Here is a 60,948-nt window from a genome sequence, read left to right on the forward strand (position 1 = left end):
GGGCCTGGTGCCATTCTCCAGCCTTGTGAGTTCTGCCAAAAATGTACACATTACACCTATAGACCCCCTCAGAAAACAGTGAACAATTGCTCCGAGGCACCTGAGCACGAACAAGCAGCCAGAAGTGGTGATGGTTTGTCTTCTGCACGCTGGGTATGAACAGATGAAATCACGCAAGAAAGGCTGCTTCTTCCCTTGGTCAAGTTGGCATCGCTGTAACCGGTGACATAAGCACAGGTACATCTGTCCTCTGCCTCCCGTTGATTTCTGTAAATGGTCCTTGCCTTCAGCCTTGGGCCTGGCAAGCTCAGTAATTCTTTGGAAAAAAGATCTAATTAAAATGAGACAGCGCTGTCGAGGGACTACCTAATTGTCTTTGCAAAATGACCTTGTGGAGATCTTGGCTCGGTTCCCAGTAGAAAGGTGTTGTCAGTGCAAAATCCTGTGCAGCTGGGGGGGGAATCAGTTAAAGACTTTTGGGAAATAATTCCCCAGACTGGGAAATAATGAGCTGGTGGAGACACTGCAGTGCTGTTGTCCCTGCTCAGCTCCAGCTCGAGAGCTGTCCACTCCACCTAGGCCACGTCTTTCACGTCCCCATTTCGGGGACACCCTAGAAATGACTTTAAAAGGGACAAATAGCATGTGCCAGGCTTCAGCGAAGGTAAATACCAACAGGTATTTATTTTGAGGCTTTTTTAAAGCCTCAAAAGCATCTGAGATCCCCGAGTGATGGATGCCGCCATGCAGCCCGCCCCGAGCTCGCCCCATCCTGTACCCGCTCTCCCCACTCACACCGAAGGTCCCCACTGGGCAGCGAGGGCTTGGTTCCACGGGGACACTGTGGTGCTGCGAGGGGAGCATGGCATCAGCTCCCACGGGCCCCTTGTTCCTGCAGAGCCCTTCATTGTCAGGGCGGTTTTTGGGACAAGACCTCTCCTGGTTTCCCAGACAGCGGGAGAGCTGACTTCCACGAGAGGGAGTGTTTGCAGGGATTTTTATCCCAGCTGGACTGATTTTTTTTTTTTTTTTTTTTTCCCCAGTTGTTTTCAAGCAGAGACGCATCCCTCCAGGTTGGGACCAGCCTTGGGCCAACAGACCGGGCAGCCAGAGCCCTTTGTCTGCATGAAATACCCATTTTCCTGAGGTGGGGGGAGAACTGGGCAGAAACCTCAGCTTTCCTGAGAGAATCGTTGTGCTGTCGTACTGCCATGTGCTGCGCTTTGGTGACACGTGGGGAAATCCCGCTCTTTCCACAGGTGGGTGGCAGGGTCCTGTCCCTGTGCCCCACCAGGGAAACAGGAGAATGTTTTCTTCTTTTTGGCCCTTTCATCAAAGAGTGGAAGAAGTCCCTCTTACTGGGGGTGACTGGTCTTGGTCAAGTGTGGGCCAAGGCACAAGGTTGCCTGGCTGCGAGAGAGGGGCTGGGCAAGCAACCGTGGGCAGCAACGATGGGGAGTGCTGGAAGGTGCTTCATTGCTGGGCCAGGTCCTCCAGGCAGGGACGGTCAGAGAGACCCTGGCCCTGGGATACCCCAGTGTGGCTTCTCATGGCAAAAAAGTGGCTTTTGCAGCTCATGTGCTTGCCCTGTGACCTGAGGTGGTTTGTTGGAACCCCATTTCTGCACTGAGGGGATGTCCATCCATCCCTCTCCATCTTACTGCTCCCCTCTGTGAGGTCTGGCTGCTTTAAGACCCCACCAGTGCCTGTGATTCCTCCAGAACAGGAAAGGACTGTCTATGATTTCCCAAGGGATTGTCTCAAATCCAGGGCCAAAACTCCCACTTCTAGGGGCACAGGATCAGGCTGTAGCACGTTGGTGGCCGCATGTGCTGTGGGAGGTTTGCAAGAAAGACGCACAACCAGCCCGAGTCCTTGGAGGGGACCTGGGTCCTGCCTCCCCCGCACGTCCCTGGAGCCTGCGGGCGCTCAGACTACCCCATCTGCAAATTGCAGAGCAGATTATCAGCGAGAGCGTCTGAGATTAGAGACCCCTATTTATGTCTGCTTCCACCAGAGCCAGGGAGGCCAGAGATGAATTTGGTGCAGACTCTTTGGCACCACGGGACTGATGACTGGGGTAACCTTTTCGATTGCTGGGAGCATCGCGAGGAGGACTCAGACGATTTTCAATTAAGGGGAAAAAATAAAAAGAGAAAAAGGAACATACAACAACAACAACAGTTTCCTCTGTCAGGGTGGTGGGAGGAAAGTCGGGCACACCTGCGAGATGCCACTGGTTTGTGCAAACTGTGACCCACGGGGCAGGGAATAAGTTACTGGAGGGGTTTGACCCCATGTGCTTCTTCAGCTGCCCTTTGGTGATGTGAATTCTCAATGGAGAACCCAGTGAGAAGCTTGGAAGTGGTGAGTTTGCAGCTGTGGGATGCAGCAAAGCCCCAACGCTGCTCCTACTTTGCTGCCCCAGCTGTGTGTGCACCCACGGGCGCAGTGCTGGGGCGCAGCACCTGGCACTGTGCAGGGCGGGCATCTGCATCAAACTGGAGTGATATTTTAATTTTTCTGAGGGCGCTTTGAGGGCTCTGGCTAGGAGAAATGGCAAAGATTTTGCTCTGCATGCTGTGTGCTCCTAGACAAAACACATGCCCAGCTTCTTTGAGCAAAGCTCAGGCTTTGGAGCGTGCAGAGCCGAGCAGTGGCTTTGCTGGGCCAGCCCGGTGCTGGTGGGACTGGTTAGCCCTGGCCAGCCAGAATGGCTTAACAGGCTTAGCGCGGCGTTCTTCTTACAAACAATCACGTGAATTAGTACAAATCTCATTAGATCCACGCTTCTCCCAGCCTCCTGTGTTGCTAGTGCCAGGCGCAGCCCCTCACAGGGGTCCTGTGCAGTCTCTGGGGGAAGAAACTCTTTCCAAGGAGCTCTGAGCTGCTGCTGTGGATGCTCAGCCCTCACTGCTACATCCCTGCGGAGCCGTGGCATTTTGGGTTTGGTTTTCTCGGAACCGTTTCCATTAAGCTTAATGGGAGGGAGAGCAGAAATCTAATAGGTAAAAAGCCATTCAAGGTCCCTGGCTATTTTAAACCTGATTTAAAGCTTTGGTCACCCTGTTAGTGCAGTGATTCAGCTGATGTTGCCCAGAGGTGCTCCTGGTGCTCCTCCTGCCTCCCCTCCTTAAGCAGTGCGTGCGCAGCGGTGTGCTGTGCTCCGGCTCAGCACCAGCCCCGGGGGCTGCGGTGCTCATCCCTGGCAGCTCCGCTCTCCGTCGGCTCTTGCTCCCAGCTGGCTGCTGGCCTGCTACCGTGAGGGACGGGGCTGTCTTGGCAGGGTTTTATAGCGTGTTCAGTTAAGAGTTTAGCAGCTGAGGTGGTCAGTGCCCAGAAAACGTGGGAACCGCAGGTTTAGCCTGGAGCACTTTGGGGAAGGGAATGGTTTTTCTGCCGTCCGTGCCACGCCGTGCATGCTGCTGAACGCCGCTAGCTCCCAGGCAGCAACAGGCCTCTGTGTCTCCCATTTCTCCTCCCAAATCACTCTAAGAAGCGATGCAGGAGCATCTCCCTCGTTCCAGAACCACTCCCGGGGCGAAGCACCTTGGTGTGGGCTGCCGGGAGTCGAGGCAGGAAACGCCACGGGAGATTTAATGACAAAAAATGTTTTTTACATCTCTGCTTGAAAGTCTGTTGCTGCTTCACCTCTCGGCAGATGAGGGATGTGAGCAGCAGAGGACTGGGGCAGGCAGCAGAGCTTGAGAAAGCTGCTCCCCGGGGACGCAGGCTCTGGCCAAGCAGCCCAGGATAAGCGAGCATGAGAAAAGCAGGCTTAGCCCTCCAGTCACCCGTTAGATGTGTTTCCGGCTGCTTTTCATCTCACTCTGAGTTTAAAAGCCATCTTATTCCAGCACCGAGGCTGCCGCCAGTCCCGGCACGGCTTCAAAGCAGGGCTGTCTTGGGCGGCCTGGAGGGACAGGCGCAGGAGGAGAGGGAGGGCTGTGGGCCAGCAGCACCTGCCAGCCCCCCGGGAGCCACATCCCCGGCCACTGGGAGGGTCTGGCCTCCATCAACCCCCTCCCCGTGCACCAGGAGTTTGCCTCTGCAACGAGTCTGTGGCTTCCCAGGAAAGCGTGGTGTCACAGGGCTGCCCACGGGGACACGCTTAAGCCATGTCCCTTGTCCCACCGTCCTTAGCCCTGGAGACTGGCTGCAGACATGGCCGCCGATGCTCTTTCTCCAGAGCCTTTTTGTCCCAGCAGCACAAAGCTGAGCCGTGCAGTGGGGGGTGGCATCACCTCTAAGCTAGGGACCAGTGACCTCTCGGAATTTTGCATCCCCTTTCCGTATTCCCACTTACCTAAATTTCTTCTTCTCCCCCGTAGCAGTCTGTGGTGTGGCCGGAGAGAAGCACCAGGAGCGGTCGGTGACGCCTGCTGTCACATACCCAACTCTGGGGGGCTCTGGGGATCCCACAGCACGACAGACCGTGCTTGTGGGGCTGGACATGTTGACCATCTGGAAATGAGAGGAGAGCAGGTAACTCAGTGTCTGGCAAAGCCGTGATGGTGTTGACCATCAGAGTGGTTATTTTGCATGTCACAGCTCAGGCGATGCCGGTAGATCCCCACTATCACAGAGGGACCGTTGCCCAAAGCACTGGGGCTCTTCCGTGGTCTGAGCGAAGGCTGGGGATGGGCTCTGCTCCATCCCAGGTCACGTGCGACTGATTTCCCCCCAACAGTGCTGCTTTGGGCAGGAGCTCAAGGATCTCAACTTCGTGTTTTAGGCTGGAGGCAAGACATGAATTCAGCTGATGGTGATTTCCGTGGATTTACTGGAAAGACTCTTGGAGTCAGCAGTCGTATTTGCTCTTCCTTTTTGGCTCTTCCTCAAGCGAGAAATACCAGATACGCAGAGCACTGGTATGAACAGCGTCTGCTCTCTGGGAATGAGCTCCCCAAAAGCCAAACACCCTCCTAGGCATCATGGGGTGTCTTCACTGCCCCGAAAGGAGCAGCAGGGTCCGAGTCAGAAACCCAGGCTGCCTAGGGATGGATGCACTTTTTCCGCCCCCCCAAGTGAAAAGGTAGAGGAACGCTTAGAGGATGAGCAGCAAACCTCCCCGGATGGAAATGTGCTGCCCAGGCTCTTCTCTTCTTGGCTTTTATTTGCTTGCCGAGTGCCCAGATGCGATTCTTCATTTTTTTTCCAAGAGCTCTTGCTGCAGCAAATCTGTCGGGAGAAGAGCACTTACTGCTCGGTGACAAAATGCGTTCTTGAGATGGAAAAAGCTCTTTTCAAGGAAAACATGACATTTCAATGGAAAAGTAACTTTGCTTGCTGTTTCTAATTTTAAAGCTCTGCCTTGGAATGCTCCCATGGACTTTGAAATCAGAGCTGGCTCTTATGCTTTCCAGGTTTTATCCACCTTTCCCATATACTTTCAAATTGCTCCCTCTGTTAACGAGACAATATTAATTCTGCTTTTGTGGATTTTGCATAGATCACTTCCAAAACAGAGTTTCCCTCATCCCATCCCTTTTTTCTGGTTGGTTTTCTTTTTTTTTTTTATTATTTTATTCCCCCCAGCTCTAGGCTATAAATACCTTTAGGCCAGACTCTGGGAATGGCCCAAAGCCCCATACCTGGCTGACACCTCCTGAACGGATGAATGAATGAATGAACGTGCTTCCCGGTATCGCTCCGTACTAAGATTAACCCTTACAGCCACATGCTTCAAATTAACACATCTGCTCGTTTGTAAAGCATTTCATCTCCCTTAAACGCGCTAGCATTAATTTCCCCCTGTTAATCTGACCTGTGTCAGAAGGGAGAAATGCCAATTTCCCCCCCACCCCCTTGTATTTTGTATAGTTTCACTTTGGCCGCGCTGTGCTTAACTTTTTGAAGCAGGGGAGCAAACCTGGGCGAGAGCCGAGTGCTGCCGCTGGCCAGAGCCAGCAGAGGGGAGGCGAGAGCAGAGATTCGGCTTTTCCCCACTTTGCAATAAATTTCAGGAGAGGGGAAAAAAATGGCTGCTGGCTTGTTTTTATTATTATTTATTTGATTATTATTTATTATTATATATTTATTTATTATTTCCCAAAATAAGAGAGTCAAGCGGTCAAGCGGATAGTAACGGCGATGTCAATAGCAATCAATCAATAGCAATCAATCTAACAGCAAACCACCAGCATCAGATGAAGCAGTGGGCAGGCAGAGGCTGGGGGTCTTGATCTCCCCATCCCTCATCCCCCCAATTCGGAGGTCAGCCAGAGGGCTGCCAAGAACCACATTTCTCCTGCAACACCCCATGCCATCCCAACCGCACCCCTGGCACCCCCACTGCCACCACCTGCTCCTCATCTCGGTGGGGTTGTGGAGCAGATTAAACCATTGCATCGGCGACCAAACCTTCCTGGCTCGTGCGGGGCCCGCGGCCACATCCTTCCCATCCCCAGTGGACCACCGACCCGGGCACCCTGCTTCTTGGCAGAGCTTCTGCCGGCGACGCCCCGCGCTCTGGGAGAGCCAGGGAGTATTTACACTGGGAGATGGTATCGTGGTGCTGCTCGAGCTGTCCTTTGAGGTGAAGCTCAAACAGGTTCATTTAAACAAGGTCACCCCTTTAACAGGTTTAAGTGGGTTTCACTGTAAAATGAATTTATTTCAACAAAACCTTTTTTTGATAAATTAAACCAGCACCGCTCTGTGTATAATTTCTATAAACAATCTTCTCTAATGTTTACCTAACCTGGCCATGCAGAAACTCTCACACGTTAAATATTAGATGAAAAGAGGCTATGAAAGCTTTACATTTTTTTTTTTTTTTTTTAAAGCAAGAAAGCCAGCGTGCTGTGGGAAAAGACTTTGGGGCTCTCCCGGCTCCTGTTGAAGGTAAAGGGTGGGAGACAGCCCCTCATGTTGCCTTGGGGGTTTTTTTATTTCCACAACTGGGGCTTTGGGGAGGGCTGTAGAGCAAGGCTTGGCAGGGTGTGTGGTGCTGGGCACTGGCACCCATCCATGCACACCCATGCAGCTGGAAGTTGGTGGTGCGATGGCTTATCTCCTCTGTGCCACATTTGTGGGGTCCTGGGAAGCCCAAGACTCTCATTAAGTTGTGAATTAATGGTGGAATGTTCATTAATTCATTAAAGGGCTGCAGCCCAGCCCTGCTCCAGGTGCTGGATTAAGAGAGCTGAGAACTGTTTGTGATTTGGAGCATTGCGGTGTTCTGGCCGTGCTGGGTCGTTTGCCCAGTGAGTTGGATGCTTTCCCTTGATCACCCAGACAGCAAGACTCCACTGGAGAAGATGGACACGACTTCAGTGAGGATAAACTGTCCAACTCATAAAAGAATCGCCGTGGTGAGTCAGGTACCTTCTGCCTGTGACGAGACTCAAGTTTGCCTGGTAGGAAACATGTAGGGTTTGGGTGAGTTTGGGTGAATTTGTGCTCTTGGCCTTCTGAAAGAGGGAAGGGGCAAGTGATCAGATCTGTTCCTGCAGAAAGCCCAAGCATGGAGAAACCAGCTGTGTGCCTCGAGGACAGATCACTCTGGTACCTCAACCCCTCCTTAAGCTGGATTCTTGGACTCGTAGGAAAAAGTCTTAATCTTAAGCAAAGGCTCTGCTGCATCTGGCTTCTCCCTAAGACATCACCAAACTAGGTCCCAGGTCCCACTCTTACATGAAAATAAGGGAATGCGCTTTGTAATTAAGCAGGTAGCTTAATTGGATTGGAGGGAGGATGGCAGAAACATTTCTGCTAAATAATTCAGTATTTAGAGATGCCCTCACAGCCCATATCCCACTCAACTGTTTAGATCCTTATCTGGGGCCTGCTAAGCTGATGATTTCATCATGTGTTAAATTATTCAGGAATATATAGAATAAATTTGGCTCCTTTAGGGATGCCAGAGTATTAACCCAGCGAGCTGCACCACGGGGCTCTTTGCGGGTCAATTGGCCACTGCAGCCATGGTGGCTCCTGCGGAGACCCGATGCCATCAGGGGAGCACTCACTCCAAAACCAGCCCCTCTGCTCCCCTGGCACCCGAGAGCCAGTGACATCCCCCCAGCTGGGATGCCCATGGTTCTGTAGTGGTTTTTATCACTTGTTGGTAAACGTTTCCAAAAATGTTTTGCGCTGAGGCTTGGATGGGCTCAAGGTGGCTTTTGTCGCTGTCTTCCACACATAGAAACCCTTTCTCCTGTGGGCAGGGAGAGCCTGCAATGAGCTCATGTGTTTCTTCAGGGCTTTGTGGATGCTGGGATTGCAGGATCTGTCTGAAATGTGTGTTAAAAATCAGCTTATCTTCCAAATAAACTCTCAGAAATTCCAGTATCTCCAGGATGTGCGTGGAAGCGATTTATTCTTTCTGCGTTTGGTGTTTCCCTGACACTTTTCAGCATTATTTTTAATGATGCTGTGTTACCAGAGATCACTTTTGGTGGATAATGCAATATTTATGGAGAAACCAACAGCTAAATCTGGTTATCATTGACGTTGCTTATAAAATATACATAGCAATCAAGATACTGACCATGGCAGTAAATTGAAAATATATTGAAAACATAAAGCATTTTTTCAATTTATTAGTAATACAAAAAATATTTGGGCTATTTTTTTTTTCCCCTCCCTTGTTAAAAAGAAAGATATAGAAGCTGTTGTAAGGAAATCTGTAGTAATGTTGGTCCAAATGCTGGCGTGGTGCGGAGGGTGAGCGATGCGCTGGGTTTTGTGGGCTCACAGATAGCAAACAGCCCGCTCCGGACACGCTACGGCTGCGCCTGGGGCACGTTCCCATCTGCTGGAGGGAGCCCAGTCTGGTGCAGATGCTGACTTGGCATTAAGGCTGATGGCCGTGGCCCTAAGTGGTCCTGGGAGCAGGTTTAGGAGCTACTGGAGGACTGGTGGCTTTGCAGCAGTGATGTTAAAATACATGACTTTCCCCCTCACACTGGCTGCTGATGCTGAGTCAGGTTCCCCATCCTGCCCCCATGGGACAGCACAATTTGGGCACGTTGTTGAAGGGTTAACCCCAGCAACTGCTGGGTAAGTGTAAAAATATTAATAAGGCTGCCGCGGGTCGCCCTAAAATGGGAATTTACGGTGGTAGTCAAAGCTAATGTTTTGGATCAATGCAACATCCCTTCTCAGAATGAAAAAATAAATTAAACAGACTGTCATACGGAGGGTATGTAACCAAATCAATCATATTTATTGCATTTAATCAAAACTTGGTTCAGTTAAATTTATTCCATATGATAGCCGTGCGCTCTGGGTGATGCTCACCTCGCTGAGGTTGGCGGTGCGGCGGAGCGAGCTCTGCTCCGCTCGCCGGAGGGAAGGCTCAACCCCCGTGTCGGTACACATTAATGAGATTAGGGGTATTAATTTGCTTACGATGCTCTGAGCAATGGATGGGGGGTGTGTGTGTGTCTATGTACCCAGGGAAATGATCACAGGGGCTTTGCTGTGGATAAATAATACATATTTAGTAATGGATATAATTCCCGTTTCCCCACCACTGCCCTGTTTGCTTGCTGCTGGCTGTATCTATGGGGCGAGATGTGATGCTGCTGCCCTACAGCGTTCCAGCCTGGCACATGCTGGCATGGCCTTGCGGGTAGGTGTGATGGGGCCAAACCTGCCGAAAACCCCAAGTGGGGCCAGAGCGGGGCAGAGGGATGCGGCACAGACACGCCGGTTCATGCCGTACCGATATCCAGGCAATAAAAATGGCAGCACATGCTGCCACTCTTCCCATGGCGGTGCGTGGCCCACCGGCTCCATGGAGCCCCCTGCCCCACGTTGCCCCTGCCCTGGCATGGCCTGGGCTGCTTCCAGCTCCAGCGCTAATGGAATCCGCCCGTCCTGGGCAGAGATGTCCGTCCTTCGGGAAGGCTCTTGGCACCATCTGGGAGGAGCGGGTACTTGGGAGTGAGGGGTGTTCGCACCTCCCCTGCCTGTGCCCGCCGATGGGTGCTGCGTTCCCGTCCTGCGAGGAGGATTCGGTCGCACAAACCTTCCTTCTCCTCCTGGAAGTTAAATATTAGAATTCTTCCTAGCTGCATATATAATTCACTACATTAATCTTCCCTTAAAACACACTCTTTCCACAAAGCCCCTCTGTATTGATCCAACAAAGACAATTATATTTTATGGGGGGAGGGGGAAACAGCTGAAATATTTGAGATTGGCCCTTCAGCGGGATTTATGACGTGTCTGAACTATAGTGTCTGCCTATTTTTTATTCTAAGCCTCTATGACAGGGGTCATGTCTTCCTCGATATACTGTACAGCGCTGTGCACTCCGATGGGGCTATATTAAATACTCAGGATGATTGATCACACTGTATAAATAACACACTTGTGTTGTGTTTGGAGCGTGCACGCGCGCGTACGTCAGTGGTACCTCCGTACCACGCAGCCGGAGCACCGTCCCCAGCGACAGGTACTGCTGCCCCGTGCACAGGGCAGCCGCAGGGATCTGAGCATCATGGCCTGACCTGGTGTGTGCAGAAGGTTGGTCTGGAGACCCCCAAGGTCCCTTCCAACCCAGATTACTTCTGGTTTTCTGTTTTTTCCCAGCCCAGCCGGTTGCAGTGGCCTTTCCGAGCAGGATGCAGTCCTGGGGCATCTCCCAAAGGCGATGCAGAACGTGAGCCCGGGAGTTTTTGTGGTACCCTGCCTCTGCAAGGGAGCCCATCACCATGCCTCGGGGCGTGGAGCCCTAGATTGTGAGGGTGTGGGGTGGATGTCCTTTAGGAGAGGGATCAGGTACTACCTTCGTCCGCACCCCAAAATAAGGAGGCAAAGCAGACAAGCTGAGAGCCTCTGCGAGCCTGTGTAGGGAATGAGAAAATAATGAATTACCAGGATCGACTGTTTGTAAATGTGCGTGAGATTAATGAGCAAAGGCTTCTCCATAACACAGAAAGCATGAAATCAATCCCACGCTCTGAGAATAATGAGGGAATCAATAGGATTACGAGGTTAAGGCCGGAGTAAACCTGAATGACAGCTGCAAAATAAATTTTATTTGGAGGACGTGGCTGGGGTTAAATGAAATGTAATAAATAATGTAAAGCATTTAAGGGGTGGGGAAATGGTCCAGAGATGTAAGGAAGAACAGAAGGCCCCACAGTCGCTAAATCTGTCCAGTTTATATCCACGGCGTGTTTTTGCAGGCGTGCGATGAGTGTGACATACACCATGACTGCGGCTGGGCTGGTGGCACTGCGAGGTTGTGCCCTCTCCCCTCACTGGCCGGGACAGGGACAGGAGCAGGATGGCAGCAGCAATGCTGCTGGGACCTTGGCCTCCAGCAGCGGCACCAAACTGGGACAGCGATGTGCACGTGTGAGTGGTGTAACTCAGCCTGGGATGTGTTCGGGAGCTACAGGTTTGTGCATCCCTTTCTCCCTGTGCTTCTCTCTCTTCTGGTGTCCAATTAAAGAAAAAATCTGACTTTGATGACGTCCCATTTCCCACTGGGCACAGACCTCCTGGCGACCTGCTGCAGGGCATGGAGACCTCCCTCTGCAGAGCCCACTGCTGTGCTCAGGGCTCATATGTACCCCCACGGATGCGCCCTCGGTGCCTGCGGGGATGCGGACCCTGCCGGCAGCGTGCCCCTGGGACCACCCCACCTTCGCACCCACGGTGGGCACATCCTGCTCTGCTCTGTGCTGCTCCAGGCAATGGGGAGCCCTGGGGCTGCAGCTGGAGGGGTTTGATGTCCCGCTGATCTCAGCTTTGGGGATAAAAGCTGTGCAGGTGGATGTAGGGCTGGGATTTCAGGGCTCAGCACCTTCTCCTGTGCAGCTTTGGGGGTACAGTTGTGGAAGAGCTTGGCATCCAGCCTGCTGCCATCCAAGAGCTGAGCGACCTTCGATGCCTCGGTAAAAATTGAGCTGCTCTGAAAAACTGGCCACCGCGGCGGGTGCCAAACTGGTCTGAACCCTGACCCCTTTCTGGTTGCACTGATTATTCTAACGTGATTAACTCCTGGTCCTCCTCCTCCCTGCCAGGAGCTGTCAGGGAAGGAGATGTGGAGTTCCTGGGATGTGCTTTGGAGGCAGAGCCCAGCCCAGAGAGACGTCAGCCACTTCTGCTCCTGCAGAAACACTCTTCTCGCTCCAGGAGGAGCAGCTCTGAGCGGGGATGGGACAGCAGAGATTTTGCTCTTGAATCTGTGTACAAAACCCTCCCGCTTCCTTCTGGGGCTGGTCCCGAGGGAGCCCACGGGGCACCACTTGCCCTGGATGCTTTTCCATCAGGTTGCCCTGCCCTGCGAGGACTCGTCCTCCCGGAGCAGACCGTGCATGTGCGGCACAGCCCTGCGAAGAACGGCTGCGTGTGTTTTTCCAGTCGTTAAGGGTATGACTAATAGAGCTGTCCTGGCTGCATAATGCACGCTGACAACAAGGAGCCCAGGGGAGGGGAGCAGAAATAGAGGGATATGAAGCAAATGGCTAAAATTTATCCCCCGTCCAGTGGACGTGTTTTCCCTGCAGGTGTTACGCCCGTGCTGTGCTGGGGTGGGATGCGGGGAGCCGGAGAGTCGCCTGCTGCCACCTTTCCCGGTGGAGCTGCCCAGGGCCCTGTGTGTCCGTCTGTCTGTCCCAGGCCATTCAATGCAGCACAGTGTGTGTGATCTGTCCCTGTGGGGGGGATGCCCGTGCATGTCCTGACCCCACCGTTGTGTTCATTTCAACGCTGGTGTCACCAGCACAGGCTGTTAATGATAACGCTGGCTGTCCGTAGTTTATCCCGCTGCTGCCAGGGAAGGGTTTGCAAACCTCGGTGTGCACAGGCAGGTGCCCGCTGCCCATGCATTGCTGCGTGTTCTGCACACATGTGCCCGGTCCAGGGCAGCACCTCCCCGCCGGGGTCCTGCAGACCCACCTGCCTCCCACGTGAGACCTCTCTGCAACAGGATGCCGAAAAATGCCTTTAAGTTTCCTTTTAATAGCTCCTGTAAATCTTATTTTATGCTGAAGCTAAAGACACATTTATTATTGTCATAAAGGAGGAAGAACCGGAGAGTCCCTGGCTGGCCCCAGACCGGGTGACTCGGGAAGAGCAGAGACAGCAGGTCGAGGGCAGTGGTTATCCATCACCATTTGGCACATTTGGGGACACATCAATGACACCAGGTGAAAACCTCTGGCTGCTTATGGGGTGCAGTCCCCCATGGCTGGGATGGGCTCGAGGAGCCCCAAGTACAACACATGGAGCTGTGGGTAAGGGCTTGGGGACAGGGCTGAGGATGCACATGTCTGAATGCCCGGGCGCTGGTTTTGCTCCAGCACCTTCTGTGCCATAGGAAGCCATGCAGGATGTATTTTTTTTTAATGTTTTTATTTAATATTTTTAAACCACTGCACAGGCAATCTCCATCCCAAATCCCAGTCCAAAGGTCAGTGGAGAATTGGCCCTGCACCTGCAACCTGAAACCAGCCCTGCCTGGCTGGCCAGACTCACGCTGCGCCGCTAATTAAGGGTTCAGGGGCTTGTTTTTCTTTTCTATTTTATTTTGAGATGCTGTTTTGAAGAGTGTGGCCAAGAATGGGAATTTCATACAGTAAACAGAAAAGCTGTTCTGAAGTTATTTATTGGTTCTGTTTTCCAGCACGTGGACCAGTATTGATTTATTTTGCAGTGTCTCCAGAGGCTTCTTCAAGGTTAAGATGTAGACATCGCATGTTAGGCTGGGCTAAATACTGGCAGGAAAACGCATTTGGCTCTTTTAATTGGAAAAACATACTCCTTTTATCACCCTGAGGCCAAGACTCTACCACAGCAGCACAGCACAGCGCATGGAGGGCAGGGCAATGTGTACAGGCATGAGATGCTCTGGCCCACGCCTGCTTGGGGGATCCGGTGGGAGCACAGAGGTCCCCACAACTGCAGCTGATTCTGGGATCCTGATGACCCCCAAGAGCAGTTCCCCGGGGGATGGTGGGGGCCAGCGGCCATCCCAGGTGGAGAGGCTGGGTGTGAGCATCCTGCTGAGCAAACCTGCGCTGGGTTTAGGAGCTGCCATGGCCAAACTTGGTGCTGGCTCTGTTTTTGCTGCTGTGAGCTCATCCCTATCGCCTTTGGAGGGGACCAGGCTCCTGCAGCTCGACAGGGACAGCTCGGTGCTGGTCTCCAGCAGCCAATGGCAGGGGCTCATCCCAAGCAGAGATGCTGTGCATCGGGAGCAGGAGAGACCCACATGTGCTCACCTCAGACCCCGCTAAACCCTGTTCTCACTCCATACCATTGCAACCATTATTCAGCTGGAGAAAGTGATGGGAACAGAGTTCTTCATCCCTGAGAAGCATTTGATAGTCCCTTACATCCTCAGAGTGCTTTCCAGCCCCCGTGCTGCTTCTGTGCTGCTTGTGCCCTTTTCTTTGGCAGGTTAAGGGACTTGCCCCGGGCCATCAAAGGAGGCAGTGTCAGAGACAGGATGACTGCTGCTGCTGCCACGGGTCCCCCTTCTCCATCACTCCCGAGCTGGCGGTGAGTGCACGCGGCTGGGCGGAGGTAGGGAGCTCTGCTGGGAAGGTACGGGCTGAGGTTTAGAAATCATGATGTGTGAATTGAAATGGGAAGCAACGGATCTCAGGAATCACCGCAACTGCTACAAGGTGTTCCTGAAGCTGTCAGCAAGCCATCTGCCCACTCGCCCTGGGTAAACACCGCACCGCCGCCAGCCGTCCCTGGAAAGCCATGGAGCAGAGGGGTCCTATGGGGTGATCCTGCCGGGGCGGTGGCATGGTCCCGGGTGGGAATGGGAGGAAAAGGGCTCTGGCACGTGCGTGCATGGAGGGAGCCGTGCCGCCTCGCTTGCCTTGGGGCTCTGGAGCGAAGCCCTGGCTGCGGCACTCGCTCCTCGTAACTCATCCTGGGGACACCCGCGGTGGGGAGGCAGCGGGCGACCGCGCGAGGGCTGCCGGCCCCGGCAAGCAATTTATAGCTCCGGGGGAAAAATAGCAGCCGGTTTGGGAGCAGAGCAGTGTGCAGGAGGAGCACACTCGGTGTCAGGCTCCTGCCCGGTTTCTCTCACTCGGAGCTCGTTACTCAAGCAGTGAGTCTGACCGTCGCCCTGCTGTGCATGCCGCAGCTGCTGCAGCTGCATGGCCAATGCAGCGGGGAAGGCGAGGAGCACGGTGCAGCAGGGCACGGCTCAGGGCACCGAGGTGGAAATCTTGGCACACTTGAGTCCCGCTGCACATCACAGCTCCCAGCACAGCGGGGATGTCACCCCCACTCCATGGGGACATGTGGGTCCCCGGTGCCCTTCGCCATCAGGCACCTACGTGCGCCGGTGCTTGCGGTGAGCAGCTCAGAGGCTGCATGGGGGGTGCAATGGCCACAGGCCAGCCCTGTCTGCAGCCCTGGCATGGTGAGGTGGGCAGGCAGCCCTGAGATACCAGATTAAAAAAAGCTGTGTGACCTGGGGTGACATGGGTGGCTGGTGAGTCAGTAAGGCCCCAGAAATGCACCTGATGGGTCAGGACTGCAGCATCGCTGCCAGCCCCGAGGGTGGGAGCAGGAGGAAGAGGCCATGGCTGAGACAGACCCAACCAGGAGGGCCTGGGGGGGGGCTGCTCCCTCTTCCCTGCACGGTTGCGGTGCAGCCTCAGCCAGTGGTCCCAGTCCACGCCTGCTGTGTGCCCAGGACTGTCAGTCATGCCATGCCTCAGTTTCCCCTCTGAGCAGGGGACAGCGAAGCCCCTGTCTCCGTGCTCTGGGCTTTGATAAATTCTGTAATTGAGTGAACTAGGGAAAAGCAAAATTGGGAAAGAACGAGTCTTTTTGCAAAACTGGGCAAACGGGTGCCAAGGTCGATCTTTGCAGGAAGGAGTGTGGACGGCTGCGATTTCGGGGCTGAACCCCCTCGCCAAGGACGCGGGGGTCTGCGTTAGCCCAAGGCTTCCTGCAGTGCCAGCCAGTGCTCTCAATCCTCCTGTTCGCTCCCAATTCAAAATAAATACAGGGAGTGAACATGACCTTGAGTGTATAGTCTACAGCTTTTAAAACTCTCCTCTAATTCTTTTAACTTCCCCCCCATCTATCCTCTGCACCAGCCTCCTCATTTCTCTTTCTCTCCAGTAAACTTATACCCTTTCTAAAGTGCCCGGAGAAGACGCTGTAGATGAAATGTTGCTTTAGCTTAATTTCCTATTCCTAACATATGCTTTAATTAACGTCATTTGCTTTGATTTGCTGCCAGCATGCCAGTGCAGCACTTCCTTCGTTTCCCAACCTTTGCTGTAACCTTGTGAGAATGAGTATCAGGTGTTCCCAGCTGATTTCATCTGTTCAGGGCATTTATCTGGAGCTCTGTGGCTTTCCTGTGCTGCATCAGTGGCACTGAGATGGAGGTAAAACCGCAGCATCCTCCTTTGCTGGAAGAGCTGACCATGTGTGGTATGTGGAGAAGGGTGCTTGTACAGGGAGCACCAACAGCTGTTCTCGTCCATGGTTTTTATGCTTTCTAGGGCTGAAGGTTCAACCCAGAGTGGTGAAGAACATGGCAAAGCAGGGGAGAGGAGGGATAGGACCCCCAGCTCCTGGTTTCTCTGCGTCAGGATCAGAGAGGTGTCCCCACCACCAGCCTGGGCACGTGGGTGTGGTGGTGGGGTAGTGATTGGGGTCCAGGGTAGAGCCCCCTTCACCCCCTCCTGGAGCTGACTCCCAGCTAAGCACTGGGAATGGCAGGGGCAGAAGCCTCTGATCTCCTTCTGTAGCAGCAGTTGTGCTGGAGCTCAGTGGTGCAAACCTGTGTCCCATGGGTGAGGGCAGCATCTCCTGCTGCACCCACTGTTCCTGCTTGTCCCCAGATTTCATCCTATTGATTTGTGACAGGTGCAGATTGACCAAGAGGACCGAGAAGCCCCTTTCCCATCTCTCTCACTGTTCCCACTGCATGGCGAGATGTGTGTGCCCACATCGTTCGACACGGCTGTGGACGCACGATGCCCTCCCTCCAGCTGGAGCTGCCCCAGCCTCGCCGCGCTGCCAGGTCAGTGCCTTGAGCTGCTGTGTGAGAGGAGAACTGCCAATTTTGGAGGTCTTTTCCCTTCCATTCTCCTGTTCGAGCCAGCTTGGTCGCCCATCCCAGGCAGAAAAGCACCATTAAGCTCCCCCTGACTTTCTGTAGCTGGTACGCTTGAGAGCAGCTCCCTGCACAGCGGAGCCTGGAGGAATATTTAGCAATTGTCTATTCTGGCCCCAAATCGCTGGCACTTACATACAGCAGGCCTGAAATGGCCCCTTTCCCAGACAGCTCCTTAAGCAAGGTTTTCCTGTCTCTATTTAATGAATCTCAGCCATCCTTTCTCTCCTTGCTGGAGCCAGGGGCAGATGCAGGAGAGGGAGCGTGATCCGCTCCAGCTCTTTACCACTCCCCTCTCTCCAGTTTCCCTCCTTCTACCTGCAGCATTTGGGGTTCCACAGCGTCATGTCCCATGAGGATGAAATTCCCAGCTTCTGGGCCCCATCCCAGTCGGCTTTCGGTTCCCCTCCCATTTGCTCCTCTTGAGAACCGCACCCAGGAGTGGAAATGGGATGCCTTTTTGCAGCTCTTCCCTCCCTTTCTACGGGGGTGAAGCCACCCCGAACGCTGAGCCCTGCTTTCAGATCAACCCTGCTCGCTGGGGAAGGAGGAAAATGCCCAAAATGGAGAACAGCATTTGTCCCGGGCCCGGCCCTGCCCCACTGCAGCCCAAGGAATGTGTTTCATTGCAGCGTCCTGGGAGTGGGACAGAGGCGTGGGAGGGATGTGGCTGAGCAGAGAGTGAGCCCCCCCGTCCTGGAGGCCAGCTGGCTGTGCGGGGTGGCTTCCTGGTGAGCAGGGTGACTGGGAACCAAAGCTGGCCCAAGGGTTTACCTCTTCATGGGAGACACTGGGGAGCAAAATCCCATCCCAGCGTGTCCTGACGGCAGAGGGACGTGGTGATGACTTGATGGGATTTGCTGACCTGCTTCCTAGGAAGGACCTTTTATTCCCCCTTCCCTCTCTCCCACTCTCCCACTTCCAGGTCCCCAGCAGCTCTGCAGCCCCCCAGGGCTGGGACTGGCCCCGCAGCTGCTCCCCCTCATCAGTGGGGCAGAAACCCGGGGCCATCACTCTGCCCTGCGACGCAAAACCCCTCCCCGAGACAGCCCCTTCCCACTGCAGCCTCCTGCTCCCCAGACCCCCGAGCAGCTCCCTTCCTCCCCACTCTCCTCTGCCTCTCACCTCGCCTTCCTCCATCCCGTCTGGCTGCCTCCTCGCCGGCAGCTCCACATCCGGACGCGTGTTTGTTCCTCTCCACTCCGGCCCGTCAGCCCCTACGCTCGGAGGCCGGCTGCTTGCGCCGCTCTCCTCCACCCTTTTAAATCACAGCTGCCTTCCCGTGCCCCGAAAGCCTCGTGCCCCTTAAATCTGCCCTAGGTGATTTAGCAAGGATCCAGGACAGGACTGACCCCCAGGCGCATGATACATGGCTGTTGTAGCCATCTGGCAAATGTTTAAACCCCCAGGGTCCCTGTTTGCTCCTGGCTCAGTGTTTCCCAAGAGCCCAAAAGAGGGGGTATCCCCCCGCCCGGAGCTACAGAGCTGAGCCCTGCATCAACCCGCTGCTGTGCTGCGGGGTCTGGCCCCAGCCCGGGGAGAAGGAGGAGGTTTCCCTCTGGGCAGCACCATGGTGGAAAGGGACTGGCCAAGAAGAGCCACGGGCTCTGGAGGGGAGCGAGGGCTTGCGTGTGCCAGCCTGGGAGGTGGTGGTTTTGCCAGTGGCTGAGACGATGCTTTTGCCTAAATAGCAACTGAGACACTAGGGCAAACAGCGGGAGTGTGGGCTGCAGCCTCCGTCCCAAAGCACAGCGGTGCTCACCAGGCACTACCGGCACGCGCCCGTGCGTTGCTGTGCTGCCTTGCTTGGGCTGTTGTTCTGTGGGGTCTGGCCCAGAGGCGAGGGTCTGTGTTGGGGTGTAACATTTAAATGTGGCTGTTTGACCCTACCGGTGCTGGTTGCTGTGGCAGAGACACGTGCAGTGCCACGTCGGGGGCTTGGGCAGGGTCTGCACCCAGCGCCGGGGCAGAGACAGCGCTGGCAGCTGGCTGCCTTCATCCCTCCTGCTGGGAATTTCTCACCCAGACCTTCATTTTCCTCTTGACCCTGGACAACAGCGATTTCCCATAGCAGTAACCTCCTCCTTATCCCCAGCACAAATTAACTAACCAGTTTGGGCAGCACTCGCCCCGAGCCCCTCGTCCCCTGCACAGTGACGGGTGGATGATGCCAAGGATGCCGTGCAAAGCCGCGACACGTTGCTCAGAGTGTGCTGGGCTGGTTTTGCAATACCTTAAGGCAGTTTCTTGCTCTGATGCAAGGCTTCTGAGACAAGCCTCTCCTCTTTTCTTCCCGCCTGGTGAGAAGTGACCTGCAGTGTTGTCACTTGGTGGATTTATGTGCATCTCATTTCTGCTCGTAGCCCATGTGCTCCAGAGCAGCTTATCCAGGAGGTTCCATGCGTCCTTCTCCCACTCCACCAAGGTCCCCACAGGACACCAAGCTGCCCTGGCGCTGCTGTCCCCTCTCCGCACCCACGTCAGACTGCCACCCTGACCCTCGCCGCTGCCCGAGTCCCTTCTCTCCTGGGCTCTCCTCCAGGCCTCGGCCAAGGTTTCCCAGCAGTGCTGGTGACCCTGGCACGTCTAACTGGGGGCTTGTGCGACCGGAGGCGCTGACCCACTGAACTGCCATGAATGGCGGCGGCTGCCGCGTGTGGGGCGGCGGTGGCAGGGCCTGCTCGGGGCCCGTCCCGGCAGCACCATCTTGGCTCGGTGCAGGAAGCAGAGCAGAGCTGTGGCGCTTGCAGCCAGGCTGCGTAAAAGTCACAATGCGCCGAGCGCTGGGCATTGTTCTGCTTTTATTTTTAAAGTTGTTTCCGTTATTTCCATTTCGGCGTGGCCCCGTTTGCCTGCTGCCATGCTCTGGCACGCTGTAGCTTTGGGGCTCTTTTCATTAAAAACGAACAAAAAAATGATTGCAATGCAGATGGAGCTATTTATTTATTTTTATTTTTTATATATCGAAGTTAAATCAGACCTTTGGCTAGGAAAGACCATTGAGGACTGAGTCTGACATTGACCAGGGCAGTGATCTCTGAACTATTCATCCTTTCACAGAGTGCTGCCGAGCTCACAGTAAAATCTCTTCCATGCAAAATGTGCGATGGAATTGAAATTTTATTTTTCTAGATGCTGCTTTAAAAAATAGTAAGACAGCATATTAAAAAATAAAAATCCAGAGCATTTAGAAAAAAATAGTGTTAGTTTTAAAAATTAAAACAATTCCACAATTGTTCACTTTTATTTGTAAAATACTTAAGCTTTTAAAAAATGTTAAGATGTGTGAATATTCGTTCATAGTTTAATTATTACTGGCTACATAGTGGAGGTTGCCTGTTCGCATCCTACATAGCTTTGTTGGAAATTATGAGGGGTAAGTACCCTTGGTACGCTGGGACAAATTTATCAAATATCCCTCAAATATTTAAAAACAAATTGGAATATGGTTGTTCGTTTGATTTTACCCACTTTCTGCGGAGCTTGGTGCAAGACTGAGTAGCACATTAGCTTACAACGTTTTAAAACATTCGTTAAAATATTTACTTAATGGTTTAAAACAAAACCTTAGAGCCTACAAACGTGCCCAGGTCAGCGAAATACATGCGGATAATTCGACTGAACGATTTAGCAGCAGAGAATCACTTGCATTTAAAACCGTGCGTACTTTCAGTACCCCCTTAGCGCACCTATTTTAGGCAGATGCTTAGGATTAAAGGGCCGCATGTCAGCCCGTATCTTACCCATGCTTCCTGTCATCGTTTCTTTGCAATTTAATTTTGTGTTTTCCTTTCAGCCTAGAAGTGTTTGGTACCAGTCTCTTGGCAAAAGAACCCGAGGAATGGAAGGCTAAAGAAATATGACCCAGCTGCTATGCACAATGAGGTTTGTAAGTCCTTGTATGGTATAAATAAGCATATTACACAGTTATTAGAAATTTGGCACTGTCCCTGTTTAGAAGCCCGAGTCTGATGCTGTGTAATTCCTCCCGAGTACATGCATAATTCAGAATTAGCACTCCATTCTTCCAGCCATATTACTGGCCAAATTCGGCAACTTTTTCTCAGTCCTCCTCCATTCAAACCCTCCTCGGCAGTGCGAACCGGTGAGTTTCCGCTCAAGCCAATAAATCGATGCCAACTCATGCGGCCGAGGCTCGGTCCTGAGCCTTCCCGGGAGCCGGGGCCAAGGTGGGAGCGGGGTCGGACCGCGCAGATTTTCCCCCCGCGCCGCCCTCCGCCTCGCACGGGGGCTTCGAGCCGCGGCCGCCGTCGGGGCCGCCTGGCCGCGGGGTACCGTCGGGTGCGGGCTCGGGGGTCGCTTCTCCCCTCGTCTCCGTGGAGGCCCGCAGGTTTTCTTTGGGGGAAGAGAAGGAAGCTTTCTCGGGAGGAGGAAGAGGAGCGAGTGAAAGGAGCGCGGCTGGAAAAGCCGTGGAGCATCCCCGCGGATCTGAGCCCGCTCGGCTTGTCCCGGCGCGCAGACTGAGTGTAGCTATTGCAGAAAAGCGACAGTAAACTTTTATTAATCGCCGGTGTTTAGGGCCAAGGCATGAGCGAGCTCGGTGACAGTGATGAGTGGTTTGGAGCGCCGGTCCCTGAAAGCGGGGCTTATCCTCCGCCCGCCTGCGCCTTTGGCTCGGCGATGATGAGCCGGGAATAGGAGCCACCCTGCCGTCGGGGATCCGGCCGTTTATCTGACGGGTGATGACAGTCGGGTTGGTTTCGTGCCTCGCCGTGAATTGCCGAAGCCTCCGGAAAACGCACGGCGCTGCCGCAGCCGGAGGGCTCCGTCCGGCCGGGACGCTTCGCCCCTCGGCGCCGGTTCCGTCCCCACGGACGGGGGATGATGGAACCGGCCGCGGCCTCCCCCAGCCCCGGCCGAGCCCCACCGGCACCCGCCCCGCCGCCTCGGTGCGTGCCGTGGCTGTGGGAGCCCCCGGGGCCCCCGCGGGCCGGAGCCCGCTGTGGGCAGGTGCTGCCCGGGCTTACGGCACAGCGGAGCAGCCGGGGCCGCGCGGCGCGGGACGGGCCCGGCACCGCCGCTCCAGCATCCCCGTCCGCACAGACGGGGAGGGCCGGGCGCTGGCGGGAGGAGAGGGGGGGGGCTTTGGCTTTGTTTTAATTAAATCCTCCCTGCTTGAGGATCGCTCCCCTCCTCCGCCCTTTTTAGTTCACGGGGGAAAAAAATGTATTTAACGTAGGGAAGCGCAGGCAGCGTCCGTGATTCCCGCTGTCCCTGTCTGCGGCTGCGGGAGGAAGGGGTGGAGGGAGACTCACCCAGACAAAGCCGAGCCACCGGCACCAGCCGCAGAGTAAATACAAAAATTCACCTTGTCGTGGAGCCCGGCCCTCGACAACCGCCCCGGGCCCCGCAGCCTGCGGGGAGAGCCCGGCCCGCAGGTGGGAACCGGCGGCGGGACAGAGCGGTCCAAAGCGGGGGGCGGCTGCGGTGCCCGGCTGCGCGCATCCTCCGCGACTCTGCGAGGGTTCCCTCCTCCCGCGGCCGTGGGATCGGGGCACGGGTGCGGCCCGTGGCTCAGCGGCAGCTACGATCCGCGGAAACCACCGCGGCCGCGCACGGGGCCGAGCGTAGCAGGTCAGGCCGAGCCGGGCTTCCTCGCTCCCACCGCGGCCCCAACTGGGACGGCTCCCCACCCCCAGGCCGTCCCCAGCCTCTGCTCCATCTGTGCGGGGGCAGGACGGACGCGGGTCTCCGTCGCCCCGGCCTCGCAAGCGCACGTCGGGGCACGCCGCCGGCCCGGTCTCACCTGCCGCCGGCCCGCCGGCTCCTGTGGGAATTGGTCGCCGCTCCCCGGCCCGCCTGGGCCTTTTTTTTTTTTTTCTTTCTTTCTTTTTTTTTTTTTTTTTTGGTAGGAGTGTGGGGAAAAGGTTCATTAAGAGGTTGACCCCAGTTTACTTTTTATTCTGCTCCTGTTCCCAATTTCAGCACCACGTGACGGTGGGAGTGAGTTCGGGTTTAAATTCACTTTCAAGAAAACCTCGATAAAAATCCTGCCCCGTGAAGCCCCGCCGGCTCATGGCGGTGTCCCTGTGAGCCCGGGGCTGCGGGAGGCGAGCGGCACCTCGGCTCCCGCCCGGGACCGGCCGGCTCGGGTAAGCGGCTCCCGCCCGCCGCCCTTTGCGCGGACGCGGAGCGGGGCGCAGCAAGGTGGAGGGGCTCCGCAGGGGGACGAGGGGCGCGATGCGGAGCAGAGCCAGGCGGGGCTGTCGCGACATAAGGAGATGCGCAGCAGTGGGGCTGTCGCGAGAGGCATATAGGCGCGTTTCGGCCGCGGGTGGATGCGAAGGGCCGCTCAGCGCCGGGCGGGCAGCCCCGACAGCAGCGCTGCGGGGGGGTGGTGGGGTGTGTGTGTCTTGGTAACCGCGACAGCAGAGCTGAAGTGGCCCGTTCAGTCGCGACAGCACTCGGAGACTCTCCCGAGGAGATTCACCCCCTGATTTGGGGGTTTGGCTTGGCGGTGGGAGCCCCGTGTAGGCGGTGGGGTGGCCGGAGGCTGCGGGGTCTCCTGCCCGGGGGTGTGCGGGGCCCGGAGCGCCTCTCCCCCCGCCACGCTCACCTCGGGGCGGCCCCGGCGGCCCGGCCTGGCCGCCGCTTTGTCTGCGGTCGCCCCGCTCCTGCCCGCAAGTCCTGCCTTGCTCCCGGGGCAAGGCTCGGGGCTCTCGGTCGCGGCCGGGGAAGGACAGGGAGCCCTGTCCCCCTCTCCAGGCGCTCGGGGAGACCCGCACCCGAAGACCGGCCCCAGGCTGGCGGGACACGGGCTGTTTGGCTGCCGGTGCAGCAGGGCCGAGGAAGCCGCCGGAGGCTGCGGACCCCTCCCAAATCATGACCCCCAGCCGGGCCTTCCCCATTGCCTTTCCCAGGCGGCCCCAGCTCCTGCCGCGGGGTCCCGCCGCCCCGCACCGCCCGGCCCGCAGAGCCAAGCGCCCTTCCAGCGCGGCCTGTGCCCGCCGCCATCCTCCTGCCCCCGCTGCAGCCCCGGCCCGGCCCGGCTGCCCGGCGGGCAGTGGGGAGAGCCGGGACCATCGGGGCTGGGAGGGGGCGGTGGGGTTGGGGGTGTCCCCCCTCCCCGAGCTCCCCTCCGAGCAGCGACCGGCTCAGCTCGCCGCCAGGCCCGGCGCGGCGCCGAGGCAGGCTGGGCAGGCCGGGGAAGGCCGCGGCCGGGCCTGGTGCGCGGGGGCAGGGCGGCCGGTGCCCCCGGCCGGTGCCCCCCGGTGCGGACCGTCGGGCGGGCGCGGGGCCGGGGCCGGGGCGAGCGGTCCGGGCCGGGCGGAGCGGGCCAGAGCCGGTCTGTGGGGACGTGATTGACAGCGGCAACGTCAGCAACAGGAGGGGAAGGGAAAAGGGAGGGGGGAGACAAAGAGGGAGGGAGTCGAAAGGCCCCAAACTGGATCTTTATGGAACATTTTCCGCCAAGATCAAGGGAAAGTGAATCCGCGCAGCGGGGGATGCCCCGCACGCCGCTGCCATCGGGGGCCGCGGAGCCGCGCCCGGCCTGAGCGCCCCGCGCAGCCGCCGCGCTGCCCCGCGGATGCCCTTCATGCCGCAGCTGCCCCCAGACGAAGCCCGGAGCCCCCCGCTGTGCCTCCTGCCCCCCGGCCGGCCGTGTGAGTTCCCGGGGTACGGAGGGAAGGAAGGAAGGGAGGGAGCGGGAGGTCCGCGGGTGCGGGGCTCCCTGCAGCCAGCCGAGCCCCGGGCCTGTGCGCCGCCAGCTTACCCCGCTGCTGCCCCCGGGCTGCGACCCGGTTCCGTTTCCCCGGAGCACCGGGGTCCCAGTCCGCGGGCAATAGCCGGGCCCTCGGGGGTCGCCGCCGCCACCTCCCACCTGTGGTTCCCCGGGTCAGCCGGCCCCGCGGTGCGAGTTGGGCACCGGGAACCTTCGTGCCTCGACCGGGCCGGGGCCTCTCCGTTCCCGCCAGCGGAGCTGGGGGGCCGGCGGTGCGCTCGGGGCACCGGGCGAGACGCTGTGGCCGGGAACTGCCGGGCGCTGCCTGCCCGGGGGGCCGCGGCGCGTACGGTGCGGCTGTGCGCGGGAGTGTGTGTGCCCGCTCGCACAGAGCCGGGCTGGCTGGCTGTCTCCATGGCTGGAGGTCTCTCTGAAGGTCTGCTGTGGCTGGAGCTGGGGGTCTCAGCACCGCTCTCCACCTCCGCCGCCCGCCACCTCAGCCTTGCCACCGGCGCGGGGCAGGGAGGGCTCCGGGCAAGGGACCGGGCCAAAGAAGCGCTCCGTCGGGGGCCGCGGGGCCGGGTGCCATCAGTGTTTCCCCGTGGGGAGCGTCGGTTTCGGTGGCCGGGACCCCGCAGCCTTCTCGGGGCCGCTCCCCCCTCCGCTCCGGCTCTGCCTCTCGGTCTGTCCATCCGTCCGTCGAGCGGGGAGCGGGGCGGGCGGCCGCGTCCCTCCGCGCTGTAAAAGTCGGGGTTGATGCGCGGCAGCCCCGGCGGAGCTGTCAGGCCTTATCTTTATTGGCTTTTCCCAGTCTCCGTCCAAGTTTAAGAGGGGCCCTTTTATCTCGGAGCCCAGCACTCCGCCTGTTTACGCCGCCCGGCTCCGCCGCAGCGCTTCGCCGCGGCCCCGAGCGCCGTCGCGGAGCCCCCGCAGCCCCGACGGGACGGGGCAGAGCAGAGCGACCGGCCGGGCCGAGCTGCCCCCCACGACGGGTACCGGCCCCGCACGGTGGCAAAAAGCGAGGAGGGAGAGGAGAAAGGATTTGGGCCGGGGGGCTGCGACCACATCTGAGATGAGCTGCCCGGGCCTCAAGCGGGACCACAGCCACGCGTGGGCGGCTCCCCCGCGGGGGCAGGCGGGCCCGGCCCGGCTCTCCCGGGCACAGCGGCTTTCCCCTAGGGCCGGGGGTGTCACGTCCCTGTCTCGCCGAGTGCCGCCGCCTGAGGAAGGGCCGCGGGCCGGGCCAGGAGGGCCTGACCCCGCAGGTGGCCGTGCCCGGGGCTGGGGCGGGGGGACGGACGGACACGGGCTGGACATGGCCCCCGGTGCTGCGAGCTAACGGTGCACCTCTCTCCCCCCAAGGAAATGCTCCAGGAGAAAAGCCTGTCTGAAACCGAGGAAGGGTTTCCAACAGCCCCCGCGCCCGGCCATGCGGACTCCTCCGCCGGTTCCCCCGTCCTCGGCGTAGCCGGCGGGAGCACCACTCCGCTCAGCAGCCCGCAGCTCCCCGACCCCGAGCAGGTACGCAATTGCGAGGAAATTGCGGTTTTCTTTACTTTTCTGTTCTTTTTATTTTTTTTTTCCCCTCCAAAGCAGGCCGCTCCGCACCCGCCGTCGGGTGCGACAGATCGGTAAGGGCGAGCCCGAGTCCCGCAGAGCCGCGGCCATCAGAGCCACGGTCGCGGAGCCGTGGCCGCTCCTTCCTAGCAGGGTCCAGCCCGGCGGTTTTTTTTGTTTGTTTTGTGTTTTTTTTGGGTTTTTTTTTCCCCGCTAAATAAAACACCGGCTCCGCTCTTGGACCCCTGTGCCCGGCCGGCGGCTCCGCGTTGCCGCCAGCATCCCGCAAAGGAACGGGTCCGCGCAGAAACCGCGGGCTTGGATGCGCGCATTCCTTAGCGGATCCCGGCGTCCCCGTGGATGCTCCTGTCCCCGGTTTTTGGGAACCTCAGGGCGACAGCAGAGCCCATCTGCTCCACCGGGGCACGGAAATCCCTACGGAAAAAAAAAAAAAAAATCCCTTTGGCTGCAGTGTCCCGCCTGGATGTGAAAGTCTGCAATTAAAACCGGCCTCAGTTAGTTTCTCTTATTTTTGGCAAAGGGTAGTGGAATTTTTGGGACTCCATTCTCCTCCTGCACAAGCAGGACGGGGCTGGTGTGGCTTCACCCGGCGCCTCGGCTGCGGCGCTGGTCCTGGGTGCGCAGCCACCGAGCCCCACGGCCCTTCCCGCGGCCCTTCCCAGCCCCTCTCCCAGGCTTTCTCAGTCACTTCTTACTATTCTCATTGTATTTTTATTTTTCCAGACAATAGAAAATATCAAAGTCTATCTCCATGAGAAGGAGCTATGGAAGAAATTTCATGAAGCTGGCACCGAAATGATAATAACCAAAGCAGGAAGGTTAGTGAAAATTCCCCGCGAACATGTATTCGTTCTGATCCGTATGAAATGTTCCTGTTTGCCGAAATTGGGTTTTTCAGACCTGCTGCAATCAGTGGCATTTTTTTAAAATATTATTGTGATTTTAGATTTCAGTAAGATCATTTTTTTCGGTGTAAACTGTGCATGTGTTTGAGTGCGACAAGATTGTGGATGCAAGAAGGAGTTGTGGAGTAATTTGCTGCATTTAGTCTCAATTCTCTTTGGTATTTCTTCATTTTATTGTTTGGGTTTTTTTTAAGATGTTAGGATGACTGTGGCTTTATTTTTTTTTTTTCCCCAAAGCAAACTCCACTCTCCTTTTCTCTGCACAGTGCACTAAGACCTGTGCTGGGATGCTTTGCACCAAAGTTTGAGCAATACGAAGGCTTAGGCTATGCTTTTAGTCTCAAAACTGAAACAGAGACAGGTACCACTTTTGTTCTGTTAGGAGTGGAAAAAAATTCTACCTTCCCTTGGAAACAAACAATGATTTTTACCAAATCAGAACCCCCTCAGCCAGGCCTGGGCGGGAGGGAGCCCAGCGGCTCACAGAGGCTTTGCTTCCCTGGAGAACCCCATCCCTGCGCCTGCTCAGGGCTCCCTTCCCATCCGGGCTGCTCAGGTGGGAGATGGCAGAATTAATGTCAGAAAATTAAACATCAGAATTAAACCTCGGACTCTGACCAGCCCGGGAGTCAGAGAGTTCCCTACAAAACTACCCAGCTCCTGCTGTGAACACCAAAATGTCTGTCCTTGGCTTCGGTGGCAGCGGGCTCGCGTCGCTGCCGCTGGAAAAGAAAAATTGCCAGATTTAGGTATTAAAATCCGTTTAATTCTGACACAGCTGTGTGGTTCTGCCATGCCCCGCGATTGCTGATTTCGCACCGTGCTAGAGAGCCGTGGAGGAGAACACTCAAAAAATGGGGAGAAAGCAGACGAAAAAAAATTCCCACAATAGAGATCTCTGCAGCTTTTTTCCCCTGTGGTCCCTGATCCTTCGTGCAGGGCAGCCGGGGGGCTCGGGGGGGTTGTGTGCCTTTTCTTCCCTGTTTCCTGCTCACACTGCGGGACCCAGACCCCAACCCCCGGCTTCAGATTTGGGGAGCGATGAGCGTTTTCCCTCTCCTTTGCCCTGTCCCCGGCAGTGCTGCTCTGTGCAGCAGCTGGCCAGGGTAGGGGAGCTTTACTCTAACAACCAAGATATTCCCATTCGTGCCCCTGGAGAGGGGTGTATGTCCCGCGGATCTTCAATTTGTTTGCTGTTTGGCTCGTTTATGACGTGATTGTGCAGGTAACTGTGTCCTTATCACACTACATTTTGGTGTGTAAAATCTTAGGGCTTGTTCTGTAGCGTCTACTGATGTGAAGAGCCGGATTCATTTTGATAGGTCTGCTACCTAAGTCAGCTAAGACGGGGGGATCAAGACCTGAAATATTTCACCCTTAATTTATAGTATCTGAGTGTGTCTGCGCGGGACGTGTGATATCTTTACCGAATTCTAGACCCTAAGCATCCCAAATGTGCATGTTATCTCTCTCTAAGTCTTAACGTGGATTGTTTAAACAAATCCATATGTACAGGGCTCAGTCCCACATTCTTTGTCCGGTGGAGCTGGCGGTGCACACGCAGTCACCTTTCAGGAGCATGTGGATGGGACTGAGGGGATGGGAGATTGACTGCAAGAGGTACAAAACTCTTGGTTTTAAAGTTATCAAGCCGAATTCTCTGTTTGTGAAAATCAGTGCAGCACCATCATTTTTTTTTTTTTTTTTTGGTAAATATATGTATATAAAAAGAGAGGTGGAATGCTGATGAAACAGAATAGTCACTTCACTTCTTTCCTCTGCGTCCAGCTGCAAATGGTGTCAAAATAAAGGGCAACATTTTTCTCAGTGTTAGCGGTGAATCCAGCGACTTCCCAGCCCTGGAGCCCTCGCGGCGGGACCGGAGCGGAGCCGCGCTGCCGGCCGGGGCGATGCGGCCGGGCTGGGGCTGAGCGGAGCCGCCGTCGGGGCCGCGCCGGTACCGGGACCCTCCTCTGTCCCAGGTCGGGCTCTCCAGCAGCACCGAAAGCAAAAATGCGTAAAAAAATTAGCGTGAGGAAGGCAGAAAAATCGATCAACTTAAATCCCGCGATCGTTTAAGTCTCTTCGTTCGTAGCGAGTGAGAGGCTGAGCCCCGCGTGTCCGTGCCGAGCCCTGGGCAGCCCAAAAGCAGGAATATGCCGTTAATCGTGATGCAAATGACGAAAGGAAAATTATTACTTCGTGCAGATTTTATTTTACCCAAGCTCTTTAAATAAAGAGTAGCAATAATAAACCTCCTCTTGACCCAATTAAAAAATGATGGTTAATGGAGATTTGGATGGACTTGCATTTAGGATTGGGGTGGGGGGGGGGGGGGGGCGGAGAAAAGAGGGAAAACGGCTAATTGCAGGCACTAATTAGGACTCTAATCCCCCTCCCAGCAGGCACAGAGATGCCCCTGAAAGCAGTCAGTTGAAATCACTTAAATGTCGGTCTGTCTGACCTCAAGGGGCACAAACGAAAAGAAATTGAAGCCTGATTTTAAAATTTCAAACAACAACAAAAAAAGTGACTTTAATGACAAGTTCATTCAATGGAGAGGAAATGTAAAGCTCAGCGGAAGCGTTAATTCCATGGCAATGGTGTAAAATAGCCTTTTTGTATAAACAAGGCAAATATTGATAACTTAGTGGGGGGGGGAGAGGGGGAGTCATTTGTTTCGTTCTTTGTAGAGCTCCACAGAACGAGCCAACTATAAATTATCGAGAATTTAAGGCTGAGAATTACTTTGGGGGATTATTACTCCCTCTTAGGACTGATCTGTAGGAGACATTAGGAGAACGCAGCAAGCTCCGCATTGAAATAGAAATCATGTTGTTGCCAAGAAAGCTTGATTTATAAAGTGGAAACATCTTTAAAATGCACTCGCTATCTTTTAATGTTCGACTGCTTCATTGTGGGAGGGAAAAAAAAAAAAGAGATTATTTTATATTAAAAGGATCATCAAAAGATAAAAAGTTTATGTTAGCGAAGTTCCCTGAACTTTGCGTAAAACCGCTCCCCTCCTTCAGCCATAAACCCCCGCCCGTGGCAGCGCCCGACGCCGGGGCGCTGGGCTCCATCAATCAGAACCTTTGTCTTGTTCCTCCTCGTTGAGGTTTGTTCCAATCACCCGTTTCTGCTCCAGAGGATTTTCTCTTGCCGGGTTTTGAAGGCTGACCTGCGCGTAGTGCCAAGGTTGCCCGGTCCTTGCCGCCGCACCGGGCGGCCACGGGGAGAAAAGCGGCGGTTTGCGGAGCGGCTTTTCTCGGAAGGCTCGGGAGCTGCCGCCGGTTGCAGCTGAAGCCCCGTTGTCGGGGTGTCAGGCTGCCAGCCCGGCTCGCTCCGCCGAGCAGCCCCTCACCGCTGAGTCCCGGCGCGGCGGCTGCGGCCGCTCCCCGCTCCCAGCGCGGCCAGGTGGCCGGTGGCCTTCCCGGGATGGGTGAATGAGCCCAGCACCCACATCGAGCTGTGCATGCCTGTATTTATAAATAAGATTATAATCGTTCATAAATCCTCTCGTTTATTAAAAAAAAAAAAAAGGCATTTTCCAGGTGTTGAGGTCCTATTAAATCAATTTAATAAAATCAATTTAGATGCTAATAAAGGGGACAGGGTATTCTGGAGGATGGAGTTGCAGATGTAGCTCTGAATTCCTTCCTTTGAACAGCCCTGCTGGGCATCGCTGGGCATGTGGCTGTTGGCAGAGCCGGCCCCAGCAAGGGGCACCCCTTTCCTGCTGGGGTTCGCCCGTTCCCGAGGGATGAACTTGTACGAGGGGTGGGTAAAGCAGAAAGCAAAAGGGAGACTTCAGTATAACTCCTGATTTCCAGGTTCATCTTAACCGAATAATTGTATTTTTTTTTTTTTTTAACCTGGTGGCAACCCCCACTTTGTCTCTCATAATTCGTTGTGAAAACTCGTCTTCCAGACCTTATTTCTGTAGGAAGTTAATCTTCGCTTAGACAGTCTTCCCAAATCAGTATTTCTTTCTTTCTGTTAGTTTTTATTGGGCTCTAGCTATTTCCCAGTTTTTCCAAGGTGCCAGTCTTTGCAGCGTTGCAGTTTCTATCCAGATATTGCCAGAAATAAACAATTTGGTGCAGCTTATGGCTAATCAGTAAAAAAATACCAGGTCACAGGATGTCTGGTAACATTTTTGTGAACAGTTACTGAAGAGAAAACAATGAGTCATTCCTCTACGGTAGCACAACCATCCCAGAGACGTGAACAGGAGGCTTGGGATACTGAAATAGAGTTTTGGCTGGAATGCAGGATGTGCACAGGTACAGAGACAGCTTCAGTCTTTATGGTAGCAGGTTTTAAGAAGCATATGTAGGAAAATAGTGCACAGGAAAAAAAAATCAATAAAACAGCTTGCATGTGTGGAAAAGACGCAAAACCCCCTTTAGATGTTCAAGTTTCATTTTTAAAGTGGCTTATTTCAGTTTAAAAAAATCTGTTCCTAATCAACTTTAGTAAACCAAAATAAAACTAGTTTTTAGGACATCAAGGTCTGAAGAAGTATAAATGCTTTGGCTAAGCTGGTGCAGCTTTCCTCTGTGAATAATCCTTTAAAAGTTAAATTTTCCATGGCTCCGTAGGGCATATGGATGCCCAGTTCTCATTACAATTAAAGGGAAATATTTGTCCAGAATCTTTTGAGGCAGTTACAAGAATCTCTGCTAAAGTTTTTTGATCCAAAAGCAAACCTTAATATCCGAGATCAGCGATGGAATGTGAGCCGTCAATTTAAAACTTGGAAATAAAGTAGATATTTAAGGAATGTTTGATCTGCTTAGTCCTAAATTTGGGGTCCTGGAATTACCCTGTTCGGACAAACTCCTGCTTTTAGAGAAAGGAGCAGGAGCAAACTCCAATGGCTCTTGGCCGTGCTGCTACGGATGTCAACAGCTTTGGCAAGGAAGGCAGAGCTCGTGCATGCCGAGTAGGGCAGGGATGGGATTTTAGTTTTTAATATGCTTCTCCCTTCGAACAGCGATCCTTGTTTTTAGTTTGTTAAGCACACGGGATGCTCACACTTGAGGGTGTTCCCAAAGCTTTCTCCACTCACTCGTCCTCAGGCTGGAGCTGCGGCAGCGCTGGCCGGGGTTGCAGGAGAGGGTTTGGTCAAGCCCAGACCAACTGGGGAAGATCCCCACCATCGCTTGTGCTCTGCCTCTGTGTCGAAGGCTCCTGGGCACAGGGGCTGTGGATCATCTCCTGCTCTGCACCAATGAGCCAGCGCATGGCCTGGCACCGACGCCAAGGCTGCCCACAGCTCCTCTGAAAGCTCCTGCGGAGCCCACGCAGCTGGAGGGGCTGCACCATGGAGGGAGCTGGACTGGGAAGGGAGCAGACCTGCCCTGAGATGCTGCAGTGCCGGGCTGCTCTTGTACAGCTTCTCGCTGAGGTACCCATGTGCTGTGCTGCTGGTGCTGCCAGAGGCTGCCAGCACCCACCTCTTCCATCCTCCAGCACGTTGGGACCTTTTCTGCTCAACTTCAGTTGCAACAAAATTAAACCACCGGAGAAGCATCCCGTGGCAAGGAGCCTGCCCGTGTTTCGAGTTACCATGGGGCAAAGAGAGGAAATGTTTCTAGACCGTGAAAGCAGCCATCCAGCTAACCAAGTTCTCAAGTATGTGAGAAACAATGTTTTATTTAAAAAGTAGATGCGCTAGCCAGAAGAAAAAAATACAACCTCGCCATTCCAAAATATAAAAATCCCTTAACTGTCTGACCTTCTCATCACTAGGTCATGGTCCTGCCACCAGATAAATCTCTCCTATCTGTCCATAGACTGAGAGTTCAATGTTGCTTGTGTTAGTGACAGTGAATTTGGGGCTGAAAAATGAACTACTGATGAGAACTCCTGTTGAACCTGTATTGTTTGTTATTCTGAGGCAAGGATCTGGCATGGGCTAATCCAGCACTTCAAAGTTAACTGCTCTTACTTTGTATACAGAGCGTCATAGCGGAGTGGCGTGGGTGATAAGAGAAATAAGGGACTGAGGGTTAGGATACACTGGGAAAATGGGACCCTGTTGAAAAACTCTTTGATCTCTTTAAAGTATTTTCTGAAAGCAAGAATCTATCAAAAAGGAAATGCCATTTAAAAGGCTAAAAGAAACAGCTGACATCCCTAAATTTGTTTTAATCTGCCCTGGAGCATATTATTTTTAAAGATGCGTTAAGTCAGTGGAAGAAATACTTGTCAAAAGAAGGGAAATTAGAAAAAAGAAGAAAGGTCATCAGAATGGAAACATGGTTCTTGAAGCCTCTGCACACCATTCCTTTCCCTCCTAACAACAAAGATGAGGAGAAGCATCCTTAAGCAGCCATGGCCAGTTTTCAAGAAGAACTCGGGGCCGTATTAGACGTTATTAGGAATGTAGGTGTGTTGTCAGCCTCGGTGGTTTGAAACCATCACTGGAGGCATCTTGGCATGCCCAGCAGCTTCTGAGGAGATGGTCTTTCAGCCATGATATGGCCTGTTAGCCAAGATGTTGAGTGATTTCTTGGTTTTCTTATCCTTTCACAACCTGATATGCCGTAAGCATCATCTTTGCAGACAGCACCATACAGGAGCTTCTGAAAATAAGTCATCGCTTTACTTGACCACCCCAAAATCAAGGATTGTAAAATCACTGTCTGTCTTTGGAAATCTTTGGCTTATCAAAACTCCTTTTGAAAATAAGACTTCAGCTGCTGAGCTGGTGAAGAGCTGGGGGGGCATTTTTACGCCCTGAAAGGACAGATGGAAGCACTCGGTGGTATCTGAAGCACGAAGCACACCACAGGGAGATGCAGTGAGCACCAGTCTGCACATTCCCATGGGCTTTGGAGAGCACCGACAGTCTTTGGTGAGGACGTGACTCGGATTGCTCCAACAGGACTCAGGTGACTCGTTTCCATGTAATTTTCTCTATGGAAACACCATTTATGTTTCCCGTGGCTTCCTTGCTTACCGTGTGCTGGTCAGAGAAACTCCTTCCCAGCTAATGCACCAGTAGGAGCATCAGAAATGACGTTTGCATCTAAGCAAGGAAGGTCAGATGGAATCTGTGTGAGCAGGAGGGTGCTGAGGACTGAGAGGTTTGCAGAGGCCACCTCATCACCCAGCAGTACCACGGCATGAGCCAGTGTCCTTGGGACACACAGGTCCTGGCGTGCAGCGTGGCGCAGGGCAGTGGGTGCTCAGCTGTGATGCTCTTGGCTTTCCTGGCTGCGCTGCAGTGCTCTCCCTTACCCAAAATGAAGACTTTATGGAAGCAGCAGCCTTGCAGTCGCCCATCTCTCCTGGACCAACCAGGCCTGCTCATATGGGGACTAAAACACAAGTGTCAGTGGGGTTGGAATTGGATGATCTTTAAGGTCCCTTCCAACTCAAACCACCCTGTGATTCTACAAGTAAGATGCCCATGAGGTGGCCGAGCCTGGAGAGCCCGAAAGGCTGGGAACTGCTACCCCAAACGAAAGCAGAGCTTTCCTCTTATCGCTCACTTCCAAATCCAACCAACCAATTACACATCAATTAAACTTTGTTTGAACATAATAGAAGCTTTGGCTCCGTGTCAGTAACTGCTCCATGGTTAAGGGGATTGGATAGTAATAGAATAAATAAATAAACAAGAGATGCTTATTCTAACAGTTCATTTTAAAACAATTTGTGAATATCATGTAGAGATAAAATGTGCCTAGCATAAACTTAGCTAAGCAGTGACTGCTTCATTATCAGAACAAATAATTCACTCGCACATCATCTTTGAAGCTTGGGAGGGCTACAGAATTGTGCTGCTTGTTTATTTTCCTGGCTTTTACTGGTTTTGCTACATTTCAGCTGCACAGAGCTGTGGGGAAGGGTTTAGCCGGGGCTGTGGCCGTGTGGTGCCAAGCCCTGGTGACACCAGCCCCACTCCCACTGCCCACGGTCCCCAGAGCTGGGCTCAGCCCCTTTGCCCTCCTCAGGGCATCACCCCGCACCTCAGCCCCCAGCGAAGGGTGCCGGACCGTGGGATTTTAATGCCATATCAGACGTCCCGCTTGCACAGGAACAAGGCACCGTAGCCTTTCTCCTGCAATGGCTTTCTTTGGGGGCACTTTTCTGGTATGAATGAATGTCAAATGGTTTAACTTCTCCCCTCTGAAGGGCAGGGAGAGCTGCCGCTGTTGACAGCCGCACTGTGGCTCTGACAGCACAGGGAAGGAGGGAGAAACGTGCCTGTCGGAGCCACTAAACCCAGCAGAGAGCTTTGAGGGGCGTAGGAGACTGTCGGGAGTCTGGATGGTCCCTTCTTCACTGGGTTGAGCTGGAGAGAGGGAGAAATGGGTTTTGAACGTGTCCAAAATTGGGATCTACTGACTGGATGCCGGGGCCGATGCTCGGCTGCTGGTGCTGCGTCCCCGGCTGTCGCACAGGTGTGCCGTGGGCTCGCGGCCGGTCCCCGGGTGGGCAGGGTTGCCGCGGGGCTGGTGGTGGTTCCGTGGCTCCCGCTCCCCGAGTGGCCCTGCTGGGAGCACCCGCCGCACCGAACGCGTGCCGATGGGTTGGCCGCACACCTTGGGAGGCTTTTGAAAAACGAGCATAAAGGGGAAGAAATTGATGCGGTCCTGGAGCCCCCCACCCCAGGGGTGGCAGCGACGTTTAGCGCCTTCGCTGCAGCCCTGGGACACCCTGTCCAACCAGACTTTGGGTTTGAACAAAAGATGCTGAGGCCAGGAATTGCTGCTCTTAATCTCCTGATTACTGGTGGCTTAAACTTCACCGAATAGTTGGGTCAGCCTGTGCTGCACGTTCCCAGTGCTTAAGCTCGCTGAGCTTCCCTGTCTGTGCAGCCGTAGTGAGGCCACAGCCGCCCTCGGTGCAGGGGGTCTTACTGAGGGTCAGATGCCGCCTACTCGGGCACGCTCTCCAGGAAACCCCAAATTCCCAATTTTTGTAATCGGTTTCCATGCAGCAAAGCTCTTGCCTGTTCGGGAGTTGTGCGCGGCGGTGGGAAGGAGGGTGGGTAAACCACGGGTCTGCTCGAATCTTGCTCCAGACCTCCCAGCAATGCCAGGCTGAGCTTCCCCAGAGCTCGGCGAGACGTTGGCAAGTTTTTAATTGCAACGCTGGGTTATTCTTCTGCCGCTGCTGGTCCCCGAGCAAGAGATGATGAAGCAAGCTATTGTCAGGGAAAGCTGGCCCGAGCGAAGCATCCTCCGCGGAGACGCCCATCCGCCCCGGAGCTCCTGCCTGCAGAGATTTGGCAGAGGGATTGGTTATGCAAAGCTACTACTGAGCGCAGAGCCCGTGGCTGTGAGTAGTTCCATTGACCTGAAGTAAATTTGGGGAAGCAGGCAGGTTTTTGGCCCCTTCCCAGGGCTGACGGGGAGCTCTATAGACCCACTGTAGGCACGGCTCTGCTCCCGGCAGGGCTGGTGGAGCCCGGTGCCTCTGCCGTGATTTCCTGCTCCCCTCTTTCGAATGGGACATTTAATAAGGGCCAGGACATGATATTAGGTGCTCTCTCTTGCTTTTTCTTTTCCTTTTTTTTTTCTATTTGAAACTCTATGACTGCATTTTCTTGGCCCCAGCTCTTTGGTTTGTCATGCCTTCCCACCAGAAACGCACAACCCGTGTTTGTATCGTATTGCAAAGAGATATTTACTAAATGAGTCTCTGCCAAGGGGTTGAGAAATATGTTTTCATTAAGAAAATTAAACTGACAAGTCCCTGGACAGCACATTAGTCGCATTTTATTTTTTTTTTAAGGCCAAAATGCAGCAGCTAATAATAATGATGAAATGTCCATGCACAGCCAAATTACTTAATTCTACCCCATGTTTTCCTGGAAAAGAATGTGGAGAGTTGGCAAACTTGGTTGTAGCTGGGTCTGTCGACTGCCGAGTACAATGCTACCACTGCAAGATACCGAGCGGTTTGCAAGTTAAGCAACACCTTCAATCAGATGTGAGTCCCCATTTGTTATCCTTAAAGAATTTCAGCTGTATATATTATAGTAGTACTTTGGCTCTTTGTATTTATTTTAGAGGGCTATACTAAAGAACATTATAAACTCAGGCATGTCCATGCTATATGAACTCCATATGCTGAAGCTTAATTTTAAATGCCATTAAAAAAGCACTTAACATTTACAATATATCAGTCCGGCTACTTTAGCAGCTTGGATGTTCTACAGTAAATGAAATGATTGAGAAAAAAGAGAAATTCAGAAGCTAGATGTTATAAAAGCCCCCGACGCAGGACGTTCGCCTGGTACACGCAGTAACTGTCAAATCGTGTCCATCTCATTTCTGGTTTTTAATAAATTTCTCCTTTTTTTTTTTGTTTCATTTTTAAATGTCATTTTAAGGCCTAATTTAAAAAAAAAAAAATCTTGGCATTCAGATTGGATTCCTTACACAATTTTTTTCAACGTGTGAATTGGGCTGTGTATTCACAAATTGAAATGTCCTACTGTATTTATCCAGGTGCTTACCTGTAGGAGGACAAGGTTAAGAGGAGTGCAGAGTTTATGAATGAAAATCAAATACGGACATCGGTAAACCACCCCTTTTTAGTCCCGGCTAATTACATGGTAAACATCTGGAATTTATGCAGGGCGGTTAAAAGGGCCGATTGAAAGGATCCCGAACAGGGCCCATTTTGTTGCCTTCTCCCCAAGCAGTGACAAAATGGTGCTGCAGCCGCGGGCCGGCTCGGCCGGGCATGGGGCAACGCGCAGGGGAAGGCGGGATAGAGGCGGGGAGGCCAAGTGGCCTCGATGGCCGATGGAGAAACGACGTCAGGATTTGGGCCTTTCTTAATTAGGGTAATTAGAATGACTCCGGGATGTAGCAATTCTCATCCTCCATCCCCTTATGCCAGTGGAAAGGAGAATTTTCTGTTCTGGCTGGTTGCTTGAAGGCTGTGGTGAGCCAGTTTGCTCAACTGACTTAGGTTTTTTTACTGGATGAGGAGGAGGTTGGGAAGATGGAGCCAAGAAAATAGCTACTCTGAGGATGTAAAGTGCTTGATCCTGCAAATCCTGGTTCCCGATGCAGCCTCGAGGGCTCGGGAAGCCCACGGCAGTGCCCCTAACATCAGGGCTGTCTCCTTTGGATTGCAAGACCAGACCGTGATGTTATATACTGGTTTCACGGTCATAGCTTTATAAAAAAGTATTCTTTAATATTGCAAAATTCTTTATATATATAAGATGTATAGAAATATTCTTCAATGTGGTACTCCTCATTCGGTGTTGGTTGCTACGTGTCCGCTAAAGCCGATGTGTAAATCAGTGGGACGGGCGCGTTTTCAGCAGGGAGCTCTGCGGTGCTCCTGGCTCTAACAAGGTTTAGTGTCGGTGCTGTGAGTTTGGGAAATTTTTGGACAATTTGGGAAGGCTGGAGGAGTGGTGACTGTCTGCACCACTGCAGGATTTAACCCTTAGTCTCCCCCCAGGCTTTGCCAATCCCCATTTTTCAGTCTGTGGCCAGGAACGCAGGTTCAGCTGCTGTGGTAGGAGACGGTGCCGTGGGACCTGGTGTCGTGGACACTGGGAACGTGTGAATGAGAACGGTGTGTGCGCTTGGCTTCCTCTGACGTGTAGGTAGATCTCATGACTTTTCACGCACGTTTGTGGCAACAAGAAATCTGCATTTTTGAGGCTGCCATAAGCCACGTGAAGCCTCCTGGGGTAGTGAGGGCTCCGTGTCCGAGTTTCTTGTAGGAGGGATGTGTTGACCTCCCCCATATCTCTCTCTACACCCACCTTTTGCTGACACTGATCCATAACCCCCCTTTATATCCTCGTCCATATTTGTGCCCCATTTTGCACTAACCCTGTGCAGCCCAGAGTGAGTTTAATTCAGGTGATGTATAAGCAGCAATAATAGTTCGTAGCCCATTTGTCCCAGTGTGAATTCATCACATGGTGGATCTGCCTTTTGGGGCGCTGCGCCAAATTTCCATCAGTTCCAGTGCTGCTCCAGTGCTGCTCCAGGTCACTCACTAACGTGTTAACCCTTTGCTTTTCCCAAGGAGGATGTTTCCTAGTTACAAGGTTAAAGTGACCGGAATGAATCCCAAGACCAAGTACATCCTGTTGATCGACATCGTTCCGGCTGACGACCACCGCTATAAATTCTGTGACAATAAATGGTAAGAGAACTTTTTTGTTTGCCGCTTTTTCCATAGGAAAGTTGCAACTGGATCGACCGTTTGGTGTGCAAACACAGAAACCAACATAAATACCTTCCCATGGGAGGGATGCCAGCATCCCAGAGCTCTCTTTCACGGAGCAGGGATAGATACAAGAGCCAATGGCTGGAATTTAAAACCAGACAAATATAAAATATTCCTAACAGGCGGAGTGATTAACTGCTGGAACAAACTGCTAATGGAGGTGGTGGATTGTTTGTTTCCAAAGCGCTCAAGCTTGGATGGTTTCTCAGATGAGATGCTTTAGGCCAAGCACAGGTTATCTGGCCATGTGCAGGTGTAAAACAGTAAAGCCACAGCCTGCACTATACCAGAGGCTGGACGAGATGACCTCATGGTCCGGTTTGGCCTTAAAAATTAGGTATCTGTGCGAGTCCAGAGAAGTTTTAAATTCCTTTCTTCTATAATAACATTTTGCTTTTAGGAGACGAGCTGTAAAGCAAAAGGTGGGTGGTTTACCCAAAGCCCTGGTTCAGCCACGCTGATCCAGCAGATGAAGGGAGCAGCGATTCCCAATCGCAGTCCAAAGCCGGATCCAGTTTGGAGGTTTTATTTTTTTGGAGTGATTTTTGCTTTGTGATGAAGGAAGGATGTTCTTTTCTCTTTTGATTTTTACTCCTGAATACGCCCAGCAGCCCCCCTCACAGTGACTGTTCGCTGTGCTTTTCCCAAACCCTTCCACCGCTGCTGCTTGGTGAAAAGACAAGCAACGGAAAACTTTGTAGTCATCTTACTGGGAATGAGCCTGGTGACATCCTACAGAACTGTAATAATTTACTTGCACATTAGGGCTGCTCTAGTTTTTTAAAAATCTCTTTTCCTGTCGCTTTTGTCCTGGAGTGCTGCTGGGTAAGAGGAGTGGACTGAGGGCTCTGCAGCGCGGCGGCCGCTTTGTGTTATAACCATTAAGCCCTAGATGATGGATAGTTGTTAACTCTGTTTAATTTAGCTTTTGCCAGCCCTAGAGCTGTGAGCTGTTTCCCCTTTTCTTTTTATTGCTGCTGGAAAAGTCTCTGTTGCTTTTGGTAATATTGCTTTTATGGGTGTTTTAGAAGAGGAGAACAATGCACAGTGATGGGGGAGTTGCCATTAAGCGATGTCTCCTGGTTTGGTCTTGTGTCCCTGCGAGTTGGTGGCGGTGGTGATGTGGGGCCAAGGGGAGCTGGCAGAAGGGTACGAGGGGCAGCACTGTGTGCTAGGACGTAGCTCTGGAGTAGGGAGCAGCCTCTTCCCACCGGAGCTGCTGCCTGGCCGGGGGCTACGGAAGCCCTGCACTGCTGTAGAAGGTGCACCCACGCCAGTACCCACTCCTGCTCCCAGGTACCTCCTCCTGGGGAAGCGTATGAGACCATCTCCCGTTGCAGAACAGCCTTTGAAGGCTTCATCCCCTCCAAAAACCCAGATGAGATTTCCTCCTTGACCAATGCCAACACAATTGCTGTGTAGAGACACTGCCCCAAGGAAATGCCGCGTGAGAGCGGAGATGGAGGAGAGAAACGAGGAGCCCTGAAACCCCACGAGCAGCCGGAGCTTCTCCAAGCTTCAGCACATGCCCCCAGGGCTGGTGGGAGGGTTCCTTGAGTTCAAGGGCAAAACTCTCTCCTGTGTCCGGGCTGGTGACCACTGCCGAGGTGACATGAGCTGTACCCGCTGTGTTTGCAGGATGGTGGCCGGGAAGGCAGAGCCGGCCATGCCGGGGCGGCTGTACGTGCACCCCGACTCGCCGGCCACGGGAGCACACTGGATGCGGCAGCTGGTGTCCTTTCAGAAGCTAAAACTCACCAACAACCACCTGGATCCCTTCGGACATGTAAGAGCGATGTTCTGCGAGGGTTTGGTTGGAGGTGGGCCTGCGATGCTGAATTTGTGTCTGAACTGGGACGCTGGTTGGGATGTTGCAATTAATTTAATAACGAGGAGCAACGTTTATTTTATGCTGCCAGTGCAACTGGGTGGGGGAGTGTTTAGTGCCGAGGGAGGGGGGTGCCCTTGCTGCCTCCGTGCTTCCCCGCTCTTGGAAACGCAGCCTCTGACTTGCTCAGTCGTTGCCTGCCGGATGCCACCGACCTTTTATTTTCTGCCCAGGAACTTTCCGGGCAGCGCTGTGGGATTTTCAGCCCGGCTGTTGCTGCGCACGGTACACACAGCTCGCAGAAACAGGTTGCATAAACTCGTTATTTTCCAGGCTGGCTTTGGCAGCCCCATAAAAGATGAAGTATTTTATTTGGAAAATCTTAATTCATGTGTGTTGCGAATGGAGAAGTGGGAAGTACACAGTTATCTACCACAGTGCATTTAATAACTGGGAACAAGGGCCCTTCCAGCCTGCCAGGCAAGCGAGTGCTTAGATAACGCATCTAAAAACACAAACCTGTCTGGTTTGCACTGTCCGAGCTGAAAGTCACGTAAAAATAAACCAGCCTTGTTGGCTGGAGGAAGGGAAGATAGAGTTTAAAATCCTTGAAGGTTTAGTGCCATCAGCTCTTCCTAGTACCACAGGTAAGAGAATCTACTTTGCATCGTCAAATGTGGGATTTAACCTGGCAGGTTTTAAAGCAGCAGCAGTCTGGGGGGTGAGGGGGCTGTGAAAAGGTCCTGAAGAAGGGTGCAGAGTGAGAAGAGTGTATCTGTCTTGCTCAAAACGCTCGTGCATCGAGCCTTTAAAGAGCAGGTTTTCACGTGGAGTCAATTGTCCTGGTGCCACCTAAAGCCGTACAGAAAGTGCGATTCTGGCACAGCTAAATCAGGTGGAGCTTTATGGGGTTGACTCCGGAGGCAGGATGACCCATCCAGCTTAAAACGCTGATAAAAATCCAGAATTTTCGCTGCGTTCATAGTTTTCTGCAAATCCCAAACTTTAAAAAGCAAGTGCGTCCATCCTGCCCGCGGCCGCCGCGGTGCCGCGGCAGAGCCGGGCTCTGGCGGCGTGACACGGTGATAACCCAGCGCCGCGCAACGCCGTCGGCAGCGCCGCAAACTGACCCTCTTCCCAACCCACTGACCCCAGCGAAACTTTTGTGCACTTCAAAGGCTCACCAGCACCGTTTAATGCCGACGTTATTGATCACAGGCGATCTCGCCCCTCCGCTCTTCTCTGAGGGGGAACGCACCACGGAAATGAGAGGAAAACCACTGCGTTGAGGGTCGCACAGTAAAAATTACATAAATCCCACAAATGCCGATGTTTCGGTGTCGGCAGCCGCGCTGACCTGCTTGCTTTGCACGTGGTGTTTTTTCACTCCTGTGCTTTTCTCTTGGTTAACTGTGTAGCTTAATATATGACTGCTTATGTTGTAAAATGTAAACCATAAAACATACAGGATGTACGACGTGGCCGTAAAACAAACAGGATGTGCAGGGTTGGTTTTGCAACTTTAAATGTTTGCTTTTCCTGACTTTGTCATTTTTTAACACCCATTTTAACACCACGCTTTAACAGGGAAGATTTTTTTTTTCCCCTCCCTGTTTTGATACACAGCCTGTTTGTGCTCCCACAAAGCTTCCCAAGTGGCACAGAGGGAACCCTGGTTTGTGTTTTGGGGTGATACCCGCGGCAAGGTGCAGCGGCCGCGCTCCCAATGAGCCCTGCCTGGTCCCCGCGCGCCATGTGAGCCGTCCTGCCGGTGCGCTCTGTCTCACGCTGCTGGGAAAATGCCCGAAATAATGTGTTTTAAGTGCCCAGGTCTCTGCAGTTCAGGCACTGACAACCTGCCTGGATAAAGGGGATTTAGCCCCTCTGCAGGCAGCTCCTCCGTAGCCTTCTAAGCAGATCACCTGCTCTGGAGAAGTGATGCTCCCGCTTTTTGCGGCGCGCACGGAGCAGAGCTGGGCTCTACCAGGCGAGCGCGGATTTTCCCATCGTGCTGAGAACGGTTCTGCCGTTGCACGAATGGCCCATGTCCCCGGGACTGGCGGTGCCTGCGAGGTGTCTGCCCGGCATGGCACAGCCCTCCCGCGGCTCTCCGGCGAAGGCATTACGTTACGAATAACAACAGCTTCTCATTTCTAGGAATTTGTTCCCAGCGATTGCAAACACTCTCTTAAAGCTCCCTAAGAAAAACAAGTCAGAAAACCCGCAGGGTTTGTTTGCCTTCTGGTGCTCCAGCAAAGCCTGCCTGCTGTTTCCTTTTGTCTTTGATTTTCTCCAAACCTCAAAACCACGCGGAGCGATGATTCCTGCAGGCTGCCACTGGTGCTTTTTTCGGTGTGCGGGCAGCTGCCCAGGCAGAGCCGCACCAGCTGGCCCTCCTGGCACTCTCGGCAGTGCCCGCAGGTGCCACGGCCCCGGGATCCCTACCTGGCTCCCACTGGCCTGGGATCCAGCTCATCCCGGCATCCCAAAATCCTGCAGAGCCTGGTCCTGCCCTCAGCCCTTCGATGTGTGTGAGTGATCCCCCCAGCCCATGCCGTGCTCCGGTGCGCGGGGCTCGGACACAAAACTATTGCTGTTTGGGGGCAGGAGGGGAGGTGAGGGAGAGGGACACGGTGAAATATCTGCCCTAAATATCCCTTTTCTGGATTAACTTTTTTTTTTTTTTTTTGGTAGACACTTATTTTGGGGAAAAAAAACAAAGGAGCTCTCCCAGCTCCACTGTCCGTTAACATGGAGTGTGGGAAGCTGATCCTGGGGTCAGGCTGGAGCGTGAGGGGTGTTATGGGGGTTCTGGCAAGAAGGACGTGGTGGATTTTCTGGGTTCATGGTCACAGACGTGGCTGGATCACGACAGGCTGCTGGGCTCCAGCCCCGTTTGGGGATGGGCAAACCCATCGTGGCGTGGGCCGCCGCTCCTCTGAGCGCAGCTCCTGGGATCTCACCTGGAAAACAGGCAGGCAGAGATTCCACCTTATTTCAATGAATTCTTTGATAAATGAATCCGTGCTCTGATTCCATGTGCTGTAATAGCTGTGTAACATCAGGGACAAGCGACCCCGTGGAGTCCATTAAGAGGAATGTAGGAACGTTTGAGGCTTAAAATCAGCAAGTTAAACAGTTTAATTAATAAGCTGTGGAGCTGGAGCCTGTGCTGCAATCCACAGAATTGCAGGGTATTGCCCATGCCGGTGGGACGGGATCCTCGTGACACCCAGCCCACCAAACCGTTCCTCTTCGGCCTCAAAAACCTCACTCCTGCTTCTTCCACTGGCGTTATCTCTCATGCTAAATTATTAGTCGCAGTCAGAGGCACGAGAGGCATTCTTTGATGCAGACACATAAAAATATGCAGATTTTAATAAGAAGAAATTAAGTGCAGAGCTCTGTAATCTGCCTGCAAACTCCTCTGGTTGAGCTGGTTTTGCTGCAGGTAAACCTATGCCCAGCTCCCGCCCCACGACCTGAAAATGTGGGCTGTATATTTTCCTCTTGGGGGACCTTTCGACCATGAAAGGCTTCTTTCACACCAGGCTTAACAACCGAGAAACGCTCATGTTGAGAATGGATTAAGAAATCAGCAGCCGCTGTACCGTTTCGCTGCGGCGGGGTCCGTCTGATCCTAAAGAAAGCATTGTAAGCCGCCTGCGCTTAGAGGAAAATCTTAATTTATGTATTTTCAAATCTTTACATGCAGAGATAATCAGCCTGATAGAGCTGTGATTTACGCGGGGCTGGTGAGTGAGAGGGTTGGTGATTCTGGCAGCGCCGATGCTTCGCGCTCTAATGCCACGTGAATAACAGGCGGTTGCGTGTAGTCTGTCTGCGGAGACGAAGGTACCCTCTAAAGCAGCAGGAGTGGTGTAGGGGTGGCACATCCCCTCCCCTTTCCCAGTGTGTTCTGCCTGGGAAGCACCCAGCTGTGCTTTCCAGGTGAAAAATGGGAATGACTCCTTGGTCACGAACCGGGTCGTATCATTGCGAGTGCTGACACATCGGTGGGCTGACGGCAGCTGGGGATGATGCACAAAAATAACCTCTCCGTTGGAAAGGATAACGTAATACTTGTGTTTCGTTCAGGAGGTTAGTTCAGGGCATATGGGGAAATATCGAGCGAGTCCTGACGAGTATCTCCGTAGTGATAAATGCTCATGAATGGAATTCCACTTTCTCCAGAGGTTTAAAGTATGTAAACAGTGGGGTGGAGGGTGCCTGTGAGACAGTCCTTCTGGCTCCTGCTCCCGGCCCCGGCAGGTGAAGGGTGCTCAGGGCGGGTGTGAAGCTGCCGAAGGGGCATAAGGGGCTTTGCTGAGGGGTCAGGTTGTTTTCCTGTGCGACTCGTCCCAGTTAATCAGGCTTTTTTTGCTGTTTTGGCTTTTCTTCATCTCCTGACTCAAAGCATTATTTAAGCTGCTGAGCCTGGCAGCTCTTTGAAGCCAAAATCATGTCTTTTTTTCCCACTTGCTGTGCTGAGTAGTACAGCGCGAGTGCCTGGGGCACGGCGATGGCACAAATAGCCAAAATAACTCCCTGGCACACACAGACCTGGCTCCTGGAGACCCTGCAAGTCTCTTGAGCTCTGGACAGAGCCGGCGAGGGCGCCAGGAAGGATCCCTTCCAGCACTGCCAGCCCTCCTGCCCATGGTACGTGATGATGTACATAAAGGTACTTAATAATGCACATGAAGGTACTTAATAATGTACATGAAGGTACTTAATGTCCCTTGAGGGGGGTGAGGATGAGCAGCAAGGGCTAGAAACCACCCAGCAAGGGTTAGCAGTGTCCTTAGATGCGAGGGCTGCTGCAAAGAAGCAGAGGCTGTTAATTGGGGCAGATTTTAATTTGGTTTTATGCTCTGTACATGATAGATAGGGAGGGCAGGAGGATGCCTTTCAGGCGTCGGCAAGAGGACTGGCCACGAAGCGTGGCACGGCATTGGAGAGGGCTCGGGGTTGGTGGCTCCTGAGCTGCCTCCAGGGATGCAGGGGCTGTGCTGGAGCCCGGCTTTGCTTGGACCCTTCTCCCAAGGATCTATTGAACGGGGTTCTCCGTACCCAGAGGAGTTAACGATGAGCTGGATGGCAGCTCCGAGGGAAGCCCGTCTCACCAAACGCAATGTGTCTGGACAAAAACCTTGCCTTATTCCCTGGCCCCCTCTCCCCCTGGATTTAGGGAGGCTGTGAACAGGCAGAGACACGTAAGGTCAGCACTCGCGGGCGTGGAGCAGAGCTGGAAAACGGCAGAGGAGCAAGTACATCACGTCACGGGGTCCTGCTGTTGCTGTTGTTGTTAATGATTCCGCTGAAATTAAACCTCTGCCAGAGGAATCAGCCTTTCTCATGGGCTTCCGCAGCCAGGCCGGCTTGGAAAGGGCGAGAGCATCACATCAGTGTTTCTGGCAGGCTTCAGCTGGGACCAGATCAATTGGAAATTATTTCTTTTTTTTTTTTTTTTTTATGAAATATATAAAGATATTCCTGTGGGGGGAAAAATGACAAGTAAAAAAATGAAGATTAGAAGTGAAGATTGTGATAAATAAAAGTAGATATTTAATTTAATCCCCCTCCAACACAGTATTGTTGAGCTTGGTTATGTTACATACCCTGGACCTCCCTCTTTGGCTGCTGATGGAGCATTTAGTTTCCATAATGGTCTTTATCTGCTTTTAAAGTGTGGAGTTATTTTAGCTTCTGAGATGTAACCTACTGAGGTTTAAAGCTACAGGATATTATAGGTTGTCTGTCACTTGTGATGACATTTTAAGTGATATTCCTGGTTTTCTTGACCCAAATCTGCTATTTACTGGCTTTACTGTTTCATAGAATCATAGAATGGTTAGGGTTGGAAGTTTAACGCTGATGAGTTTGTTATTTCTCTCCAGATTTATTATTTGCACACTTGGTTTTATTTGATAATCACTGAAAGACTTAATTTTTCCCCTAGTCTTGGGGTTTCCTTCTCCTTTTGCTATTAATTCAATTTTAGCATTTTTCTGTCTTAGCTCGTCGGGCGCACTCAGGCACTTTAATTAGGTTAACATCCTGGTGATCTTACGAAACCCCACATTTTTATTTAGAATCTTATTTTTATTTGTTTGCTTTATGACTTGCGGCCAGGCAGTTTCCTCGCCGGGTTGCTGGTATGAGGTTTACGTGCCGCCCCGGCAGCAGCCTCCCCGCGGCTCCGGATCGCCGGCAGCCGAAGGGAAGGGCCCGCGGCAGCTCCCAGGCAAAGTCCTGGCTGGTGGGAAGAGACGTGGCCTCACTTGCAGCGGTGCTGTGGCATCGCTGGAGCACGAGAGCAGTTCCATAGCCTTATTCTCAGCTAAAGAGGTCTTCTATATATATATAAAAAAAGATTTCTTTTATGTATATCTATGGTTTCTTTTATATATATATGTTTTCTTATATATATATGACTTCTTATATATATAAAACACATATTTTTTCTTTTACATATATATTTAAATAAGAAGTATATAAGAATTTCATGTATACATACATCTATCCTGTTACTAAACCTAACTTTTTTCTCAGACCATTTAAAACTTGGAAAAAACTTTTTGTCCAGCTCTAAATTTGAGGTCAGTTTTTTTTTTTTGAGCATCACTAAGTCTTCTGCTGAAAGAATACCCATGAAAAGGTTATTTTATTTTTTATAAACCATCCATTTTAGGAAATGTCTTACAGCTGATCCGAGAAATAATGGTGCCCAAATAAATTATAAAGCCCAATGTGAAGTTTTATATTGTCTGCTTTGTTCCTGCAAAGAAAAAGAGGAGCGGAGCTGTGTGCCCGCTGGGGATGGCATGTGTTCCGCAGGGATGAATAGATCCGAGTGTGCAATTTAAATCGCTGGGTGAGAGACGACAGTGGAGTCCTTGGTTGAAAAGATTTACATCTCTTGTGTTCAATCTTTTTGTCGTGACGTTGCTGGTTTATATGAGTCAAATGCAGTGGATTTCAGTAAAGTTTAACTAGAATCAGATCCTGGAATCGCCTGCCAGTCCCGGGCGGGGAGCTGGCCTGCAGAAGGGCGAGCGAAGGTGTCATGGTTTGCCAAGGAGCTTTTGCGTCCACGGGTGACACGAGGCCACGCAGCAGCGTGGGGTGGTGCAGGGGATGCTTTGGGTCGGGCACCCATGGGTGTCCCGGGATCACACCCCCAGGGTCTGCCCTGCCCTCTCCGCTCGGGATTAACCGTGGAGAGGGACTTCTCCTCCACACCGAAGCTGTGTCGCAAGGCCAGCAAACGCTACCACGGGTTTCAGCTGACATTAGATGAAAAAGGACTGAGAAAAAAAAAAAATTAAAAAAAAAATTAAAAAAAAAAAGAATCCCAACTTTGGCCCTCTCGTAAGGAACAATTTGTCTGAGCTCATGTTGAATCTTTTCCCAGGATTTTCCAGCCTTTTTTTTTTTTTTCCCCCCATTGTGTGGGTTGCCAGGACAAATGCGTGGGTTTGGGAGGTTCCTGCTCCAGCGAGGAGCAGCCCGGCTGGCTTCAGGGCTGGGGCTGCCTGGGAAGAGCCCCTTCCCTTCCCGCCACCGGTCGGGGTTCGGCACAGCCCTGCCCCAGAGGCCACCCAGTTTGAGGGGAGCGAGGAGAATCATTTCCTGGAGGTGACTGGAAATAAGCTGGACGAGGTGGAGGTGGTTGCGGAGCTATTTTTTTAGCTGCCATAGAGATTGTCTGAGTATAGGGTTTTATTTGGTTGAACGCTGTGATCTTAAGGGTCTTTTCCAACCTGAAGGATTCAATGATTTTTTCACCACTTGTGGCTGTGCCGGGGCCGTGGCACCGCGCTCCCAGCATCCTTCCCTGGAGACGGCCCGTTCATCCCGGGCTGTGACGACTCCTGTACTGATGCTGTGCGGCATTTCTGAGCCATTTGTTAAAAAAAACTTAGGTTTGGGATGGCTTATACCCTCAAACGCTCGAAATATAAATTGAGATCAACTGCAGCAGTGGTTGGGATTCTGGAAGAGCCTCGTTGACCAATATGCTCTTTTTTCCATGCGGGAGATTGAATCGTCAGGTTTTTGTTCCGGTCCTTCGCGCCCCAGCTCAGTGTCCTGGCATGGGACAAGGGCCAGCCTCAGCTCAAAGGCTTTTTCACTTTAGAAAGAATAGAGAGAAGGAAGAAAGAAGCAGAAAATATATTAAAATGAGAGATTTTATATGAGTTCTGTGATCCCCTGGGAGCAACCATAAAATTATGTGGCTTTTTCGTGGCCATTTACTATTCAATATAAAAAGGGCAGTTGCCATAACAACCACTGCATCATATGACATTTGATACCTTGGAGAAACAGGGAGCACTCTTAAATCAACTCCCCAAATTTCATATGAAAGTAAATACATTTTACTGGTGATTTCAAGGCAAGTTGCGTTGCGACAAGCGATGCGGTACCGTTACCCCATCAGGCTTCTGGCCCCTGGGCCCGATCCTGCAAACTGGCAAACGTCCTCAAGCCCCGACGTTGATGTTACTCAGCAGCATGCAAGATTAGATACTGAAGGAGTGTGTTTTCCTAAGAAAAATTAAATGGAAGGAGCAAATGACACCTTTTTTTTTTGACATTTGTTGCTGACTGGGGAATGCCAAAAAAATAAAGTAGTTGAGCTATATTACAGTTTAAGTTCCAGCTGCCAACTGTGTGATCAGCACAAAGGAGGGAGATGGGGTGGGGAGGGGAAGAAAGAGGTTTATGTAAGCTCACATTGACTTTGGAGTTTGTCTCTCTCGCAATCTGGTCCGCACGTGCGACGTCGAGGGGGTAGAAGTGACATCACCCTCGAGATCCGCTTTGGCTCGGATCTGACCAGCAATAACGGCGCTACGCGACGCGGCGGGGGGTGTGTGGGCAGGGGGAGGCATCCCTGCCTGCTCCAGGCTGTGCATCCTGGTGACTGCCCTGGGAGGCGAGAGAGGCAGAAGGTTTCTGGAATGGAGATGGCATCCCTGTGGGGGCTCGTGGCAGGGTGTCGAGCCAATATCCACTTCCTAAATTTGAGTTCATCGATCTAATTTGAGGATTCTTGTTGGGATGTCTATTTGATTTACTTTTTTTTTTTTTATATAGAAAAAAAAATGTATTTACTATGCACCTAAATATGTCCCATCTCATGTAAGCTGAGCCGTTTCTTTCATAGGCAAATAGTCACGATCTTAAGATGTAGAGAGTCTTTCAGTTCCTAAAGCAGCACACTCCAGAGCTGCTCAAGAAACACTAGTTTCCAGTTTCCCTTACTAACTTTATATCCTTGTCCTTTATCACATTAAAATTCCCTCTGACCCATACACCAGTAACTATTTTCAGCGACAATCCAAACACCGTTTCTTTTCAGTAGTCAACCTATTTCAAACCACTTACATTTTGTACCAAAAACAATTTAAAAATGTGTGCAACGGTGTCTGACGCTGACTTAATCTCCTTGTGCCTGTGCAATGAAAAAGATACAGTGCAGGAAAATATCAAAGTATTGTTTTAGCATCATCTTTGAGGCTGGGAGTTCCTACCTCACCTTCTGTCCTGCTCAGCGGTGCTGCTGAAGCTCTGCCCGCCCAGCAGCGGCCGTGCTCTGTCCCGTCAATTAAAATACTTCTCATTTTTGACACAATTCTTTAAGTTCATCTTTCCACTGATGTCCGTCATCAGAGTGGAATTTGCATTTGTTTTGTGTATTTTTAGCCAGTGACCAGTTTTCCACAGCAGCCTTGAAAACGATTTAGCCTGAATTGTTGGCATTTCCCTTTGCGCAGGCGCGCTGGTTTGCAGCGAAGGGTCGGGAGGCTTTTTTGAACGATTTGGAGGGTTTTTGAACGCACGGGGCTTACACCAAGCACCAGTGCGGCGGACGCGTGTGCGGACACAGCCTTCGGACTCGAGTTCTTCTTTTCAAACCTGTGAAACGGTGGTTGTGAGTATGCGGAGAGTGGTCGTCGACCCCCCCCAAAAAGATGTGAGAAACGACCCGTGCAACGGGCCCGGGGTGGCCATCCGAAACAGTCCCATGACTTCCCATCTTCATCCCTGCTTGGACGTGCTGACCGCGCCGCCGAAGAGCTGACGGGTTTGTGCTTCGTCATGTGAGAACGGCGCGTTTTATGGGGCTTTGCGTTGCTGGAAGCTGTTCCCCATCCTTGTCCGTGGCCACTGACTCGGTGAAATTAACCTTGGTGCTCTGCGGTTCTCATGTCTATTAATCACGTTTCGTGCTCAGTGATGGCTGTTGGCTTTGATCTGGCACATCTCATGAGGGTGGGGCTTCTTTCATGGTCCCCACACGTGAAGAAATTCAGCACTTTCCAAGGGGTACTTACACTGAGATATGTGGGCAAATATTCACTTTGGTGCAAGGGACAGAAATACCCAATATTATAAATGCATCGGGCTAAATTAAGTCTTTTAGGCTGGGTTTTGTTTTTTTTTTTTTTCTCCTAAAAAAATATTCTACAAAAATGAGGCAGTTCCAGATAAACCTCCAGGCAGGTTTGCAGCTACAACTGTAATCTTGAGTATCAGTCAAAAATCCTTTCCTGAATGTGTCCATCAGGCTCCAAAAAGTAATGTCTTGTTCATTTTGGAAATTGTTTGGATGTCTTGGGCTTAAAAAGGTTAAAAAAAAAAAAGAAAAGCATTTTTAAGGAGGTCATTATAGCCCGATGCATACTACTTTGGAGGGGGAATACAGACTGTTCATCCAGAGTGTATGGAAATTTGGGATCCTAATTTTCCCCTTGGAAATCTCTGTTTAAGATTGTTTTCTTCGTCCTGCTGTTGACTTGCTTTGACTCTGGGGACAAGTCACCCGTCCTTGCTAGACCTGGGCAGTTTGGGACAGGCAGTGACGAGAGCTTAGCACACCCCAGCTTCTGCCCCAGACAACCGTTCTTTATCGGCTTGGTTCAACTCTTAATTACTGGAAATGAAAATGCCCCTTCTTATGAAAGTCTCGGCCCTCTGGCGTTATTCACCCTGGCTCTGTTTTACGAGTGGCAGATACATGAAAGCAGAGAAAAAACTCCAACCCAAAACCTGAGCCGACCCTCTCAGATCTACACCCTGCACATCAACAGCCGCAAAGTGGTTAAGAGACTTGATGCAAAGCTGATAAAATGCCAAAAATTCCTCCTTCTCTCTCTTGGGGAGCAGGGAAGGTTGTCTGGAAAATGTCAACAATAAAAATTGCATTTAAGTGGTATATAATGCAGCCAGCTACTGTGGGCAGTTACGTGCAGCCAGACGAAGGGGTTTAAAGAGCAGAAGCTCCCTACGCTACCACCCGTCCCAGCCGGCGCGCACAGAGCTGTGCCGCCGCTGCGAGCGCTCCTCGGCACGGATGGGCACGGAATAGAAAGGGTTCCTCAACACAAAAGCTCATCATGGAGTAAACGTCCTCCATTTCTTGATAATTCTCATTTAAAATTGGCTAAATCCACAATTAGTGTAAACTGATGCTGCTTTGCTGCATTGTGTTTGTCCATCTGTCCATCCATCCATCCCTCCATCCATCCGTCCGTCCATCCATCCATCCACCTATCCATCCACCTACCCATCTAACTACCACCAGTTGAAGACACCACCCATTCTGTGGGTGGACACCACTCATTCCATTTACCGAGCAAAGAAGAAATACTCCTTTCTTCTTGTTTTCTTGGCATAACCCTTTTCAGTCTCTTCTTCCCTCTTCCAAATTGGCTAATTGAGTCTGTCCTCCCTGTGCCCAGCTGGTCCTAGCGCCGAGGGTATCTGCAGCCAAGGTGACTCCCCTGCCCTTAGTGCAGTGCCTAAAGCAGCCTGCAAGGATATGTCCATCCCCGAGGGAGACGCAAGAAGCAATTGAAAAGGGTTATGCCAAGAAAACAAGCAAGCAGTATTTCTTCTTTGCCCAGTAAAAGGAATAAAGGCTTTTCTTAAAACCCTTCCAGTTCTCAAAAGAAATTCCAGTTCTCAAAATAAATTCCATTTCTTAAACCCATTTTCTTCTGTAGCATCTGGGCACATCCCTTCTTTATGGAAGAACAATGCTGCAGGGCCAGGCTGGGACGGGTGGCACAGCTGGGGCTCGGGCCAGCTGCTCCCCGCTCGGGCAGCCCCGCTCGGCCCCCAGGGCTCTGTCAGAGGAGCCCTGTGCTGGCCGGAGCCCGCGGGACCCCAGCGCCTCCCCGAGCCCCCGCCACAAAAAAAGTGCCCAGCTGGTTCCTGCCCCTCACTGGCAGGACTCGAGAAGAGGGCAGAAGCTGCGGGGCGGCTGTGAGAGGTGCCCGGATCCAGTCGCCCGTGCCGAGCTGCTCCACAAACAGGAGGGGGAAAAAAAATAAATCTCCTCTTTTGTAGTTTTCTTTTACCAGCAGATAAAAGAAAAAATAGCTTGCTTTTTATTCCCCCCCGCCCCGAGGTTTGTGTGATTTTTTTTTTTTGCCTCTGCTAAACTGTGTATTTTTCAGCTCAGTAAAGTATTTATTAGAAATCTTTATGGACCAGTCTGCTGGTGAATTATACATATTGTACAGCTTCAGCATGAGCTGGGAAAAAAATTTATGACTTTTTTTCCACCCAGACTGACTCTATCCAATAGCAATAAGAAAATGAGGGTTTACCAGGAAAGCTTTAAGTTCAGTTCTGCTTGCCAGAGCAGCAGATCCCTTTTCTGTCTCGGTTCCTCTGCATTTATATAATGTGATTTTTCCCCTCTAATTTGAAAGCAAAGCTAAAGCTGAGCACTAGTGGGCTTTCGTGTCCTGCTAGTAAAGTCTGCCCTGTCTTTTTTTTTTTTTTTAAATTGGATTTCTCACTTTAGCATCAATTGTTTTTCAGATCATTCTTAATTCAATGCATAAATACCAACCGCGGCTGCATATTGTGAAGGCGGATGAGAACAACGCTTTCGGGTCGAAGAACACAGCCTTCTGCACCCACGTTTTTCCAGAGACCTCCTTCATATCGGTGACCTCCTACCAGAATCACAAGGTAGGCTGCTCTTCTGCCTAAAAGTGCTCCGTTTCTCTTCGCGGGCTTTTGCCACTCGCAGCCCTCCTGCTGCCGACGGCTGCGGAATGAGCTTCTAAATCGCAGCGGCGCGGCGCTTTGGCGGGCTGGATCTGTTCGCTCGGAGGGAGGGGGAGAGCCTGCGGTGCTGCTGTTGTGCAGCAGCAAACTCCTGCTGCAGGGGACGAGTTTCCATCCCAGCCCTGCAGGCACTAAGCGAGAGCGACGGAGCCAGCGGATGCAGCTGAGGAGCAGCACGGACATGGCTGGGTAGCGGTGTCTTGGCAAACCCTGCGCGTCCGGACACTGATGGACCGGCGTGCGCGTAAATGCTGAGATGTCATTCAAAACAGAGAGCAAATCTAATAACGACTAGTAAAGCTTGCTCATAAATCTACAGTGAAAAGTGATTATAGTACGTGTATTTAGCGAGACGTACGAGGAATGTAACCATAAACCCCAGCTAAGAGCCTGCCCTGTGGTTAGCAGGAGGGGGTTTGGGGTTGTTTTGGGGGAATATGAAGTACAAAGGGCTCCGTTCCGCGCTTTGGGTGTGTGTCGCAGGTACCCGGGTGTTGGAGGGTTCAGTTTCTCTTCTTTTTGGAGCGGGTTGGTCGTGGCAGCAGCGGGTAGCATCCCGCCTGAGGCTTTTACCGAACCAGGTTACCGGCAGGACGGATGGCACTGTGGCAATCGTCACCTCCCCGCGAGAGCGGATGCCCGGTCACCACGCGGGGAGAGGGCACCAGGCAGGGGATGGCAAGGCTCCGTTTTCAATCCTGCTACCCTACCCCTCCCTGCCTGCCTTTGCACAAGTTCCTGCTCCCCTGCAGATTTCCTAAGTCCAACTGCAGGGATGTATGAGGATTAATTGGAGTTTTTAAAGTAGATGGGATTCATAAATAAAGGTGCAGAGTGAAGCAGCACCGCCGGAGCCCTCCTGTCCCCCTGAATGTGACATCTGCTGTGTGTTACTGCATCGGCTCTTTTTCTACACATTCAGAGGAAAATACTGCAGGAACAGGAACATATGTGAAATTCTTCCTCCCCAATAATCTGACCAGACCTTTTCCTCCCAAGCAGGATGCCTACATGCCCTTTGATGCTTGAAGTGTAGAGTCCTTGCAAGATTTTGCAATTAGTGAGCCAGTTAAAAGTCTCAGAGCGCAAACATGGATGTGTGTGTTATAGTAAGACAGAGGGAAAAAAAAAAAGTCCCTATTTGGACACTGAAGTGAATCCTGTTTGAAAAGTTGTAGCTGTTGGTGTAAAATGACCAGTTGCCCAAACGTGGTTAACCAAAAAAGCTCAAAAGAGCTTATTTAATACCTACTTAAAAAGTCTGGTGTGTCAATAGTGCCTTTCATCCCAAAGGCTCCCAAAGTGCTTCGTAAACTTCCTACGTCCAGCGTCATTGCTGCATGAACACTGCTGGGGTGGGCTGGTAGCTGGGTGGCAGCCCAGGGCCACCTGATGGGTGTAGGGAAGATGCCCCAGATGAGCCCTAAATCTGTTGGGAAGATGCTGCGAGGAGCCACCCCGGCACGGCCCAGCTCTGGCTCTGCGGGTCCGGCACAGGGAGCACGGCTGTCGGCAGCCGGGAAGTGGGTGGCAGAAGGTCTCGCCACGACCTCACAGTGGTCTCGAGCAAATTGCAACCTCAGAGAAATATCTGCATGGTTTTACTTATTCTCTTAGGCATTAACAATTAAAAACTCGGTCTGGTCATCTTTTAGGAAAAACAAACAACCGACTTATTTTTAGCTCAGAGATGTCCTTGCTAATAATCATCTTTCTAAGCAAAAAATGAGAGTTGTGGTTACCGAGCTGACCGTGGGGCTCCCAGAAGTGGCAATGATGGCAGAGGCTATGGTTGGGTGCTGCTCGGGGGGAAAGGTGTAGGTGTCACCCAAAGCTCCCTCCTGGGTTGGATGGAGCTGGGGAAGGTGACAAGGAGGGACTGAAGCCCCGATTCTGCTCGTGTCAGAGGAAAACCACAGTCACTAAATAACAAAATTAAATTAAGCCGTACAAACCTGACGTTGGGCTCTGGGTTAGGAGGGGCCCTACGCTTCTCACGGCCCATCAGCTGATCGGGAGCTATCCTGGAGCCACTGTGGGCTGTGGGAGCCGAGAGGAGAAGCTCGAGCCCTTGAGGCTGGTTAAATTCACATGTCACCACCTTCCTTCTCCATCACAGATACTGGTCAGCTGTTTCCTCAGGAGTTTTTCGGTAAGGGATGTGTTTCCACATTGCTGAAAGTGTAAATGTTAGTTAGTTATAGCAACGCTCTTGCAAAATCAGCCGAACGCAGACCCTGCTTGTCATCCTCGCTGCTGGAATCGGCCGCAGGCTGGTGCAAGCCCGTGGCCGGCTAGCGGGGAGCCAGGCTGCGCCGCCTGTCTGCAGGGAGACACGTGTCCTCCCCTCCCCTCCAGAGTCCTGCCACCCTGCCACCTCGCCTCCTCCTGGGAAAGGTCTTTTCAGCAACAATCGGATGCCCAAGGAGATGATCTGACCCGCTGGTGTCCCTTAGTTGGGAAGGACATCAGTAAGACCTTACTGTCAAAGAGCCTCGGGCGTATGTTTGTGCACAGACACACGTACATCTCTTTGGGATGTAGACAAGGGATATTTTTAGGTGATCCTATGTCCGTACTCCAATGTCCCTACAAATATTCTGGTGCTATTCTGGAATTTACCAGCTCCTGAAAACCCTCTCAAATGATATTGTTTGCTACCTGTTTGTCTTTATAAAATCCTTTGTTAAAGAGGTGGTTTATTTACATCATTCACCAGACAACCAAGTACCTCTTCCCGGCATTCCTGACTGTTGTATGGCTTTGGTTTGTACCTGCCTTATAAAGGGAAAGGATGGGATAGATGGCAGGATTGGCAAGGGAAAACTGTATTTACTGGGGCTGTAAGACAGACAAACTACTGAATATTTTTAAAGGAAACGTCACACAATTTTTTTTAACAGAATTTTCGTGAAATGGCAGAGCTCTCACAGTTCCCTTACAAAAGCTGAGCTCCATCAAAATTAAGTCTAGTCTAAGTCAATTCCAAGGCATTTTGACCCTTTTAATACACTGTAGGTCTTGGGGGGAAAGGCACTTCTAACAAAAACGCAGCAGCTTTCTCTTGCCCGAAGATAAAGCACTATTTCAGTTATGATTCTTTTCACAGAGGAAAAATGACTGACTGACGGATGTAAAGCTATATAAAATTGTTACGGAAATAAGGAAGAGCCATGTCATAAGGGCTCTCTAACATGGAAAGATAGGAAATCTTCTTTTAAATCAGACAAATGTATTCTCTCTAACAAGACCCCAGAATAAGAACACAGGGCCCAAAATAAGACCCAGGCTCAAGGGAATTCGCCTTCCTGTCCTCATTCATAATTGACAACTTTGTCAGCTTTAACAGCTGCTTCCACAACATCTAGCAGTGAACTTCACAGCTCAGTTTCTCTCTTAGCTCTGAACACAGCCGCCTTCTCTGTCGCATCTTTAGATGCTGAAACCCTCGTGGATTCTGCGTTTCACGGGGTGTCACGTAGGACAGGGCACTGGAGACCTACAGCCTCAGACCTGCTGTGGCACGTATGGCGCTGATCCCTCTTCAAACTCTTTCTGGTTTCGTTCTTTTAAAGATAACCCAGCTGAAAATTGAAAACAACCCTTTTGCCAAGGGATTCAGGGGGAGCGACGACAGCGACCTGCGCGTGGCACGGCTGCAAAGGTACGGCCGCGCGGCGGGAGGAGGGACGGCAGCGCGGAGGGGTCGGGGAGCTGCTGCAGCCAATGCACCCTTCAGACCCGTGCCCTGTGCAGAAATAAGCCTTACAGCTGGGCTGTGATCCTCATTCTGCTGCTGTCGTGCTGCACTTCTTTGGAGAAGAAGAAGTTAAAAGGTGCCTATGCCGTGGGGGCATCACATTTTCTTGTGCTTGAGAGTGTTACGGATTTTAATGCCATTTATACCCCTGAAAAGCTCTTCCTGTGATTAAGACACACTGTGTGCTGTCATAATACTTGCCCACACCCAGCAGAGCGTGATGACTTCATTGTATTTGGCAAAGGGTGTTGAAGGCATTGGATGGAGATGCTCTAGGGAAGCCAAACTAATATTTCATCTTTCTGTTAATGCTGATTCCCCTCTAACTAGTAATAATTTTTCTCACCTCTTTTAGCAAAGAATATCCAGTAATTTCCAAGAGCATCATGAGGCAGAGGTTGGTGTCCAGTCACGGCCAGCTTTCAACAAAGCCAGATGTTAACCCACTTCACGGGAATCACCAGACCCTTCAACATTATCAGTATGAGAACGGTGCTCACATGCAATTTGCAGCTTCGGATACTCAAGATCTGCCACTCAACACCTTCACAGCACAGAGAGATTCAGGGCTCTTCTATCATTGCCTAAAAAGAAGAGGTAACTTGAGTTTACAGCTAGAAAAATATTACAACAAATAAACCGGAGAACATGAGCACTGAAAGCTTAAAGTTAATTCCAGTTCGTTTTGGATCGGTCTCTTAGGCCTTGATCTTCAAAGATACTGATGTGGCTGAAGTGTTGTGGAAGGTCAGGGCCCAAGAGCTGGGTTTTTAGGCAGTTGTTAGTGGTCTTGTCCCATGGAAGGCAAATTCAGACTCTGAGTCAGGGCTGAAAAAAAATAACCAGAATGCATAAGTCAGATGGCATGAAGCCACGCTGGAAATTACCCATTGTTAGAATCAGCTGAATTAACAGTTGTTTGGAGGAGCCCTTCTCTATCCTGAGAGGTTCTGACACTGCCATTAGCGTTAATGAACTTATGCACACTCAGCACTTTTCCAGCATGAAGCCATTAGCAATTCTCTCAATGTCTGCGGATTAGTGGGACTGTGGTAGCTGTGTGTGAGCATCCCTTTCTTCTTATCCACTAGTTTTCAAGTTTAAGTGAGCTGTAGCTATGTTCTCTTCCTTTTAATCCAGCATTAGATGAGATCATGGCATGTTTTAGGTTAAATGGAAAAATTCTGCACAGAGAAAAATCCTTCTATTTGCATGTCTCATTGGCCACTAATTTATTTAAGATGTGAGAACCCTCTGATCATGGGCAAAAGAAGAATCTTAACAGCACCAGTAATGAGGACTGCAAGGCAAATGTGTAATTTTAGCAGACGTTTAATCTGCAGATGAATTCACTAATTCATCCGGAGAATATTCCTAACAACTAACAGAAAGCTGCTGGTAAATACGGCCACAGTCATCGTAACGTATGGGAGAGGGGCTGCAGCTTCTCAGCGCAGAGCTGAGGGGAAGGGCTCCTTTATCTGGAAATATTTCTGCAGCTTTTGACGTGAATATCTGGGAAATGTATGGCCATTTTTGCAGTGACAGGAAAGCAGGCTGTGATAAGACCCTTTAAGAGACTTCTTGAATTTGTCAGGAGTAACGCTGCAAGAGTGTCAGGGACCTCTGTTATCTGGATGAACGTGAAGTAGCCTCTGATGTGAGAATAGTAGCCCAAGTCGCTCACTTAACCTGATAAATGTCACCAGAATGCTTTGAGGCTGGGGCTTAGCCTGACATTTGCAACACAATGTCTTTTTGATGTTGTACATGGGCTTTCCAAACTAAAACGGCTTAACTGGATTAATCTGAAAAAGAGCACCAGTTATTCAGCAAAATAATCACGGATTGCGCGCTCGGCTTCCAAGGGGACTCCATAAACCCAGCCCAGGCTCTTGGCAGATCGCTGTTAAACGCCGTCGCTCTGGGAGCTGCTCCTGAACACGCTTATTTTTTTTTCTTCGCAGAAAGCGCTCGGCACCTGGACCTGCCCTGCAAACGCTCCTACCTGGAAGCCTCCTCTTCTGTAGGAGACGATCACTATTTCCGTTCCCCGCCTCCGTACGATCAGCAGATGCTAAGCCCTTCCTATTGCAGCGAGGTGACTCCGAGGGAAGCGTGCATGTACTCTAGTTCTGGGGCTGAAATTGCTGGTGTCTCAACGGTCGATGACTTGCCACCTCCACCTCCCCCCTTGAGCTGCAATATGTGGACTTCTGTCGCACCTTACACCAGCTACAGTGTTCAGACAATGGAAACTGTCCCTTACCAGCCTTTCCCTGCTCATTTCACTGCCACCACCATGATGCCGCGGCTCCCGTCCATCACGGGTCAAGGCTCGCAGCCACCAGGTAACAGCCACTTCAGTGTCTACAACCAGCTGTCCCAGTCTCAGGTTCGGGAGCGCGTTCCTTCTTCATCTTTCCCGAGGGAAAGGGTGCACCCGTCAGTGTGCGAGAGAAAACCCCCCTCTCCGCACCTAAACGCGGCGAACGAATTCCTGTACTCACAAAGCTTTTCCTTGTCGAGGGAGTCGTCGCTGCAGTATCATTCAGGGATGGGGACGGTGGAGAACTGGACTGACGGATGACTCCGATGGCCAAGCGATGCCACAGCCAACGTTACTGCTCCAGGACAGTGTTCAATCAGTGTCGATACCTGTGGGTAACTTGCACTTCGGTGAGACAAATGTGCATTTCCAGAGGGATTTGTGTGGGTGAAGAGCTTGTATCTTCAGACACACAGAGAAGTACATCTCCTGTCGCGGTGGGCTGGATTCATCGGTCTCTTACTGAC

The 60,948-nt window shown here is 52.3% G+C and overlaps 1 protein-coding gene across 1 annotated transcript; it reads left to right on the forward strand.

Annotated features, from left to right (window-relative positions):
- Positions 1-20,944: 20,944 nt before the first annotated feature.
- On the forward strand, positions 20,945-60,742 carry TBX4 (T-box transcription factor 4). The gene is made up of 9 exons (XM_086624668.1): positions 20,945-20,956; positions 26,118-26,276; positions 27,057-27,151; positions 39,266-39,385; positions 41,108-41,255; positions 54,141-54,293; positions 57,968-58,056; positions 58,508-58,749; positions 60,120-60,742. The coding sequence occupies exons 1-9, from the start codon at positions 20,945-20,947 to the stop codon at positions 60,740-60,742; spliced, it is 1,641 nt and encodes a 546-aa protein (XP_086480794.1).
- Positions 60,743-60,948: the final 206 nt, after the last annotated feature.

The sequence above is a fragment of the Tauraco erythrolophus genome, chromosome 21, assembly GCF_009769465.1.
Source record: "Tauraco erythrolophus isolate bTauEry1 chromosome 21, bTauEry1.pri, whole genome shotgun sequence".
Classification (NCBI taxonomy): Eukaryota; Metazoa; Chordata; class Aves; order Musophagiformes; family Musophagidae; genus Tauraco; species Tauraco erythrolophus.

Bases quoted from the DNA above. Each gene is read 5' to 3' on its own strand.
- TBX4 (XM_086624668.1), top strand. The intron at 26,277-27,056 runs GTACGCAATTGC...TTATTTTTCCAG, and splicing joins AGCTCCCCGACCCCGAGCAG to ACAATAGAAAATATCAAAGT. The intron at 54,294-57,967 runs GTAGGCTGCTCT...GTTCTTTTAAAG, and splicing joins CCTCCTACCAGAATCACAAG to ATAACCCAGCTGAAAATTGA.